Here is a 72,089-nt window from a genome sequence, read left to right as displayed (position 1 = left end):
CCCTGTCCAATTCTGGGTCCGTGAATTCTCGAAATAATCACTCGCTTGCAATTACCCCCTGCTCCCTTGTTTCTCTCTTAGTCTCACTCCAGGGAATGCTCTCCCTCCAACCTTTACTTGGCCGACAGTTTGTAATCCTTTCGGACTCTGCCTGAGTATGAGTTCCTCTGGGTAGCCTTTCCTGATCATATTTCCAAACTGAGGGCAGCCTGGAATCTCTCTCTCAATTCCTCGCTTTTTTCATAGCACTTATAGCAACTTATAACTCTTTCTATTTGATGTGTGGTGCCCTTCCCCCCAACCAACTCTTGCACTAGAACATAAGTTCCAACAGGACAGGAATCCTGACTATCTTGTTCTCCCTACATTCTCAGTACCTAATGCAATGCCTTGTACATGTTAGAAATTCGGTAAGTACTTGCCATACAAAGGATGGTTATCAAATCGTCTACCCTATCAACAATACACATTATTTTCAAATGTCTGTCTGTGGAGTGATTACAAATTTAATCACAGATAAGGACGTAACCTTAATTAATTCTATAACGTAGAAATTACACCACCTACATTCTTTTACCATTGTGTAACAAAACCAAAAATATAATAAGGCAAAAATAATTAAAATGGATCCTAACTGGTTGGAAATCTAAAAATTCCACTTTCAATAACTCTTGGGAGGAAAAAAAAGAGACAATTAAAGGTTACAATTACAGAGATTTTAGAAATTAAAGAACATTATATTTCAAAATCAATTGCACGGATCCAAAGCTAACCTCAGGAAAATGTATAGTCTTAAGTGCTTTCTAATTTTAAGCAAGAAAAATAAAAATAAATTAACTAGGTATTCACGAAAAGAAGCTGAGGAAAAAAAGCATTGAAATGACAAAAATAAATGAGAGTAAAACAAATTAATCAAGACAAAAACAGTATATTGGAGATAAGAAGGAAAGAAAAAAATTATTTGAACATATCCATAAAATAGATAATCTTTTGTCAACAGCACTCAAGGAAAAGGAGATCAAACATGAGCAAGTATTAGAAATGAAATTGGGCACATCATACACACAGGGAGGAAAATAAATTTGATTGTAAGAGTCTTTTTAGCTGAACCTTCCTCTTTGCTTTCTCTAGACCTCTGCCTGGGAGCCAAGCTCCACAGGAGAGAGTTGCATAACAGTTCACACAATGGTTTTCCCATAAAGGCATAGTATGTGTCAACTTCAAAAGGGCCTCAACAATGCCCCCAAACAGAGCAAGTTTCTATGTCTTGCCCTCAACGACAAGCTTACTGTACATAGTATCAGATGCTCTATATTCTAATGAAATTTAATCTAACTGATCTGTTGAATTCTCGGAGACATGTTAAATTCTCCGATATTCTCTAAAACTGTAAATTCTCTAAGATTGCTGGTTTTCCTTTGGGCCTCCCCAACTCCCTGCCAACTTCCTCATATCAATAGCCTGACCTTTGACTTCTCAAGAAAATTTCAGCCATATTACCCTTTAACATGTAAACTCGTTAAGATCTTTGTCTGTGTCATTCACTGATGCATCTCAAGCACTAAGACAGCGCCTGGCTCAGGCTGTTGCTCCCATGGAGCAAATGTATGCCAGATATACATACCTACACCCATCTGCACTCATTTTCTCTCCACCCTCTTTCAATTCCATGGAAGGAGTATCCCTCTTCCCAAACAAAACCAAGGCTTCAACCCATGCTTGAATTCCAATGCCCTCTCAGCTTCTCTGGAGTCTTACATTATCAGCTACTCTTTTCCTCTTTCTGACTCATACTTTAAACCACTTTCTTCCCAACTGCTTTTACCAATGCTCAAGTCTGTCCCATTCAAAACATAACTCTCCTTAAACCAACATCTCCCCTCCAGCTTCCATATCTCTCCCTTTTGTCTGCTTCTTAGAATTCTTTGAGAAATTGTTTATATTCGCCTCTGTATGCCTTGGAGAGTCTCCATCTTACTAGCATCTCGTTTTGAAGCCCACAGCCTTCACTCATTCCAATTTGGCTTTCTTCACGACTTCATTGAAATGGTTCTTGTGTCAGGGATGCCATACTTGAGCATAAACCCAATGATTATTTTTTTAACACCTCATCCAACATAACCCTCGAGCCTTTCGGAGCTCTGGACTGTTCCCGCCTTCTTCAAATACTATGTCCTCCACGCTTTTCTGGGTTTCCAGCTACCTCTTCAGATTCTCCTTTTCTGACTTTGTGCAGGTTCATTCTCTTTAACTCCGTCAGTAAATGTGGTGGTCCACAAGCTTCTGTCCTGTTCCACTTTAGTCCTACTCAAACATTACACTCACAGTTTTAATGACTAACTACAAGCAAATGATTCACAGAGAGTTTTAGCACCAGCTCAGGTCATCTCTCTGACACCCAGACGTAAATATGCAAGCGCCTTCCTCCTTCCTTGCATGCCTGCTTGAATATCTCCAAACCCCCTTAAACTCTAAAGGCTTTGAGAATTTTGTCTTAGTCAAGTCTGTTCTAAATTAAATAACTTACGGTGAAAGCAGACAAACCTAACCTTTCTCAGAGTACATTAAAATTTGCCTACAAAATGTTGCACAGGCCTTCAGGCAGATTGCACACTAGCAATCTTAGGGGAAATTGAACTGATATTAGTGGGATTGATAAATTAATAACAGCAGATTTCTTAGTAACAAAGCAAATCCCACTGACATCAAGTTTGGGAAGTATCTCCATCAGGAGCATGAAAAACTTCGTGGAAATCTATGTAACCTGCACTCCCATGTTTTATCCATCACCAAGTCCTATAGCCTATTCTATTTGCATCGGCTCCTTGCTTGTCAAATCTCCAGCACACAGCTCACTTCTTTCAGTTTCAAAATTGAAGGACCCTGAGGCACTCACCCCACCATATCAACGAATCTAGAAGCTAAGGGGCCTATGTATCCTGCTCCCCTTTCTGTTAATTGCGTATAATGTTTCTCTCACTTCTGCCGAAGGTAAACCCTTCGTTTAGTGCTTACTCACCGGGTGCCCATAATTTTCACTCTCTCTCCTGTCTCCTGTCTTTCTTCTCCTCTCTATTGAATCATTCTTTTCGGCATTCAAACATGTTGTAATTTCTCCCATCTGAAAAACATTTTCTTAGCCCTATTTCCCTCCCTAGGTAGCACTTCGGTTTTGTTTCCCTTAACAGCAAAACTTTGTGAAAAAATTGTCTACTCTTCCTTTTCACTGCCTCCAATTTCTTTCTCTCTTGAACCATCAGAATTAGACACTCTCCCCCACCATGCCAACACCACTGGTCTTATAAATGTCACCTCTGATGTGAAGTTTAGGAAGCAGAGCCACACACAGCAAAGTAGAATGAAAAGGACATGGCAATGAAGTAGGAAGAAAACTAGGATCATGTGCTGTCCTAGAAACTAAGGAAAGAAAGAATTCAAAAGGGAGAAAATGATGACTTGATTCAAGATCTGCGGAGAGGTAAAAATGACCTTTGGACTGCACAACTTGGAAGTCATGGGGGACGTTGACAAGAGTGGATTCCATGCAGACAGTTAAATGAAAACCTAATGGAGGGGGTTCAAAAGAGAATGGGAATGAGGCGAGTGATGGAGAGTCCCCCAAACCACCCCCAGGTTCAACAATTTGCTGAGAGTACTCATAGAACTCAGCATATAGTGTACTCACATCTATGATTTATTGCAGTGAAAGGATACAAAACAAAATCAGCAAAGGGAAAAGGCGCAAGGGGTGAAGTCTGAGGGAAACCAGGCCCAAGCATCCAAGGATCCTCGCCCAGTAGAGTCACATGGAATGTGTTTAATTCTGTGAGCACTGAGTTGTAACAACACGTGTGAAGTTGTGCCAACCAGAGAAGCTTATTAGAGACTCTGAACCCAAGGTTTTTGTTGGAGCCTGGCCATGTAGGCAGCCTCTGCTGGCATGTACCAAAATTCCAGATGCCCAGGTGAAAGCAGGTATTCAGCATAAACCACTTTGTTTATGCAAACAGTTTAGACACATTCAGTCAGTCTTATAACTAACAGTGGTGGGAGCCCTCCCAAAATCCAGGTTCCCTCGTAAGCAGGCCTTTCAAAGTCAGGCCTGCTTATATTAACTCTTTTCTTCACAAGGAGAGAGAGTCAGCAAGCAGAGACTACTCCTGTCATGAATTTTGCTGTAAAGAGGATAAGAGAAATCAGATGGCAGCTGAGGGAATATAGGATGTCAAAGGGTTTTATTTTATCTTAGTTTTAATGGGTAAAATTATAGGATGTTTGAAGGCTAAAGAGAATGATCCAGTAAGGAGAGAAGATTTGATGATGTGGGAGACATAGGAATACTTAAGAAGAAAAGAAGAATGGGATTCAGCACACAACTGAAACATAAGCCTTATAATGGAATATGGGAAGTTCACCCATCACTTGAGTGATTATGATAACAAATATATGTCTGTCTTAGTTATAAATTTTATTAACAAGAGAGGTCAGTATGATGACAACTTATATGACTAACTATACAAAATCAATAGCTGTCCTATATCAAAAAACTAATGAGGAAAGAAAATCCCCATTCACAGTCCCAAAAGAAAAATACATGTGGATAGAAACAGATACAATGTATGAAGGACTTTTATGAAAAACAGTATAAAATGTTACTGAAGGGCATAAAAACAGACAAGAAAAAATGGGGAGACATAATCAATGTTCTTGGAAAGAAAGACTAAATATTATAAGAGACTATTTTATCGTCAAATTAATTTAATCAGTTTTATTCATTCAAATCAAAACCAATTTCAGAGGGAAGAAATTTAAAAGAATAATTTAAAAACTTTTATGGACAAAATTATCCTCAAGTTATCTGAATCAAATTAATTTTGATTCACGTCAAAACTTAACTGGATTTTATAGGAGTAAAAAGTAAGTAGTACGTTTTTTTCTTAATAATGTTTATTTTTGTATTATACAAATAATATATATTAAGTGTAGGAAAATTTAGAATACACATAAGGACATAGTCTTTAGAGTAAAATAAAACCATCTGCAAATGCAAGACCCAGAGACAGCCACTCTCTCTTTTTTCTTTTTTTTTTTAGATTGGCTCCTGAGCATTAGCATCTGGCAACATCTGTTGCCAATCTTCTTTTTTTGCTTCTTCTTCTCCTCAAAGCTCCCCAGTACATAGTTGTGTATTCTACTAGTTATAGGTCCTTCTGGTTCTGCTATGTGAGACATCATCTCAGCATGGCTTGATGAGCAATACCATGTCCTCGCCCAGGATCTGAACTGGCAAAACGCTGGGCCACCGAAGTGGAGAGCATGAACTTAACCACTTGGCCACGGGGCTGGCCTTGCCACTCGCTCAACATTTTGTTGCACGCTCTTCCAGGCTTTTTCTGTTTGCAATCCTTGATTTGCATAGTACTAATATGCAAAAATTTCAGTTCAGTTATATCTCAGTCTCCCAACAAAAAGGTTTGAATTTCAGTTTCTTCATTATATTAACTGTGAGTAACTGCACAAAGTACAAACTTTGCTTCTAGCTCTTCGGTCCACCAATCACTTCATAAATAACAGATGCACGTCAGGATGGGTGACCAATGGTATTATTTCTTTCAAAGTCTGTCAGTGATTGGTCACTGCACATTTGTTATTCCATTTACACACAGACAGCAAAGATTGTAGCTGTGTTGCCTCCTTGTCTCCCAGTGATAAACCCACATGACATTTTAGAAAACTGAATAAATTGAAAGAGGAAATTGGCCAACAAAGTGAAAGCTCAGCAAAAAGTAGTAATGTTAGAAGTGAAATTTGAATAGAATGTAAATGGAGGTATAGAAGAAATGGCTGACTTTCAGAATGCTGACACTGCCCCTGGAGGGAAACTTAGTGAAGGCAAACCGACAGACACAAATGAGAAACACAGTTGTGACAAAAGAATGAAGATGTCCCAGAGGAAGTGATGCTAGCAAAAGTCTTTCCATTAAAGAAACTCTCAGAGATATTTCCTGACTTTGACAGTGGAAAGGGTAAAATGTTGGAAAATGACCCAAACTGAAAAAGGAGCATGACAATTCGCTATAGTATAGAAAAGATGCTTGCTCCCTATTGTAAGTTGTAAAACAAGAAGGCAAGCACTATTCAAACTACTCTTGATAATTTTTTATTAAGAAATAAAACACTTTAATTCCCAATGCTTCTAATGTTTTATATTGTATACTAAATAGATATTAATTTTACTATTTTTTCATTTCTCTATACACTTATTACAGATAGTAAAAAGGAGCTTGCAGTGTCAGTTTTACAGTTTCACCATGCAAAGCAAGTGCTGCCTGTATTTCTTTCTCGCATTCATTCTCTCTCTTTCTCTCTTCTCTATCTCTGTCTCATATCAGTACTTTAACAAAAATGGTACCATAATAGAAATGTTTTAAATCGTTTTTGCTTCACATTTGTGATTTCCACGTCAACAAATATAAATATACACCATTTTGCATTTACTGAATGCAAACTATTCCACTGACTGGTTGTGCCAACATTTATACAACGATTCTCCTATTAAAAACATTTGAGTTGCTGATTTTGCTTTCTGATTATCAACAGTGCTACAATACACTTCCTAAAAGTAGAATTGCTAAGTCAAAGGGTAGGTATGTCTATTTTTTAATTGATAATATATAACTCAACTGAGTTTCCAAAACTTACACCAATTTACACTTCCTCCTGGAGTGAAAGAGAATCCAATACTCAGAATCCACATCAAAAGTGGGTGTTCTTAATCTTTCTAATCTTTGTTAATCCAAGAAGTAAAACACTTTTTTGGATTTTTTTATTGAATTGTTGAACTGAATTGAACTTGTATTGGCACAAAATAAGAGATCATGGCAAATTTTATTTTACATTAGGAAGTGTAAATTTTTAGGTCAGATAGTTTAGAGGTAGTCATATGCAAAGAGGGTTTTCTTGTAGTTCTCCAAGGACTTTAACTGTTGTTGTATAGCAATCAATGTCACCTCCATCTTCACGGACTAGAAAATAGAGGTTACTCAGAAACAGAATACAAGTTGTGGATTTTGTTTTGGTTCTTTTCATTGGCCCGCTGGCCACAGATGTTTAGATCTTCATTGTGGTCCTCATGGACATCTTCATATGCGAAAGATGCTTCTAACATTGGAATCCCAAGAAAATGGAGCAGGGGTTAACAAATATTGGTTAAGGAATAGGTTTTATATCAAGAACATAAACATAACACTGAGAAAGAAGAGAGGTGAAAAAAAAGTAAATATGAGTTAAAGCTAAGCAATAAATCAAGTTATTTCAACATGAAAGGTTAATTATAAACTTTAAGTTAAGCAACAACTTCATGGTTTATTCTGTTGTGAAATGATGTCCTTGCTATTTATGAGATTTGGCTAGCATAGCAGTTTTTTAATAATTGACAAAATTTTAATACTGGAAATGTTCAAATTTCCAATTTTTCTTGAATCCTCAGAAGGGCTGATAACATGAGACCTCTCATTCCCACAAGGAAACTGTAGACAGAGGCTGAAAAGTAGCTGCTTCCTTTACAAAGGGGAAAATTTCATAGTCTCCAGCTCACCTTCTTTATTCATTTATATTGCCTGCCTACCTTTTGCTCAAGAAAGTAAATCAATCTTGAATTTCCTTATAAATTTATATTACTAGGGGAAAGAAATGAAATCTTATTATGGACTCTGATTAACATATCAATTATACTTGAAAGGGACAGGAAATAAGTTTATTATTCTCTTTAGACATTTTATTTCAGAAAATGATTTTTTTTCTTTAATATTGTTCTGTTAAGTTCTTTCTGACTACCTGCCCGAACAGATGACCTAATGCTAAAACACTGTGAGTTAACTCACCATTTGGGGGTTACATAGATTTCCACTGAATTTTCCATGGTCCCAATGGAAGCACTTACAGGACTTGATGCCAGTGTGACCTGCTTTTTAGCTGAGAAACCTAGTCCTTTCATTTATCATCCCCATGATACTGGTCCACTTTTCTGTAAGAAAAGTGTATAATCCGCCTGAAGTCACTCTCAGTATTTTGTGGGCCATTTCAGCATCCTCCGAGATGGGTTATGCTTTTCTATTCCAACTGTAAATGATTCACTTCAGAATTGACTTGGCTGTGAAAAAATTCTCAAAATATATGTTTCAGATAAGTAAGTAAATTTACATGCTTACTTATATGTCCTTTAAAACAACCAGCAAAGATAGGCACTGGGCTGGCTCAGCCATTCTATAAAAAAATTCTCCACTTTTGAGTCTTATTTATTGTCAAACATTAGAAAGAGAGAATGAAAGGCATTTAGCTGGTTTGCCATGAAGGGAACAGAATCCATTATGGTAATGAACAGAGACACGAACAGTCAAGTCTTAGCATGGTACTTCCCAGCTCTCTAAAATAAGCTGATTAAGCTGGGTCATCCACCACTTTCTTGATGGTCTCATAGCACACTGACTCCTCTCTGATAGAAGCTCTTTTCTACTCCATGACTTACTACAACTACTTGTTTACTATTTGTCAGAGGTCTGTATCCTCATCATTTTTATAGACATGCCAGTGACTAGCTCCTTGGTCTGCCCAAAGGAAGCGCTCAGTAAATGTCAGTCCATTAACTGACTCAGACAGTGCCTGACTGAATACTCTTCATACGCCTATTGTGGGCAGGTATATCTCTTTCATCCATCACGTCAATCACAATGTCCCATTAGCACCAGCGACTTTATGTCATATCCATCCTTTTCTCTTCATCCCTCCTTCCAAGATCCAGTATCAGGGACAGGTTATCTCTCACTTGGACTCTTGCAGTACCATCCTATTGTCCTCCCTGCCTGTCTTTCTAACACTACGTTCTAAGCATGGCAATCCTCTTTTAACTCTTTAGTGCCCTCCCCTCCTTACAAAATGAAAACTCTTGGGATAATACAAAAGGCCCGTCAGGAACGCTCTAACCCCTGCCCAGCTGTCTAACTTCATTTCCTATTACACCTAGGATCCTATTATAAATTCCAGTTATCACTGAATAATATGTTCAGAAGCCCTGGACTTTGGAAGCACTTGGAGTGCGGGGCAAAATCCCTCTTGGTGGAGACATAGTACTCACTAAGAGAATTTGGAATCCACAGTTCTGATTAAACCACTTGCCACCTACCTCGTGAGCACCAAACGCTAAAAAATGGTTAGAGACAAAATCCAGAAGAAGTTTTCTCTGGGCTAAATGGATAGTTAGAAATGGCTTTGAAGTGGATGTGAAGGCCCTGTATTTACTTAGGCAGGGACTAAGGACAAGAAAGTAAATTTTAGTGCTGAAATCAGTGTTTAATCTAAAGACTAATGATGACAAGAGGCTTGGTTTCTGTTAAAATTAAAATTGAAATTTAGTATCTCCATGATGTGATACCACACCTAATAGAATGAATAAGATGGAAAAGACAAATAATATGAAGTGCTGGCAAGAATAAGACACAAGAACTCTCACGCAGTGCTGATGGGAGTGTAAATTTGTACAACCAATCTTGGGAGATGTCTACTAAAGCTGAATATATGCAAATCCTCTGACTCAACAATCCTACTTCTAGGCATAAGTCCAACAAAAATAAGTACCATGTTCACCAAAAGACACGTATAAGGATGTTCACAGCATCACTATTTGTAATCGGAAAAAACTGGAAATGACCAAAATGCCCATCAATGATCAGGTGGATGATTAAATTTTGAAATGTTCACACATGGGACACGATACAACGAGAATGAACAACCCACAACCACAATAATCTGAATGGAGCTCACGACCTTAATATTGAGCAAAGAAGACACAAAAGATACATACTGTATGATTTTATTCAGATAAAGATCGAAAATAGGCAAAATGAATCAATGCTGTCAGAGGTGAGGATAGCGTTATCCTGGAGGAATTGGGCAGTAGTGTCCCAAAGGGGCAAGAGGTGGGCTTTTGGGATTATGGTCATGCCCTCCTTCTTCATCTGAGTACTGGTTACATGGATGTTTTTAGATTGTGAGAAACCATTGAGTTGCACACTTACGATTTGTATACTTTTCTACGTATATTTTATACTTTGATAAAATTTTTTAAAATTGATATTAAACATCAAGTTGAAGTAATATAATGTGATAAAAAAGTTGGTTACCTTATAAATAACAGACACCCTGTCTTCATAGCTGAATCAATAAATTATGATCTCTGAGTTACAGCTTCCTCGTTTTAAAAATGGAGGAAATGATATCTGTTCTGTCTATTCATAGCATTGATTTGAAAATCAAGTAAGTTAATGGGCATAAAAAAAGAAACTTTGTAAACTGAAAATGCATACACATGGAAGGAACTGTTGTAACAAAGCAAGAGGGAGCTTTAATTTTAATTTTTAAATGATTTTGCACTGTTAAGAAATAACTCCCTTTGGCAAATGATAGTAATTGTAAGTGTTTTGGATCAAGTTTTAAAAAGCAGGTTTGTCAATTATATAATGGTCTTTAATGTACTCAGATTGTTGCTTTTGTTTCAGAAAACAGAAAATTACATGATAGCTTGTAAATGGCACATTCAATTTCACACACTGAGAATGCTTGAAAAGTGAAAGGTCCACATATAATGCAGGAACTCAAATTTAATGGCATCAAATGATACATAATTTGATTCGTTCAACCACATTTCCAGAAATTAATCACCAAGGGTCAGTATCTTTCTGTCCTTCGTGACTTGGTTTGTCAAAAGAAAACTGCCCTCTGCCATAGCACTGCTAATCAGCAGTAGGTGGTTCTTTGGATTTAGCATTTTAATCCAGTGATCAGCATCTGGAAACATTTTAAAAGGTCAGGCTGCTACTCCCTTACTCAATTTAGTAAAGTTTCACAAAACATAATGAGCTTTCTTTCTGTGCCTCCAGATATGCTTTAGAAACACCTTTAGAAATCAATGGAAACTTTGTTAGAGTAAAAATTGGGAGTAAGGATTAGGACAGGAAATTGGAACATACAACCTGTAGCTTCTTCCTCTCCCACTGATGTTTCTCTAGATCTGAGTGTCTGAACAGTGTCACAAGTGAACTTTCAGGATGGCTACTTCTCTGCAGGGTGGGAGGGTAGTGTCCTGCGCATTGTAAGATGTTCAGCAGCATCCCTGATCTCTAACCACCTGATGCCAATAGTACCTTCCCCCCAAGTTGTGACAGTCAAAAATGTCTCCAGCCATTGCCAAATATGTCCGAGGAGGGGAGAGAGGGTTAAAATTTCATCCAGTTGAGAACAACTGCTCTAGATGGTTATCTGCTAACATCTTTGTCTTCAGATCTTCTCTAAGATGTCTACACTTTTGTACAATATCTTCCAAACTTTCTGGAAACAGTCTGGATTGAAGGTGCCCCGCTCAGAGGGTGTGCAAGTAGCCTAGTGGTTTGGCAAAGTCATGTTGTCCTCTGGGCATAGTGGGTCACTCTCTGGTGTGTATATCTTTAGAGCATATCTCCACTGAGAGTATCGAATTTTGAAAGGATCAGAGAGAACAAGAATAGAAAACATGGGAAAAGAGGCAATCGCTGAGGGGAATGAAGATAAGATTCGGGTCTGCCTGGGAGGGGACTTCATGATGCCATTTCGTGTCCCCACGTCCCTGGCGCATACTAGTGCTGCCCTGCTCATATTCCCTTACACTTACTGGTGCGAGACTTCCAATTGCCAGCAACTGAGATTCTTTACCCTTTTTTCTGGCCACAGAACACCTTCTAGCTCGGAGCAAGGGCTGAATGAAAGAGCAGGGAAATTAGTTTCACTGGGAGCAGCCCTCAGTCTCTGATAGACTACATGGGAATTGGCGCACAATGATTCCAGCTGTCTTGTCCCTTGATGAATGGGAGTAGTGGATAATGATCCCAGCTCCCCCGACCCTCAATTGGGATATCCCTGAGGTGTGTGTTCTGTGCGGGCTCCCAGATTTCCCCGCAGGATGGAACTCGGCCGGTAACTTGGCTGCCTCCCCTTCCCTGTTTCACTTCCCCCACTTCACCACCAGTGTTGCCTCAGATCACCTCCAAATAAACTACTTGCACTTGAATCCTGTTTGGAGGTTTGGTTCTGAGGAAAATCAGAGCAAGAGGGTCTGGTGGGATACAGCTTTATGCTGTCACATCAGGTTCTAGAATATTCCCACCCCACAAAGCTAACCTTGGGAGAATTAGAATGCACAGGGCTTCACCTGGTCCAAGTTATTTGATCAGAAAGAATGCCTTCTCCAGTTTAATGGGGAGTTTCATAGTAATAACCCTCTCTAAAAGGACAAACAGCACAACATAAGTGGGTGGTGTTTTCTTTGTCTATTTTTTGTCATCTACTCATGTAGGCACAAAATGTTCACAGTAATTCAAAGCTCTATGAACTGTAATTTACTCTTATAAGGTTATAATCTAGTAACAAACAATTTACAATGCCTGTTTAAAGGGAAAAAGGAAAAGGTTTCTGTAGGACCTCGAATCTCCACAGACGCCAAATGAGTAGCCCTAGAAAAGGAAATGTACTTGATTTATTTCCTAAAACATAGCTTATTCATATATCCAATTGATAAAATAGAATGCCTTTTACTTTAATGTCTGGGTTTAAAAATCTCTCCATATATAACTCTTCAGTATGTTTTCCTCAAAATTCAACTGGAATGGTTTTACATGATGAATTGAGCCATCTATTGTGAAGGAATGTAGTGAAAAACACAGGTGTGAACTACAAATGTTAAATGGACAGCGGACAAGCAGGAAGTGAGTGTTTATCAATATTGTGTGCATATGAGCGCTTATTTACTTAATCTTTTTGAAATCAGGTTTAGGATTTTGACATAATATATAGCATTTCAAACCTTTTTGAAACTCAAGACAATGCATGAAATCTTTTAAACACTTATCTGTTTACTGATTGATTAGTTGATCAAAAACTATATTGAATTTTATTATTTATCCATATAATCAAGTTTAAAAAGAGGTTTTAAAAGTGTAAAAATGAATAACCCACAAAGAAACTTTCTAAAATACAGAAGGATACTAATAAAACTTAAAGAGAGATCTCATTTGAAATATATTAAACACTGTAATAGCTAAGATAGATCAAAAATGATGCAGAGTAAGAACAAGTGGAAATGAACAGAATGAAACATAACAAGACTAATCAAATAAATCACTAGGCATGGCAGGTTGAATGTACCAATGCTGTATCCATGCCCTTTGGTAGTTCCCTCCCATACTGACTCTGGGCTTGCCCATGTAGCTTGCTTTGGCCAGTGAAACAGTGCTAACTTGATACAATCAGAGGCTTGAAAATGTGCTTACATATTCTTACACCATCTTTGAAAGCCCACCACTTCTCCGAGAACAAACCTGGGCTAGCCTGCTAGAGAGACCACAAAGAGCAGCGCTGAGCTGTTCTGGTTGAGACCATCCTAGACCAAGCACCCTCCAGACACCCCACTGGCTAAATGTGGATGCTTGAGAGAGCTCAGGCAAGATTAGCCAAGCCTGGCCCAGAAGCAGAACTGTGCAGCAGACCCAAAGACTTGATGGAAATGATAAAGGTTGTTTTAACACCACTAAGTCTTAGAGCGTTTTGTTCCGAGTAATATTAGATATACCCTATATATTAGGTACAGATAATCAATAATCACTGGAGTAGAAAACAAGATGGGAAATATTTGTCATGAATGTGGGTTAGCTCTTACACTTGGGATAGGATATTGAACACAAGAGTTAAACATATCAAATAAATGTAGGCATCGTAGAAAGGTTTCATGACCCCATTGTCAAGGGTGATTTCTCTATTAGGAGATTTGCTAAAAGATGTAAAGTAAAAATCCAGAGAACATATACAGAAGTGCCACCATTCAACAGTTCTCAACAAGTACTAAGGTTAAACCATCTCCTGGACTGTTATATTTGAACTCATCGCTAGATTAATCAAAGCTTTGGAATTTTATTAGCAATTATTAAGTGTATTAAGAAATACTACTGATGTACATATGCCATGTACACTATATATGCTACACCATTAGTATGTTTCAGCATGATTTTTTTCTTTTTTTGAGGAAGATTAGCCCTGAGCTAACATCTGCTGCCAATCCTCCTCTTTTTGCTGAGGAAGACTGGGCCTGAGCTAACATTCATGCCCATCTTCCTCTACTTTATATGTGAGATGCCTACCACAGCATGGCTTGCCAAGCGGTGCCATGTCCACACCCGGGATCTGAACCAGGCAACCCCAGGCTGCCAAAGCAGAATGTGCACACTTAACTGCTGCGCCCCTGGGCTGGCCCCTCAGCATGATTTTTAAATGCTACTAGTCTGAAGTAAAGAACAATTGCCGCTGATTTCATAATAAAGTTTTAATAACAGTATTTTAAAAAGAAAGTAAATGAGACTAGTGATTCTCAAACTTTGCTGCATATTAGAATCCCCTGAAGAGTTTTTAAAAAAATCCTAATGCCCAGGTGACAGCCGAGAGCAAATACACCAGAACCATGGGACCGTGACTCAGGCATCAACATTTTTTCAAGTTTCTAAGGTGATTCCAATGTGCAGCCAAGTTTGAGGACCAGTGATCTAGTCTGAGATCTGTGCCGTCCAATACCATAGCCAGTAGTCACATGTGACTACTAATTATTTGAAATTTTGGCTAGTCTAAAGTGAGATGAGCTGTAAGCAGAAAATATACATCAGATTTTGAAGATGGAGTATTAAAACAAGTGTAAATATGTAATAGTTTTTATATTTATTACCTGTTGAAGTGATAATATTTGGGATATTTGGGTTAAATAAAATACATTATTAAAGTTAATTTCACCTATTTTGTTTTGTTTTTTTAAATATGACCACTAGAAAATTTAAAATTACATATGTACCTTGCATTTGAGGCTAAAATTTCTTTCTATTAGAGAGCACTGACCTAGACTGTCCCATTAAACTAGAATATAAGGTATGGAAATAACTATTTTAATATTCATGTGACTTTACAAAACTTTGCTTACTGAAGTACGAGTTTACATTCTAGAAAACTGGATCTAATGTTCTGTAGGAGGTTCATTTTTAAATTAAAAAATCCTCTGTAACCCAATATTGAGTTTGTTGCACTGTTTTTGTCATTGCTTATACAAAAAATTTATATACATTTCTTTTTATGATTATACATACTCAATATTTTAAATGTCATACTGATGTAAAGTTTATTTAGGATTCAAAACTACAGGTATATGGGGGCCAGCCCCATGGCTGAGTGGTTAAGTTCATGTGCTCCACTGTGGCGGCCCAGGGTTTTACTGGTTCGGATCCTGGGTATGGACATGGCACCACTCCTCAAGCGATGCTGCGGTGGCATTTATTCCACATGCCAAAACTAGAAGGACCCAAAACTGAAAATATACAATTATGTACCAGGGGGCTTTGGGGAGAAAAAGGAAACATAAAATATTAAAAAAAAATACAGGTATAATTATGGGGCCCGCTGGGTGGCATATTGGTTAAGTTTGCGTACTTCAGCAGTCCTGGGTTCGCTGGCTCAGATGGGATCCCAGGTGCGGACCTACGCACCATGTATGGAGCCATGCTGTGGCAGGTGTCCCACATATAAAGTAGAGGAAGACAGGCACGGATAGTAGTTTAGGCCAATCTTCCTCAAAAATAAAGTAAAATAAGATGTGTTAAAAATACAGGTATAATTAAAATGTACAAAAGTTAACTTATTGAAAAGTTGTGTCAATCAATCGCATTTTGTCAGTAGGATAAAATATTAAAAGGAAGAGAGAGGTAGAACCTATAAAGAATAACCAATATTGTGGCTATTAGCCATTTTATTAAATTTCGATTTTTCATGATTAAATATTCTTATAGTGAGAACCACTTATACTGCCATTCTCTTTACTGGGTGGGCAACATTCTGCTTGTGATACTGATCAGGTTGAATTCTTTTGAATAGCATTAATAAAACAAAAATGATGGAAAGGAGAGTAGTGCACATGAATAGTGTAGAGCTAATTGTGTTTTAAGTCTAATTTAAACCATTTAATGCTAACACATTGGTTAAATTTATAAGGCACCATTTCAGGGTTTGTAATTGCTAAAAAAATCCGACTCAGGATGTATTTTAACTTATTTCACATCTCCTATCATCATCATTATTATTCATCAGATGATAATTAACATCTATGGCCAGAGGCCATTCCTTTCAATTTTATTAAAACTCTTCCTTTTCTAGTATAGCGTTTCCTTTAATCCCAGATTAATTTATTTCTCATTCACTGTGGCAAAGCTCCTGAAATGAATATGTTCACTAATTCTCATAATAAAATAATATCCTAATTAAAGTATATAAATATATATTTTAAAAATATATAAATGTAAATTAATAAATTACATAATAATTTGTAATTATTTATATAATTATTGATGAATAAATGACAAGAAATAGGATATATTGGAGTATATGAGGAAGCTATTTGGTTTAGAACTGATTTGGCCTGAACTTGTGTTTCCAGAAAGTTCTGATGTCTGCTGTTGAGCACGCATTCTACATCTGCTTTAAACATTTACAATGTCCCAAAGCTAAGAATGATGCCATTAAAGATAGGGATATGGTTTCCCCCATATCAGCATTTCTTTAAGGACAAGCATCTCTTCCCAGACACTAAGGATTAATTGCTGACTTGCTGTGTTCACCTTGTGACCACTGACCTGCTGACCATGGACATACTGTGCCAGCAAAAGTATCCCTTCACTATTGTAAAAGGGATATTCTTGTCACATGTGATGTATGCTCTTTGTCCCGAGATGGTATATGACCACTCTGTACACCCCACTTCTTTGGAGTATTTCCTTCCTTTGTGAAGGTACTCTCCCAGGTTATACGTCCTTAGGTTTGGCTCATAGTAAACTCACACCAATTTTGCTTTATAGATCGATTATGGATTATTCGCATTGACATTTCCTAAATAAATATAATTATTAGTAAAATGCTGTATGTTTTCCCCAAATCACTTGCTTTTGCCAGTCCTGGAGTTGGTTTACTCTCATCCACAGTGGAATATTTCATTCTCAGCCAAAAGGAAAAAAGAGGTCACATCATGACAGCACTTGTTACAGGACAAACATGATGGTCATCTCTGTCCACCTGGCTAATGATTTCCAATTCAGTCATTCCTCGTCCTTTTATGAATCCAAACCCCACCTTTTGTTATTTTCATGTTAGTTTTTATGTATTTTCCTCATAAATCTCCATTATGTTGGGGAAATTTATCTCAGTCTTTTGTTTTCATTTTTTTTAACTCGAAAGTTAAATTCTCCTTTAAATAAAACAATAGCCATGACAATAAAGACAGAGAAAACAAAGAGAAGAGATTACATCTGAATGGGTTGTAAATACCTCTCCTGCCCCACACCTGCTTACTGTATCCTGTAAACTCTGAAGCAAGTGAGTTGGTGGAACAAGAATGTTGCTTTGATACTTTTGATATTTATCAACTTTGCTCAAAATATTTTTAAAAGATGTTGCTCTATCCCATTGGCTTGCACCATACTAAACTGTGCAAAGCTGGGGCCACAACGGAGGCAGGATTGGAGAGTGAGCCCCCAACATGACCTTCTTGAACAAAGCACAATTGGCCCAATCATTTATGTCCCTCCTAAGGCAACTGCCACCTTCTGCCTTAAATTATACTTATGGTTATTAGTTTTTTTCCTAGGATTTGATAAATTCCTAGAGGGCAGGGATGTTGCTTAGTACATAATAAATGGCAATATTTGTAAATTAAATGGAACATTTTACCCATTTTTGCATGCTCCCAATTGCTACAGGTGTGCCCCAGAAGGAATTCAATGAACACATTGATTGAGTGCTGTATCATGCACCTACTCTGAGATAGGGAATTACTTCAAAAGTAAGCTCTTCTTAGGTTTCTCCTTCCTAGTAGGAAGTAGAGTGACCTGAACAGGCACTTAAATTGCAATAAAATGTTCAGAGGTGAATTCATAGCTCTGCTTTACATCGTTGGAGTTTTAAGAGTACAGCTAGAGTTTCTTTTTACTTAAATGGCATTTATTTGCAAATAATTTAAATATTCATATGTATCACCTTTGTAGCATGTCAGAGCTAGGGAGACTAAAATCTTCTGTTACCTCTTAAATCTGTTTTAAATTTAATATTATTGCTCAGTGAACTGAGAAAATGCTTTCACAGTGCAAGTGTCTACCTTCGCTCTTCTTCTGGTTTTGTCTCTGATATTCACTCACAAGTAACAGCAGTTGCCATTTATTCGGCCCCTCCTACGTGCTGGGTGCTTTACTCACTTGTATTTAATTTTTTATAACCTCACAAGTTAAAGATTATAATCTCTGTTTTTCAGATTCAGATGATAATTAATTTACGTAATCTTCATAACCTTGAAAGGTATATTAGTCAGGGTTCTCCAGTGAAGCAGAACTAACATCTATCTATCAACACTCACGTGCTTGTGGAGGCTGGCAAGTCCAAAAGCTGAAGGGTGGGACTGCAAGGTGGAGACCCAGGGAAGAGCTGCAGTTCAAGTGCAAAGGCAGTCTGCTGGCAGAATTGATTGGATGAGGCCCGCCCCCATTACGGAGGGCCACCTGCTTCACTCAAAGTCTGCTGATTTAAGTGTTAGTCTCATCTGAAAAAAATATCTTCAGAGAAACATCTAGAACATGTTTGACCGAATATCTGAGTACTGTGGCCTGGCCAAACTGATACACAAAATTAACCATCCCACAGTAGATGAGCACAGTAAAGCTCAGAGATATTAAGTAACTTGCACAATTTCAGAGTTTGTTATGGAGATTCTGGACTTTATAAAAGAGATTTTTGTTTTCCAAAGCCCACGTGTCTTTCACTATATACTTGTTGTTCGTGTCGTTGAGTCCATTCAGACTCCTAGCAACCCTGTGTACAGCAGAGCAGAACCCTGTTTGGTCTTCTGTGCCATCCTCTCACATTCCAGCACTATATCAGACAGTGCTCTGATGCTATTCATAGGGTTTTCATGGCCATTTCTTTTGGGAAGTGGGTGGCCAGGTCCTTCTTCCTAGTCTGTCTTAGTCTGAAATCTCTGCTGAAACCTGTCCACCAGGGGTGACCCTGCTAGTATTTGAAATACAGTGGCATAGCGTTCAGCATCACAGCAACACCCAGCTGCCACAGTATGATAATTGACAGATGGCTGGTGTGGTTCCCTGATGGGGAAACTGAACGTGGACTGTGGCAGTGAGGGCCTCAAATCTCAACCACCATCTCTCAAATTAACAGTTTTTCAGTTGAGTAGAAGTAAGTTCTTCTTGGGCCAAAGTCATGTTACAAGAAGCATTTAGTGACCGTAGCTGTATATTTTAGAAGTCTAATTTGTCCACTAATAAATATTTACCAAGGATGATAATTTAATCTAACGAAGTAGGTGTCTGTTGTTATCAACAGCTCTGTACACCCAAAGCAGCAGTGACAAAAGCTAGGGAATGCTCCTGTCCTTCACAATCTCTGAAAACTTTTCCATGCTTTCCCTTTCTGGTGCCAACACTTGAATTTAGGACTCTACTACTTCTTACTAGAATATATACTACATCATTTCATGTCTCTAGTCTTCATATTCCTAAATTCTGTATTTAATCAGATCACCATGGACCCCTCTCCTCCCATCTTTAGTATTTCTCAATTACCCACTGCAAAAAGCTTAAATTTTGAGGGTAAGCATTAAAAATCATTTCCAGACAAGCTTTGACTACCCTTCCACCCATGGTTTTTGCCTCTCACTATGAAGAATACACTCAGGTTAAACTTGTCCCCAACAGGGTTCATTAGCTGACATATTATTTTATTTTTTTTTGCCACCTATGCCTTTGAATTCACCTTTCTGGCCAGGTGAACTTATCTTCTGACTCCAGCTCTTACTCCACCAGGCTTCTCAAAGAAGTTTTCCTCATCACCACAGCCAGCAGCAACTCTCCTTCTCCAATTTGCTGAAGAATGTAGTTAAGATCTGCAGTTTTAGGTACTGGGTGATCTTTATTTACGCACTCTCCTCATCTGTTCAAAGACTGGGCTCGAATCTGTGCCAGGAAAGATTCCCAAAGCTGAAAGCAATGGGTTCCGAAGGATGTCCTGCATCCTGCACACCGGCTCTACCAAAGTAGGTGCTCAATAAATGTTTAACATATTAAATGATGAATGAACCAGAGAAGAAAACTGCAGTTTTTGGGACAAGGGACTCCTGGCACTTTTCCACTTTCCTCCCTTTCACTGGTCCTGGGTTACCGCCGCTCCGCAACCGGACCCTAGGAAGGGACACACAGTGCGCATGCCCCGTATCCAAAGCCGCCTCCGGGCGCGCCGCTCTCTCGGCCCCGCCCCCTCCCGGCGCTAGGGCACGCGCGCGCGGCCCCGCGGAGCGTGCCCTGCGTGCGGGTGCTCGCCGAGCCCGCCGGGCGCTGGATCTGGAGTGCCCGGGCCGGGGCCTGAGGAGCGGGCACCGGGGCCGGGGCGGCGAGCGGCGAGCCGTGCAGAAGGCGGCAGCTGCCGAAGCGACGAGGAGCGCGGGCGGTGAGTGAGGGCGCCGCGGGTGAGGGAGCGGGCGCCTCCGCGCGTGCGCAGCGCCGGACTGCCCGGCTAGGGGCGCGCTCCCGGCCGCGGGCCGGAGGGGCAGAGCGCGGCGCGGCTGGGACCGGGACCCCGGGGCCGGCATGGGGCCCCGGGATGCAGGGGCGCCGGGATACCACCCCCGGCCTCGAGAGGCTGTGGCCGCGCGGGTGCGCCTCGTTAGGGGTTCCAGGCGGGACGGTGCGGGGCCCGCGCGGGGGTCCCATTGCCCCAGGCCAAGGGGCAGGGCCAGCTGCAGCCCAGGGATCCGGTGGGGGACGTGCTGCGGGGCGGGGGGGGGGGGGGGTTGGGGGCGGTGCGAGCCTCCCGCTCCTCCTCTGATCCAGCCGGCCGCACCGGCGCCCGCGGAGTTGCGCGACCCCCGGAGGGGACGGAGGTCAGGGGAGGGGGCGCGGCCGGGAGCCCTGGCGCCGAGCAGGTGGCGGGGCCGCGCCCCTCGCTCTGGGGGCGCACGGTTGGAAACCGGAGCAAACTTCCCCCAAGTAACTTTATTGAGGCGCTGCCAGCCGGATCCGGGGGGCGGGACCCGGACTGAGGGCTTCAGGGGCCGACACCCTGGCCTGGCCCAGCCCTGGGCGCAGCAGGGCCCCGGCGAATGACGGGGGGCTGCGGGGGTTCAGTTTCCTTCTGATCCTGGAGCTCGTCTTCCAAGTTCCGAGCGGCATTCACGGCCCATTCACTCTTAAAATAGATGTGTAAGTTTGGTGTTTCAGTGAGAAGGATGTTTGGTCTCTTGGGAAGAAAAAGCTTATACTGCCCGGCCTTTTTATGTCAAAGAAAGTATTGTTAGGGCGTGCTGGGGATTCCTATTTATCAAGAAACCTATTGTCCTGTGTGTGCTTGGAGAAACCCAACTAATTCTATTATTAGCCTTTAAAAGACAAAGATAATTGTGCTGTCTTTTTCTTTTTCTTTTTCTTTTCTAATACTCTCCGGCACCTCGTCAAATCATGGAATACAGTAGTTCCCCAAATTCTCTGCACAAGAGAATGGGGGATTTTAAAACTCTTAGGTTCAAATCGCACCCCTGACCAATTAGAACAATGTGTGTTTTAAAGACCCCCTAGGTGATTCCAATGTGCAGCAGAGTTTGGGAACCACTGGTTTAGTAGAAGAAACTCACGATTTGTTTTACGAAGTAGCATGCGGTTTGTAGCTTCGTTTTCCTTAGACGGGAACTCACAAAGGCTGGTCTGTTCCCCCCACCCCAGGGAGGGAGGGAAACGTCTCTAATGGCTCAAACTTTAGTTGAGCTATGGAATGACTCTGGCGTCTAGAACATTGTTCTAACTGGTCTTTTGAATTTCTCTTGGGCTTTGGAAGCCCATCTTCTCTAACCCCTGCCACGTTTTCATCTTTTAACCCTCTTTCAAACCCCCTCCCTTTACTCTCCCCGCGTCCGCTTTTTAACCATCCGCCAGCCTCTGGGAGGATCCGCCTACCCCAGACCGTAGGGGCTCTGAAGGGTTCCTGCGGGTTCCCATAGCAGCGGGTCCTCCAGGGGAAGTGGGCGGGTCCTCTTACCTTCGGCTTTCTGAGTAGGACTCTTCCTTTCCTGCAGCTGTTGAATTACCCTTTTCAGTTTTTGGCCTCCGAGCAGGTAAGGGTGAGCTCATCCGGTTCTAGTTTGTCTAAGTAATTACAGAGTTAGTTATTAATACCATTGTATGGGGTCATACTTCTAGCAGCCGTGTCGTTCTCCCCTGAATATTCATTCTTTCCCAGTCTTTGCACTGAGAACTTGTTTTAACAAAGTTCCAAAATGAGTTGGAAACTATTTTGTTTTTTTAAGAATTTTCCTTTGGGGCGCACAAACCTAAAGATTGTATGCATAATTTCTCTAAAGTCCTCTGATTTATTTAAGAAATTTAAAAAGTGAGATAAAATCCTATATCCATGCCAAAAACCTTTGATAATTTGTGGCAAAAAATGTTTTATCAGCTTTTAAGTTATTCGGTTCCTAGAAAGTGCTTTGCCATGATTCTTTACAAAAAATAAAAACCACTTGTAATGTTATACTTAAACATAACAAAGAAAAGGCACAGTTTGTCCAGATTCGCCCACTCCTTTCCTTCCCCAACACACACATCCAAATAAAGATAATTTTTAAAAATTCAATCTTTTATGCTCAAAGTATATATTCTGTAGCCATCTAATTCCAAGTTGCCTTGCAAGGAACTCTTAAAACAAAATAGTGTGGAAGTATGTCATTTTTGTATCTCAGGCTTTTTGTTGTTTGAAACCTTTCAAACTTTACTGTGTGAATAAATCAGAATTCAGTCAGTCGATTCCAAAATGCTTTTAGTAGTCCACTGACGGAGGATGTATTGGGAGTTGAAGAGATTTTTCTCTTGCTACTATCTCGTTTTATGTGCTGAATTTCAGTTGACTGGACCATCAGGCAAATTCTGTAAGGCTGATGTCCATTTCACTCTGAGAAAAGAGTAATGATGGGAAACCCTCTCATTTGATGGACTTTGTCTTTCCGTTTTCGTTGCGTATTTAAAAATTGAGGCCTTCCAGGGGCCAGCCTGGTGGTGCAGCCATTAGGTTCGCACGTTCCACTTCAGCGGTCCAGGGTTCGTGGGTTCGGATCCCGGATACGGACATGACACCTCTCGGCAAGCCATGCTGTGGCAGGCATCCCACATAGAAAGCAGAGGAAGATGAGCACGGATGGTAGCTCAGGGCCAGTCTTCCTCAAAAAACCAAAACAACAACAACAACAAAAAATCGAGGCCTTCTAAGCAACTACAGTTGAGAATTTCTGTTGTTTTTAAACATTCTGTTAAAAAAGCAGTTATCCCTGTTGTAGGCATTTTGGGAATTACAAAAAATAAAATTAAGAAAATAAAAATCACATTATCCAGAAATACACAACTCTTCCTGGGATGATGTGCTTCCATTTGTCACTTTTTGTTCATCTGCATAGACATGTTTAAACAAAATTGGCATTTTAATGTCATCTGTAGTTTTAAATACTGTCCTTTCACTTAATAATCATGGACATTTCCTATGCCCTTAAATCTTCTTTGAAAATAAGCCTTTTTTTTTTTTGAGTAAGCTTAGCCCTGAGCTAACACCTGTCGCTAATCTTCCTCTTTTTGCTGAGGAAGACTGGCCCTGAGCTCACATCTGTGCCCATCTTCCTCTACTTTATACGTGGGATGCTGGTCACAGCATGGCTTGATACGTGGTGTGTAGGTCTGTGCCCTGGATCTGAAGCCCCGAACACCAGGGAGCCAAAGTGGAATGTGCGAACTTAACTGCTGCACCACAGGGCTGGCCCCTTGAAAATAAGATTTTTAATGATGGATATGGCAGAGTTTAACTAGTTTTCTATATTTCCATTTTTAGTGGTTGAGAATATGATATTGAGCATTGGTTGCAAATCTTAGCTTGGCCGCTTCCATTCTAAGTGAACTTAATTACCTAATTCTTTAGTTGCATGTCCTTTATCTGTACAAGGAGGGTAATAAGGGTCCCTGCAACATAGAGTTTTGGGAGATGGAGTGAACCATGTAGAGACAGGTTCTCAACAGCGTCTGGCAAAGGGAGTAGGCTCAGAAAGTACTAGCAGACAGGCGGGCAGAGCTGGGATAAAAGTCCTTGTCTGAAAGACTTGGTGTGTGACTTGCTTAGGGCTAGATTTATAGCAGAATTCCTGGGGCAGAGGTGAACGCTTTTATGACTCTCCAGGCCTGTTGCCAAATTGCTTATGCCAAGACACATTGATCCCCTTACGCGCTGAATGGTGTTGGCATGCCAGTGTTTAATCTTTCCTAATTTTCTATAAAAATGTGGTCGTATTTTAATTTAATTTATATTTTTTGTTAACTAGTAAAATTAGTCATTTGCTTTTTGTTTGTTTGTTTTACCTGTTGAGAATTGTCCCTTTATCTACTTTGCCCACTTTATTAATTGATGATTTTTTAAAAAAATGATTTTAAATACCTGTTTTAAATAAAGAGTATTGTGGCTTTATCATATTGGTAGTGATTTTTTTCCCCCACGGCTCATTATTTGCCCTTTAATTTACTTTATGGTGTTTTCCGAACAATACAATATTTCACTTTTTTATGGTCAGCTCTCTCTATCTTGTCCTTTATGCTTTTCCTTGTAAACGTTTATGTTTGGAAAGCCTGGAGGTCAGGTGAATGAAACAAACATTTTGGAACTATGTTAGATTTTTAATTCTATCTTAGCCTGTGGATATGGATTGTCTTACACCACCTCCTCCTCCCCAGCTAGCCGGTTCTCCCAGCATCATTTCTTAAATAGTGCATCCTTTCCTCATTGGTTTGTGGTCTTCCCTTTGTTATGTTTTAAAATCTAGGCTAACTTTTCAGTCTGCTTCTGTTTTAGGTCTTACTCATCGATGCATTGATCTCTAATCTTAATCAATGCCAAATCTTTTTATTGTAGATTTCGAATACATAGAAATATCTGGTAGAGCAAGTCACACTGTTCTTTAAAAAATCATAATTACGGGGGGCTGGCCCCGTGGCCGAGTGGTTAAGTTGGCGCTCTCCGCTGCAGGCGGCCCAGTGTTTCGTTGGTTCGAGTCCTGGGTGCAGACATGGCACTGCTCGTCGAGCCACGCTGGGGCGGCGTCCCACATGCCACAACTAGAAGGGCCCACAACAAAGAATATACAACTATGTACTGGGGGGCTTTGGGGAGAAGAAGGAAAAAAAATCATAATTACGTTCATCTGTCCTTTCAGATAAAGATTATCTTTTTATCTTTCATACATGCACATAATTTAAGTCTAAGAGTACTAAAAGCCATATTGTAAAGTAAGGGGTCCCCTTTCCGCCCCCAGTCTCCTTGGCAGCCTTTTGGTTGTTCACTGTTTCTCCTGGGTTTTTCACAGGGCCATTCATAGGGTCTTTCCTCTTGGGCTGGGCAGAGTGGTCTTCCAGCGTCTGTGCTGAGGAACAGGTCTAGCTGCTGGTGTTCTGGAGGCATCTGACTGGAGTCTTAGCGTCCTCTGTGCAGAGTCACTTTGGGGAAGGTTCCTCTGCTCTCACAGTCCAGAGACTTGCCTGTTTTCTCTGTTCTTCTGAGAGTCGGTCTCCAGTCTTGCTGGGCTCTGGAACTGTCAGCAGAGCTCTCTGGTGAAGTGGGAAGGGCTTCCAGGGATGGAGGGTTTCTCAGACAGCCTGTACTAACCTTATTTAGCCTGCCACCCTTTCCCCTCTAGTTTGTGAGTAAACTGGAGCGCTTCTCAACCTTCCTCACTGGTGGTGTAGCTTTTCACTCTTTTAGGTCTGCTAAGTTGCTACTTGTCCATCTGCTTTCCACTTTCATGATTTTGTTGTGGTTTCCACTACAGTTCTTTAAGTCCTTGGGTCTTTGTCTTCTAGAAAGATCTCTTTACTACCATTTTAGTGGAGTTTAGAGAGGGTATAATTGAATGTTTTGTTAAACCTGCCATCTTAATCTGGAAGACTGTGGATAAATCCTTAGAACTAAGAAATATCCAATTATGTTGTATTACGGTTCTTTGTCAAGAACTGCAGTCTACATGTAGAATTTTCAGTGTTTCTATTAAGGGTTATGAAAGGTTATTCAGACCGTCTCTCTGTCCTAGCAGAGGTTTTGTTTGTTCGTTTTTTTTTTTTTTTTTTCACATAAGCCCTAATATTTCTTTTAGGGTTCTCCTTAATATCTATGTTTTTGTTGGTGTTGTGGTAGGTTCTTCAAATTGGCTATTGCTGGTATAAGACGGTTGTTGATTTTGTATATTTATTTTATAGCTGGCTCTTATGCTAAGAGCTTTGCAGTTTATTCTCTTGGGTTTCCTAGTTATATAATCAATTGCATATAATGACACTTGTGTCTACTTCTTTCTAATAATTACACCTTTTATTTTGGTTTTATGGCATTAGTGTTAGCATTCTGGAACATTATAAAATGCTTCTGGAACATTATCAAATAGTAATGGCGATAATGTGGAAACTTGTGTTGTTCTTTATTTTAATAGGAAAAACAGTAGTACCGTAACAGCTTTTGGGTTATCATCGTTCCTTATCAGGACAAAGAAAATCTGTCCTTTTATTTCCAGTTTACCTTAAGGTATTTTTATTTTTTTAAGGATAGAAATTGAATATTAGCAAATTACTGATAGCATCTGAAGTTTATCACTGTTATTTTCTTTTTTTTTTGAGGAACATTAGCCCTGAGCTAACTGCTCCCAATCTTCCTCTTTTTTGCTGGGAAAGACTGGCCCTGAGCTAACATCCCTGCCCATCTTCCTCTACTTTATATGTGGGACGCCTACCACAGCATGGCGTGCCAAGTGGTGCCATGTCTGCACCTGGGATCTGAACCAGCGAACCCCAGGCTGCTGAGAAGCAGAACGTGCACACTTAACCGCTGCTCCACTGGGCTGGCCCCTATCACTGGTATTTTTTTTTTTTTTTTTAAAGATTTTTATTTTTTCCTTTTTCTCCCCAAAGCCCCCCGGTACATAGTTGTATATTCTTTGTTGTGGGTCCTTCTAGTTGTGGCATGTGGGATGCTGCCTCAGCGTGGTCTGATGAGCAGTGTCATGTCCGCGCCCAGGATTCGAACCAACGAAACACTGGGCTGCCTGCAGCGGAGCGCGCGAACTTAACCGCTCGGCCACGGGGCCAGCCCCTATCACTGGTATTTTTTAACAAATCTATTCATTTGAATCTCAAATTTTAAATTGGAGTAATTCCTTCCTTTTGGGTAATTCTTTAGAAAAACAAGTTCAATTCATGAGAAAGTTGAAAGATAACATATTCAATGTGTAATTGTGTCTTTTGGGGTGAAGGTGCGATAGGATACAGGGCTTTTTCAAAAGAAAATAATCCAAGGGGCTGGCCTGGTGGCCTAGTGGTTAAGTGTGCGTGCTCCACTTTGGCAGCCTGAGGTTTGCAGGTTTGGATCCTGAGTGTGGACCTACACACCACACATGAAGCCACGCTGTGGTGGCATCTTACATACAAAAAATAGAGGAAGATTGGCATGAATGTTAGCTAAGGGCCAATCTTCTTCACCAAAAAAAAGTGAAAAGAAAAGAAATCCAAACTGCTAAATCCAGCAGTCAATTCTCATCTTTACCTATTGGCAGAATTTGGTTTGTCATTCCCTCTTTTTTGACATACTCTCTTCATTTGATTTTGAGGATACCTCGCTCTCTTGATTTTCCTTCTATACCATCAGCCCTCTGGTTTCTTCTTTTTCAGTTGTTTTTTTAAACTTTGTGCTGGTTTCCTCTTCCCACCAGCTTGTTATTTTGGAATGCCTCAGGGCTTAGTTCTTGTAGGACTCCTGTCACAAACACTTGTAAGACTTTAATAAAATACCATGTAGCTTCTTAAGCCTCCCAAATGTGTATTTCCAGCTCAGGCAGCTCTCTTAAACTCCTGATGCTCAGACCCAGCTACTTTCTTGACTTCTTTGCTTGAATATGTAAAAGACACCTCAATTTTAAACAGGAGTAAAACTGGATTTCTGATCTTCTCTGCAAGCCTGCCCTCCCTGCAGCCTGCCCCATTTTGGTGGGTGACACCTCCATTGTTTTCGGGTTATTCAAGCCAGAAACCTTGGACTCATTCTGGCTCTGCTCTTCCTCTCCCACTCTACATCCAGGCTGTGAGCAAATCCTGCTGCTTTATCTTCCGAATGCATCCAGAATCCTGTCTTCCAAACAAATCCAGTTCAACCCGTTTTCCTACCTCTGCTGCTCGCTTCCTTGTCCAAATCTCCAGCACCTCTAGTCTGGATTATTGCAGTGGTCTCTCTCCTTCCCTGGCTTCCCTTTAATTTGTTATCAGAGTGATCTTTGTAAAGCCTAAATCAGATTACGCTTGAAACCTTCCAGCGGCCTTCCATCTCACTCAGAATAAAAGTCAGATTCCTCATAATGATTCGCAGAGCCCGCCACAACCTGGTTACCACTAACTGCCGTCTCCTCCACATCCCTTCTGCCGCCTGCCTCTCTTGTTCTCCATTCCAGCCATCCTTGCCTCCTTGCTCATCCTGAGCACGTTGAGGTCTTTGTGCTGGGTTTTTCCCCTGTCTGTAATATTTTCTCCCCAGAATTATTCATGGCCCGATTCCCTCACCCCTTCTGAGTCCTCACTGAAATATCACCTTGTAGGGTCTCCTTATTTGTAATTGCAAGCTATGCCTGTATTCCTCTTGCAAGTGCTCTACTTTTTCTTTTCCGTAGCATTTATTACCTTCTAGACTGCTATATGACCTATTTGTTTGTTTATTTTTGGTGAATTGTCTCCTTCCCTGACCCCTGCTAGAGCAAACGTTCCATGTGGGCAAGTATTTTATGTCTGTTCAGTAATGTGTCCCAAGTGTTGGTACATAGAACGTGCTCAGTAAATATTTTTTGAATACATGAATGAGTGTAGTCTGCCTTTTCTGTTTTTTTCCCAATGAGTTTCTCATAAAGCAGTGTAGTCCTTTGGCATCTGTGGATCCAACATTGATAATTTAGCATCCGACTAGCAAGGGGAAAGTTCCAGAAAATGTATAATTTATAATGGACATAATAATACATAGAGTGGTTATGCAGATTAAATAGGATGCTGTCTGTAAAGTGCTAAACTGTGCCAATGTGTGGGACCAGGCGCTTAACTGTGCGAAAAGCCCAGCCACTGCCTTGATTCACATCTGAATGATGTGAATTGTGTTCTAGAAGCCATTCTCTTTGGATTTCAGTTTTTAACCAAGGGTGGTTAGTGACATCACCTTGGGAGCTTTTCAAAATACTCCATGCCTGGCGCTCCCTAGGAAATATCCGTGATGTATTGTTACTGTATCGGGTCTGTAACTGATCTGTTCAAGTGGAATGGAACCCATTGTTTTCTCCTTTTATGCTTTCTTGCTATTCAGGGCATCTCTCATGTCCCCTTTAAACCTTTTTTCTTCTGAGGTTCTAGCTGAAATAAGTTCTTCTATAAGGAGATGTTGAAACCCTTCAAAGCCACGGAGAGACACATAATTGAGCATGATACTGAATTCACAAAATCAAAGGATCTCAGTCCTTTGCCTTCAGTTCCCAGACGAGAGCACACTGTAGTCATGCCTTCAGCAATCGTTATAGCAGTCATTTTAAAGTTTTACTTACAGTGTTCCTAGAGTCTCCTTTTGTGTCCTTCAAATCCAAGAATATCTCAAAAACATGAGACTCCCTTTCCTTCTCTTTTAATAGAGCAAGAAATATTTGTATGGTTTCTACTGTCGCTATGCAAATAGGTGGTGCCATGTACAAAAAAATGATCATTTTAGAGATTGTGTAAGCAACCAAAGAATAGATAAACCCAAACCATAATGTATGTAACTCTATAAATGCACAAACTCAAAAGCTGTTACTTAAACATAAAATGTGACAATTTTCAATTTCTACTTTTTTTTCCTCGAAGCATATCTAGTTCCTTATTTTATTTACTTATTTTTTCTGTAATGTATATGAGCAAGAGCAGTCCCTGTATTCAGTTAGAGGGTGTAAACGTTTTAGCCATGATCACTATACACATTAGAAATAAAATTTCGCAACACTGAAGGTATGTTTGCTGGTTCTGGGTAGGCGAGATCACCATTTCCAAAAAACTGGATGAATAAAAGAAAAGATGGCAATTAACAAAAAAGTCTTCACAAAGAGAACAAATACATACACAGGTCTCAAAACCAGGTGTAGAACTATAAAAACAAGGTGTGTTTTCCAACTGGGCTGTGTGTTAATAGCCTAGACTGAGGGACATTTTGTGATTCAGCAGCAGAAAGGCAAGTCGATGCTTTGCATTCAGCCTTAGCCAATAGTACTGACTGTTTAGGGTTCAAAATAAAATAAATTGTAACAGTGATATTTGCAAAAGAACGAGTCTTCACAATAACAAAGCCCAGATACAATGCTAATTGGAGTTTCAAAGGCAAGGCAAATTCATTGAGTAGATGCCTTCAGAACAGTGGTGCTTGGTGAGGGAGAAATTTTGGCCTTCAACTGTGCTTATGCTTTAGGTCTCTGGATAGACAAAGGCGTGCATATAGACTGCCTCCTGTTTTCATACCCTTGTTCACGGAAAATGTAGTGGAATGTACAGTGTAGTAGGTAAACCACATTTACATATGTTATTGGAGACGTTATTAGGGAATGATCTACGTTCCTAGGAAGTCTGGAAAATAAAATTCTTAATTTCAGTTACAGCAGGCATCTCTTCCCAAAATAATCTTACTGTCAACGTTAAAAATGGTGAGAAGCTCCCCAGAAGCACCTCCTGCCCAAGGTGCAGGTTCAGGCTCCAAACAGCTGTTGCTTTCTTTTGGGCAGCCCTTCCCCATCCCCATGTGAGACCCATTCTGGCAGGGATGCATCCCAGAGTGCTCCCTCCCTTCCTTGGTTTTCCCCTCACCCTCTTCTGTGGCCTTAGGAGACAGGGTGAGTTATGCTTGAAGCTGGCGCCCATCTGTTGGAGAGTGGCGGTCAGCAGTGGAGGGAGAGCGCAGTCACTTCTGATCCCCTAGTAGTTAGGCCCTCATGGCAGACTTCCCACCCCTCCCCCAGATGGTTTCAGTACATATTTTAATGAGTGCTGTAGAACTGCTTTATGTGAATTAGTAGATTTTCTGGTTAACTTAATACTATTCAGCAAGTATTTCTGTGGAACCTAGTGGAATCAGCCCATGCTCGCCTGAAATTCTGTGTTAATTTACTTTTCTCTTGTCGGTGCCATGAAAGACTCTTTAAAATGCCAACATTGATCCTGAACTCTTGGCTTTCATAGAGCTCCATATACTCAGAATCATCGCCAGTAGCGGTGTCCTCTACCAGGTGGCTGTTGGTTAGGGATGTCAGTATATAGGGGTGTTTGGGTTGGGTTATAGGAAAATCAGATGTTCAAGATTTTTGATTTTCCAGCCTTTCTCTAGTAATATATAATTATTTAGTATAAAGTCATTATGTGGATCACAATCCTACTAACATACACAACCTCTAAAATCGTTTTAAGAATGAAGCTGAGAAAGTGTTTGAACATCAGCTCTTTAGTAAAAGGCTATTTTTAAAGGAAAAGGTACTGCCGGTAGATTAAATATTTCCTTTGTCTGGACTTCTGCAAAGTCCTAACCTGAACTTTATTTCCAACAAACTGTTTTCTACTGCTTAATACATGGAAAGATTTTGATATCAAATACTATATTCTATAGAAATGTTTTATAGGAAGGTATTAAAATGGTGTGGGAGGAGGTAGATTCTACCTAATGTGTCTCTTTAAATGTAGGAAAAAAGTGAACAACAAATGTTCTTAAATATTGGCAGCCATGGCTACCTTAGGGGAACAGCACAGCTTGCTACTTCTAATTCTTCTAAAGCAGTGTGCTATAGGAGAAAGCAGATTATCAGAGAAAGATGCACTTCTTTCTTGATTGTTTATGTGAAGTTTCTAGGGACAGTTGTCTATTCAAAGTCCATTTACATTTTTCTCTGAAGGTCCTCAAGGAAGGTTTCTCTTGATATATCTTGCAGCTTGTGTTCTGTGACGTTTCAGAGGTTGCGGCAAAGCTAAGGTGCCAAACAGTGTCATAGAACAAATAGAATATTAGCTCCTTGAGTACTATTAATTTTTGTGGCAGAGATTGTCACATTTCTCGTATCCTCCATTCTGTCTACCTAATGTGCAAAAAAACTTCTTTGGTGTGAGTGATTGAGAATTAGTTATTGTTTTGTAGAAGAGTAAAACCAAAAAGCAGGTATGTGTTGAAACCTGGCCCCGATCACTTAGGGTTTTTGTTTTTTTAAGAATCTTTGTTAAAAACCTAGTGCAACTTACCACCAGTCAGACTTAGAATAAAATCAAAACTCCTTATGGGCATCTGTGGTTCTCATACTTTTTGGCCTTGGTACTCTTTTTTTTTTTTTTGGAGGAAGATTAGCCCTGAGCTAACTGCTGCCAATCCTCTTCTTTTCGCTGAGAAAGACTGGCCCTGAGCTAACATCCGTGCTCATCTTCCTCTACTTTATATCTGGGATACCTGCTACAGCATGGCTTGCCAAGCGGTGCCATGTCTGCACCCGGGATCCAAACCGGTGAACTCTGGGCCTCCGAAGTGGAACGTGCGAACTTAACTGCTGCGCCACCTGGCTGCCTCCAGCCTTGGAACTCTTATAATCTTAAATATTTTGAGAAGACCAGAGAGCTTTTGTTTATAGGCGTTATATCTATTGATATCCACTGGAGGAGAAATGAAAACGAAGATAAATTTTAAAGATTTTATTTTTTTCCCCCTTTTTCTCCCCAAAGCCCCACTGGTACATAGTTGTATATTTTTAGTTGTGGGTCCTTCTAGTTGTGGCATGTGGGATGCCGCCTCAGCATGGCTTCATGAGCGGTGCCATATCCTTGCCCAGGATCTGAACTGGTGAAACCCTGGGCCGCTGCTGTGGAGCGTGCGAACCCAACCACTTGGCCACGGGGCCGGCCCCAAATTTTAAATATTTACTTATTTGTTTAAAAATAAATAAATGTTTTGGTTGGAGCATATGAAGAAAATCTGGCCACACAGATACATAGTTGGAAAAGGAAGGAGTATTTTAATAGCCTTTTCAGATAATTATGGATATTCTTTGATACCTCATCAAAATTTGAATGGTAGTTTCTTAAAGGTTAGTTGACATGGAATTCAGAACCATCAGTGAACTTTTGTGCTCCAAAACCCATTGGTCTGTCTGATACATTGAATGGACCTTTTACCCATGCATGATTCTGTAACGTAATTACGTTGTTACTAGAAAACATCAGTTCACTGAGTTATGCAAATTTTCAAATGTTGACATGTTTCATTATACAATATCAAAAAAAGTTACATTCATTTAATGTCATCACCAATCTCATCAGCAACAGTCTAAGTATTGGGAAGCTCATGATGGTATAATCAAGATTTCCAAAATTCTGATTTTTGCTTGAAGGTTTAACTTTTATCATTGACAATAAATAGTCAGTTTTCCTTCAAGTGACAGGCTCACTTCATTCATTTTTGAGAGAATGTCTGCTAAATACTTAAGTGTGAATAAGCGTGCTTTGCATATTTTCTCAATCACAGTGGTGTTTCATGGAAAAAGCGGCTGGTTCAGCTCTCACACAGTTGCACAAGTATTTTTCCTCAAGGCAACCATTCTATTTCAGTTTCACCAGAGATCCTTTAAGCATACTTCCGATTTCATCATATGGAATAGTAAAAAGATGTGTACTCAAGGGCCAAGGTTTAATAAAATAAACAGTTTTTACTGCTGCATTTCCCAGAGATTCCCCATGAAGCAGTACATTGGTTCCGGCAGAAGAATGCACAGTAGCTAATCTGCATTCATCAAGGTGTTTCACCACCATGCCTAAGTCCGCCAGCCCCCAGGTGTGGGTGCAGAGGAATGGAGAACAAAAGGCATGTTCTCTTTGGCTGCTCAGGGTCCACTGATGTGACCTTCAAGTGGCTTAGGAACCAGCAGCCTCAATAGTGAAAAGAAAAAAAGAGTCCCAGAGCCAGGCTATGGACCAGTCCTTATAGTCTGAAACTCCTGTAGTAAACCGTTCCTTTTCAGTTTGGAGCAGGTGGCTCCTCCCCTGAGGGCTTTTGGTTGTGCATCACCACTACTAGGTGACGTGGGGGGCGTCGGAGGGCTTCCGTCACTTGTACCTACTTCAGGTACTTTCTTAATCAGTGCAATTCAAAACTTCTTAAAGTGCTTCTTAATACTTTAAAATCAAACACAACTTTAAACAGCAGGCGCAAAACAGAATGTATTTTACCTCATCCCATTTTCCAAAGAATACACTTTTATGACCAGTTGAACTCCTTATTTGGAAGTAGAAGCTATTTTTTTTATTTTCCAACACACAATTTAAACCACTACTTTGTAACAGTTTGTTTATGTTGTCAACCCTACTAATGATTTTTAAAATCATTGCTGGTGGTAAAGTTTCCTGTCATAAACACAGGCTTTCCAGCCATGGCTGGGATAATCAGCTGTTCCACTACTGATATTACCATCTCCGTTTATTCTTACTACAGTGTTGTAAGAATATATAGATGAACATTGAGAATTCTGTATTTTTGGAAAAAAATCAAACACTTAATTACTTAACACTGTGGTGGTTCTTAGTAAAGTGAGGCACGGAAGCGCATGCGTATAAGAAGTGCACTTTTCTACTGTGCTGTGCTCTGCAGTCTTCTGAAAGTCATCCCTAGCTGCGTGGTTTGTTGCAGGGTAGACGTGAGCTTCTAAACTGTTCGTATTCTCAGTCCTGAACACACAAGCCTGTTTCATGACTTTGTTTGAAGATTGGGTGTGTCTAATGTAGTGGAAATTCATCCATTCAATGTTAAGTATAGACAAAACACACTTCAAAGCCACATATAAAAGTCTTTTTAATTATCCATATTTTTAGGTTATTCATATGACTGCTTTTCTCCTTTCATGTGAATTGCTGAGAATTTTGTTATCCTTTCCGGTTCATTAAATCACTAAAATTCTCTGCTAGTGCTATAAATAAATATTGCCAGACCATGAATTGAGACTAGTTGATAAGGGCAGCTCTGTCCTAGTAACTGAGTCTTGCTCTTCGTTAAGCCACACTTTTCTTTGAATATGTAAATATCTACATCACGTTAAATTTTAGACTTCTCATGAGGCAAAGCCTGGCTTTGAGCACATGTGGGGACTTGCTTCAAGTTGAGCCTTAGTATTTTCGGTTGGCCTAGCTACAAGATGAATGCGATACTATAAAACCACACTTGTGCTTAGACATGTTCAGAAGAGCCTCGGGACACGTTTAATGGATGTCTAGGTTCTTTGCCACTGTACCTCTTATAAACCTGCATCTCAGACAGCTAGAAATCTCGGAGACCACAGCTTCAGACCCTTTTAGCCCAGGACCAGCTGCTTTCTCCACAAATGCAATCTAGGTGGACTTGGAAGTGTTGGACTTGCTCCTTCCTCTTACATAATGATTGACAGCCGTGTGTGGATGTGGTGCCGGTAGCTCTTATTAGGAGGTATGGAGATGCAGGCCTCAGAGAACTCAGTCTAATCAGTCAACGTAAGGCAAGATGGAGTGTGGGAAGCATGGAGAGAGTCTGCAAGCACTGGGAAACCTTCCTTGTTGAGGTGTCTTGGGACGGCATTGTGCAGCTTGGATACGCTTCCGATGGGTGGGGTTGAGGGAAGAATGGGCAGTGAGGATGGCGGGAAGCAAGGGGCTCATTTGCAGTGCGGAATAGTCTTGTTTGCAAGGTGAGTGAATGAAGAGGACGAGTCAGAGAGCTTGGAGTCGCGTCATGGCATTGCAAACCATGCGGCTTCCTCTCCTGAGAAAGGTGAGACAGAATTTCTTCCCTCCTTCCTGGATAGATGCTTGGTCCACAGTCCTGGCCTGCTGATAGAACAGAGACCATCCTCTTTTCACATGGTAATCTCTTCAGGGAGAGCAGCCCAGAGTAGTTGGTTAAGACTTGGCCACATGCCACTTAATAAATATGCTTTTTTGTTTCCTTTTTGATGCTATGTTTTAAATTTTATGAGAGCATGTTACCTTAAGAAATACTGACATCATCTAGGTCTTCTGTACTGAACACTTAGTGGGTCATGGCATGCCTACAGCTGGCTAGTAAAATGTTTATGCCGAGCCCTGACTCCTGTAAATTTTGGTCCCTATTTTCAGACTGTTTGCTCTTCCTTGGTCTAGTTCCAGTCGTCATTGTTACCATGGATCCTGTATGAGTCCATGTAGCTCTTAACTGTGATGAAGTGATTTGCTTCTCTGTGTTATTAAAAAAATAATAATAAAGTAATTGTTAGGTTGCCACTTTTTGAAGACGTATTTTGACTTGAATGCTTTTGATCTGCTCATTATAGTTAAGGTACACATGTAAATAATGCCTACCTATTTTTATGTGCTGTAGAGATTGAGGAAACCCAAATTTAAGAACATATTTCCATGAATAGTCTTGACTTTCTAAGTGAGACTTATTTGAGCATTATTTTATGAGCAATTAAATTATTTTATTCTACACCTCTGGGCAGTTCAAGAACTGACCTACTTATATGGTAGCTCTTAATTTAAAAAAAAAAGACTTGCTGAATGTATTATTAGAATTGAATTTTTGTTTGAAATACCTTATTTTTTTAGTTCTGACATATGCAATGAAGTTAAGTATAGAACCCCCTGAGCTTTGATTCCCAATACAACAGCGTGAGAGATGGAAGCAACAAGGGAGTACTTTATCAGTGCCAAATAATTATTTCCTGCAGCAAATGGAAGCCGTCTCTGAATGGTGCTTGGTGTTTATATAGTTAAGGTTATGCCAACATTTACAGTACAGTGTGCCTTTATATTCTGTCCTTCACAACAGTCATGGGGAATTGTATACTTTAAAGCTAATTAAAAGTAGCATAAAACATATTTTTTGATTTGGACTTAAAACAGAACAGATTTTACTTTGAGTTTTTGCCAGAAGCTGGTTTCTATAATAATCCTCTGTCACAGGCTTCTAAATCTACTTGAATTTTTTGTTAGGCAATATTTTTGTGACTCAATTTAGAAGTGTATGTGCCTTTTTCCTTTTCACTTAGTGGTCCACTCCAGAAAAGATACGTTAGAAAGTGAGCGTGAAGGTTTCTTATAACTTCACATGTGTTCGTGTTGTCCCAAAGCGCACAATTTCTTAGTGTAGCGAATTTCTTATTTTTAGATCTTGTATTGTTTGCTTAAAATAACTATATTTCATTCTAGTCACATACATTGTAAAAATGAAGGGAGGCATTTCATTAAAAATTAATCGAGGCCCTTGTGAATGTGTGTCTTATGATGGTCAAAGTGCACAATTAGTAACTGGTCTATTCTTTTGCTAAAATAAGAAATGAAAGTTTGTTTTTCTGGCCTTGACTTTACCAAACCTGTCCTTTTCATTTTACACTGATAAAAATTTAAAGTATAAGATCGGGGCCTGCCTGGTGGCATAGTGGTTAAGTTCGTGCCCTCTGCTTTGGTGGCCCAGGGTTCGCAGGTTTGGATCCTGGTCATGGACCTACTCACTGCTCGTCAAGCCATGCTGTGGCAGCATCCTCCTTACAAAATGAAGGAAGATTGGCACAGATGTAAGCTCAGGGCCAATCTTCCTTACCAAACAAACTGAGATAATTTATGTCGTTACTTCAGGCATTTTAGCGGGTGGTAGTAATTGAAGGGTAGGAGAGCAACACTCGTTTCTAAGCACCCTTGAGTGACTTAAGGGCACAAGACACACTTAGGCACTTGTATGTAGGAATCTTTTTTATCTTGTAGAACTTTTTCACTGAGAGTTGTGGATGTTGGGGAAATTGGTCTGTGACACATACCCATTAATAATCAGGATTGATATAAAATATCTCTTGGTTTGAGGATTCTCTGGATTTTTTCTTCCCATCCCATGTGCTCATTGGAAAGGATGACTTTCCCAAATAGATCATGGCATTCTTTGGTTAAGGATATAAGTGAACAAGAGTTTTGGATTTTAATGACCTGATTGTGGAGATGTTTTCGGTTATTATCTTCCTAATCAGGAAAAAAAACTCACTGGCAAAAGTAAAAAAATGGTTATCTATGAAACAAACTTTTTTCTTTGACTGAAACACGTTATTTTTCTCCTCTGTCAACTAAAGCCAACAGACAACGTGGAGAAAGCTACAGCAGTGGTTGGGCAAGGTTTTTTCCGTTCTACCATTTCCAGTAGGATTAATGCTCCTGTTAGATCAGAACCCTCTTCGGGCCTTCTCAGAGGAGACCTGATGCCTGATCTTACTTTTCTTTTGATAAATTGTTTTCAGGCACCTAGGAGAAAGTCATACATATAATGGGATCATTGTAATATAATATTTTTACTTCCTAAACTAACATTTTAATATAGATTCTATTTTTTCTGAAAATAGTAATTTCTAAGGAGTCATTTAGCTCCTGGTTTAACCTGCGTATAACATTCTTGTAAGTTAATAAATCTTAGATTGATTGATAAAGTATCTTAAGCAAATATCACCCAGAGGGTTGATAGGCTTCTCCTAATCAGTTTTATGTACAGTCATGTGTCGCTTAACGATGGGGATATGTTCTGAGAAATGCGTTGTTAGGCGATTTTGTTGTTGTGTGAGCATCATAGAGTGTACTTAACACCAACTTAGATGGTATAGCCAGTACACACCTAGGTTATATGGTACTAATCTTATGGGACCACTGTCCTATACTTGGTCTATCGTTGACCAAAATGTGGTTATGCGGCACATGACTTTATGTGTATAGTTGTGTGCCATGAGAACACGTTAGAAATATGTTAATACTAGAACTCCTACTAGACCCGGCACTGGGAATTCTCATTTTGGAATTTCCATGTAGACTTTGTACCATATCATCGGTTGTCATAGTAGCAGTCTCAATTGAGAATTGTGATTATATACTTTATCAAATGACTACTCGATGAAAGCTCAATTATTCTAATGTAGTTCAGCCAGAATTCTGAGCCATCATCTTGCCTGGTTAGGGGAATAATTAACCAACCTAAAGAAGAGAGTCCTTTCTTTCTATTGAATTGTATATTTACTTTACTGACTGTAGGATGCTATCAGTGTAAGACACGCCATTATTTTATGTACCAAGAAGAAAGGGGAACAAAAGCCTAATAGGTATACTTATGAGATGCCATCAATTGTAAGATACAACCCAATTCCAGAGATGCTAAAATGGGGGGATGGGAGAGGAATCTTAGAATCAATAAAATATGGCACATATATATACACATAAGAGTTTGAGTTGGGCATTGATCGTAATCATAATATTAAAATGTATAACTAAATCACTATTTTTGCCACACATTATACAGATTCTTTAATAGAAGTGGAAAAGAGATTATGTAGTCAACACTTTTACACATGAGGAAACTTAGTATGAGATTGAGAGTATGTAAAATTAGCAGTTGGTTACCTTGTTTACCTTACCTTGTAAGTATCTTAAACTTTACGAAAGAATTCATAGTAGTATTCCTTTAAATAGCTATCTTTAGAGTATCTCATGATAAATTTTCTATATTCCTTTTCAAGATCATCTCATTTAACATATGATAGAGAATGATTTGGTATTTAGAGTTGTTTAGTATTCCAAACAAGGTACACATAGACACAGCTATAATCATCAAGTATCATGTTAAATGCCATATGGAATGTTACAAAGGATCATTGTTCCTGCCTTCAAAGAATTGTCACAGTCTACCTTTTGGCGTTTTTCCCCCCAAACCTAAAGTGTAATTTACGATTAATTGGAGCTCTGTGGTAAAAAGGAGACGACTTAGTGAGACTGTCCATGAGCGGTATCCTTCCAGGCAGTGCTGAGGTGTGCCTTGCTCAGATACTTGTCTTCGGTATCACCCTTGGTGCTAGAATTCAAACTGGGTCATTGTTGAGAGAGGCCAAATTGAGTTGCTAGTGTAGACATTGCTGGGTGGCTACCTTTGGCCTCTCTTTAGGAGCGGGGTACAGCAGGGCATCTGTCAACAGATGGTCTCACAGAGGTTCCAAGTCACTGCACGCATCCAGCCTGTATTGTGGGTTCCAGGCGCAGATTTGGGCATTGAGTGGGGACCTCATTACAATCCACAACACAAATCTTGATTATTGAACCTCACCTACAAAATCCAACCAAGATCACAGCAACCTGGGACCTGCTTGGCTCGTGGTGAGGCTGGAGCAAGCCTGCAGATGGGATGAAATGTCAGGAGCTGTGAAGCCTGGAAGATTACAAGGGCAGGGAGCCAGATTAATCTCTGGGTTTTTGTGTTTTGGCAGATTGTATCACAAATGTTTCCTGCTTTGGGTACAGTTGCTACTAATAGTGGAAGTTTACCTTTGCAGAGTGTTTTCAACTTTTATCAAACACTTTCACAAGCCCATAATCGTGCTTTCACAATATGTGGGAAAGGGATGAGAGCTGGATATAATTACCCCATTTGGCAGATGAGGAAAATGGGGCACATAGATATGAAGTAACTAACCTTAAGGTCACTTGTCCCTGGCTCTTGCTTTTTTGACTATACCTTGCTGCCAATCCTTGACTCCCTAGTTATTTCCAGATTTAGAAAGCATATAGTCTGTTTTCCAGCAGCTGCTGCTATCTTTAGGGACTACCAACATTTTGTTGCCCATTTTTTTTACCTCCTAAAATCACAACCATAACTTTTGCTCGGTATTGAAGAGAAAAATAAGCAAACACAAAACACTCTTCCATCATGATTTACCAGGTTAAATTACTCTCCTCTGTTACATTCTGTGGATAATTTTTGTAAGTGATGTATATCTCTTCAGTCCACCCTACTGTATTTAATCCTCACTTAACCTCATTGCTATAGCTGTTTAGGTGTCTTGTAGTAAACCAAATACAAGCCCAGACAAGGAGTCCAGAGTTAGAGCAAGTTAAACAAGAGTTGTCAGCATCATTAGTTGTTGACATAGAATTTGTTGGTGTTAACCATGAATGGCAGGTTTTGTAACTTTCATTTGACCTGGGGATCCTCTTTTGTTTATGAGCAGCTTCCTCGGGGCTGCTATGCTTTTATGTTCCTCCCTGTTACAGTTTCTCTCCATTTCTTGCCACAAAGTGTCCTTCCAGCTTTCTTCCTGCAGGGTGTGGAGTATCTATGTTTGTGGTTTTCATTTCTAAATTTTGCACATATATTTTCCTTTTAAAGTAGATTAGAAATATGTAGATAAAGCATTATGTAAGGATGTGGAGTAATTACTGTGGATGAAAATTAGAGTGAGTGGAACAGATAAAATTAGTCAAGCAGTCAGGAAATCTGCATTCTTGTCCAGACGTTGCCCCACTACTTAACTATGGACTTATCACAAATCCCTTAATCTTCTAGACACCTAGTTACCTTATCTGTGGGCCCAAGTTGCATTAAATGATTTCTAGAGTCCCTTTCAGTTCCAAAGCTCATTCAGCTCCTCAAACTGAATAAACAAGATTCTACTAAATAAAGGTAGGATGTCTGGCACACCTTCCAGTGGTGAAGAGGATGGTCTAAATGAGTTTGGATTCTCTTGATAATTTTGTTACTATTGGGAATTGAATGAAAAGAGGTAAAGGTGGTTGAACTTTCTGACAATTATAAAAATCTTCTGAAACTCAGTATTATTAGTTGACCTTTTAAGCTTGGTTCCTAAACTTGCTCACAATCGCATGCCTGACACCTAATACACTGTATGATCAGCATGGTTTATTTTGGGAAAACTTTCACAAAAGATTGATGGGCTTCTTGACCTATTTACTTCATTAGGGCAGATTAACTGTGTGTCGTAGCAGCTTTAAAATTCAAGAGATATAGGACCAAGTAACGGCAATACTAGTTGGAAAAAAATTTTAGAGATGAAATTTGACAATAGACATTGGGCTGGTACCCTTTATTATTCTTCAGCCCAGTGGGTGATGTTTCTGGGCTATAGATTCAACAGATGGGTTTTAACTATTTATATTTAATTTCAAGAGGAGGAAAGGAGCCATAATTTGTGTTCAATGAAATAGAAATGAAAGCAGAGAATAGAGTGATACAAATATTTTGTATATTCAAATTGATCTTAGATTTTCATAGTCTTTTTATTGTGTTCCGAGTCATGAATTACTCTGAAAGATGGATGACAGCTATGGCTTCTCTTTCCAGAAAAATAAATGCAAACTCCCAATTTTGCCTGCAATTTGAGGGATTTCATGGGCTCCAATGGGTCAATGTAAACTTGCCTTCTTCCTCATTTGGTGGCTTCTGGTCCAAATTCTTGATGGAAAAGAACCCTGGAATGTTAAACCTTAAAAGCCCTTAGAAATAATCAATACCAGTGTTACTTAAACTGTAGTCATGAAATCAATGGAATGAATCAAGACCAGCATTAAAAAGAAAAGAAAAAAAGAATAAAATAGAAAATGTCAGAGTGTATCATAACATGCTAAGAGTAAGTTTTGTTTTGTGAACTCTTTCCATTTGTATATGTGTGTGTGTTGGTCCTGAGTCCGAATATAAAATACATTTCTTACCGTAGATTGATGGTAATGTTTGAGAAACACCCATCTATTCTAGATGAACCTCTTCATTTTGTAGCTGAGGAAACTGAGGCCCTTAAAGGCTAAATGATTTGTTCAGACAAACACTGTTTCCCATCCTCCCGCACACAACCCCATTAATTTTTAGTGGCCAAGCCGGAACTGAACCAGATTACTTGATTGCTAATTTTGCTGTGCCACAGTGCTAATTTTTTTTAAATAGAATTGTGAAGTAGATTATTTAAAAATACTAAGTGGTTCATCTGTTTTACATTTGGCATTTTTTAATCCTTTATTTTCCTCACTAAAATCGTCTCTCTTATTATCTTTTAAGATAATCTAGGCTTGAGCTTCTTCTTTCTAGAGAGTTGAGATATTTTGAGGCCTCTCACTTGGCTGTCTACACGCCTGAGTTTTGAGATTTAGGGCCTGATCAGAAGAATTTCAGAATAAGATGTGAAGGTGTTAAGTTTTATGTCCAAGCCAAATTAAATTATTTTGAATTATTTGTCCATTCACTTGATAATTGAATGCAAAATGTGGCACCACATGTTGGTACTGGATCACTGGGGAAAGGCTGTAACATTCGTTAGTTATCTACACGAGGTTCTCTCAAACCTGAATGTCATACAGATTACCTGGAGGGTCTTGTTAAAATGCAGATTCTGGCCCACAGTCTGGCTGAGATTCTGAGTTTCTAACAGGCTCCCAGGAGATGCTGCTGCTGCTCCTTGGACCACATTCTGAGTGGCAAGGACCTTGTGTCACCTGCCCATTACCATGGTAAGGAAGATCTCAGTTGTCATTTTAACATTTCCATACTTTTCAGATGGCTGCAAAAATTCAAATATTCTTATTTTTTAAAAATTGGATTAGTTTTTGTAGTTACTAACATAACTTTAGAACAGCCATGCTTTCAGTCCCTACATCTGTGAGTTGTAATGCCCCCACTGCAGCACTGTTCTAGGTGACTCAGACTTAGCCCTGCTTCATTTTACTAGTATATTCAGGCTTTTCCACAAAACTTAATTTTCCAATTAACAGAAACGTTTAATTTCGGAAGGAACGTTTTCTAAAATATATAATATTCTTTCTTCAGCTATTACATGCGTTTTCCTTTTCTTTTTATTTTAGTGGCGTTAGAGCACTGTTTGTTTCAGGCTTTCTTGGTAAAGGATATTGAGCTGTATGTGAAATGAATAAAAACCACAAAGCCTCCTAAGGTCTTGTGTCTGCTTTTTATGCTTTTTCTATTTTGTCTGTCCAGCTGCCAGTTATGAGGATGTCTGTCTCAAATTAACTCGTATCCCTTTCCATTCTAGTTGATTATTCTCTCACCTGAAAAGCTGAAAAGCCAGCTACGGATGGGCTTCATCCCAGTCAGAAGGACCTCCCTGTCCTGGGGGCTTTCCTAGGAAGGTGGTGGTCAGCAAGTTCAGTAGAAGTTGGGAGGGAGAGAAAGCTTTTGGTTTTAACCATATCCTGAATAGTTAGCTCATATAGGAACTCATTTGTTTCTTCTTCATGCCTTTCTCCACGTGCTTTTTAAAACTAGTTTCGAGATCTCTCTCTTTCCAGCATTGTGTTAGTGTGTTTGAAGGCGATTTGGAAGTATGTGTATGTATGTGTGTGGTAGCCCTGTGATTGGGAACGTGATAATTGTGACAAATAAGCAGCGCTTCAGGGTCCATCTAAAATGGGTGTGAATAACCTTGTGCTAAAGATCACGGTTCTCTTACACACAGTCTGTCTTGCTTTGCTTTGCAAACAGTTTTAACAATAATAATGATGACAAGAGGATATTCCTTGGTTCAGTTTAGTGATTTAGGATCCCAGGGATTTAAAGCCTGATTTCTGGTGTGTTGTGTTTAGTAGATTCTGAGTTATAATAGCAATTGAAGCTCCTGTTTGTGGGGCCCTCACTCAGCCAGGCATTCATCATTCAGATGAGTGTTGTGCCACCAGCAGGGCTGTGGTCAGGAAGGGGGCATTAGATTGGGGGGCGGGCAGCACATGGCTGCTGCGTTCCAGCAAGTGAGAGGAATCCAGATATTGGGGGAGATTGAGCCTCTTCATTAGTCTCTCTCTAGAATAGATAAGCATGTGCGGAACCTACAGCAGGTGTTTTTGTTTTTTCTTAGCTCAACAAAGCTAGAAATTGTTAGAGAATTCACATCTATGAAAACCGCATAGTACTTTATATCCTTCTGATTCAAAGCAGAGAGAACATGTTTGCATTTTAACTAGGCAGCCTCAGAACATTTATCATTTTGAATAGCCTTATTGTTGGTTTTGTGTTAGAAGTTGTGGATTATATTCTTTAATTTAAAATTATGACAAGGGTAAATGTAGCCATAACATTTAGGTTGGATTTTGAGATCCTGAACAGGGCCTCATCTGGCATATTTTTAGTCAGTTACAACCTTTAAACACTGATTACTGATATTACCGACGCTGGTGTTTTCTCATTTGAATCTTATTTTTACATCTAGAGTTTGTCTTATGTTTCAGTGCAGCTAAGCCTACTAGTGTAATCTTAGTCTAATTAACAGTATTTTGTGATCTGGGACTCTTGTCAAAGATCGTTATAGGAGCTAGAAAACATTGGGAGGCAAAGTGCACACATGACTTCTCTCCTTTTGCTGGAGACTGTAACTTGAATTCAAAGAGACTGAAAAAGAAGAAAAATAGCATTCTTTTCCATTAAGCTGTAGTACATATGTTTAGTATGGTTTTGCTATTAATAATCCCTTTTAGCTGGTAGAATGGAAGATTTTGTTTGATGTATTTGAAACTAAATGCTGCCGGGATAAAGATTTTAGTAGAAATATAGACTAGAAATCAGTCTCTACCCTTTGTTAATTCATCCTGCTTGTTTAACTGGAGAAATAAAAATGTACATCTACTGAAGAGAAATCTCTGGGCGTAAACTCTTCCTTTCCTGTTTTCAAATATATTTCATAGGTTTATCTTACGTAAATATACAGTAATACAGTACACAAGAGAAAGCAACTGCTGTTCCTTTAATATCAGAACTATGCACGTTACAATAGGTGTCACTGTTTTGCTTGGTCCAATCATGATTGGTGACTTCAGCTATTGGCTCCGAGCACTGGCTGTCTGACTCCATCTGCAGGGCTGTAATACCTACTCTCCTCCGATCCATTCACCACACAACTTCGGCCGGCTGAACAGACTCGCGCGGCTCCAGCACATCTTGCTAACCTAATTCAGAAAACAAGTGCCACGGCTCTCTGCCTGTCATCTTTGCTCAGTGTAGCATTTTCAGGTGATCTAGGAAACTGGGTTATTTTTATGAGCAAATAAGAGAAACAGGAATCATGATGGGGATGTATTTAACAGACCCAGTACTGGATAAAACTTAAAGCCAGTTTCTATTCAACATAGTGAAAAGGTCACCTTGCCCAGCTGAGAAAAGAAGCAAAATATCAGCGTGTTGGTTTCTGTTAACATCTTAGCTCATGCTGGCCTCTTTTCCTTGATGTTTGCACCAATTTGGGATATCTGGCTATAAAGAGAGACACACTGTACTCATGGTAGATGACAAGGAAAAGAACATGAAATGTCTCACCTTCTTCTTGATGCTTCCAGAGACGGTAAAGAACAGGTCCAAGAAAAGCTCGAAGAAAACAAATACCAGCAGCAGCAGCAGCAACAGCAGCAAGTTGCCTCCAGTTTGTTATGAAATCATTACCTTGAAGACTAAAAAGAAGAAGAAGATGGCTGCTGATATATTCCCCCGTAAAAAGCCAGCCCCCTCCAGCAGCACCACTGCCCAGCAGTACCACCAGCAGAATCTCAGCAACAATAACCTTATTCCGGCCCCCAATTGGCAGGGCCTTTATCCCACCATCAGAGAAAGGTAAGTGCCGGCAGGGCCAGCATATTTACTTTAAAAGTTTTCCTGTGTTGAAGTTTCTGCTTTTGCGTAACCTGTAATGTATTTTAACGTAAATCTGTGTTTCCTCTTTTCCCAGAGCTTTATTGGTAATGGAAAACTGCCCTGTATCTTTTCCAAAACAGTACAGCTGTTTTCCTCTTAGATAAAAATGTTTTTGCAAGCTGTAACATTTAAGTGACAGGGTTGTGTCTATGGGCCATAGAAGATAGAAACCTTTTATTTGTCCTTAGTCTAATGAAAAGTTTGGGTAACTTTTTTTAACTTTAGTTACTTTCCATGTGTTTGCAATGATTACAAATAGTTGTTTAGTTGGAACCTTTATTTGTAGTTTTACCCTGAAGTTATTAAACTCTTGCTTAGCTTGCAGATCTTTTGTGGGTTTTGTGTGTTGGGGAGGGGGTATTAAAAACTCGGCTGCTGTGAATTAATGAATTGCCTCTGTTTATAGAAATGCGGTGATGTTCAATAATGATTTGATGGCAGATGTACATTTTGTGGTTGGGCCACCAGGTGGGACTCAGCGGTTGCCAGGACACAAAGTAAGCAACAGCTGCATTACCCATTTAGTTCTGAGATTTACAAAGAGGGACCCTCTCTGAGCCTGGAACTTGGGGTGGGCAGCTTGCCGATGGCAGGCAGTGCATGTTGCACCCGACCACAGAGACGCAACAGCCTCTCCAAAAGGCCTTGGCCACGCTGAATTTTTTTCTTTGTTTCCTTCTACCCTGCTTTATATCCCGAATAAAAACATCCCCTCTTAACTCTCTGGTCATGGGAAGTTGTGACAGGTTGGGAAAGTCATGTGTTTACTCTTCCCCTAGAAATCAGTTAGATAAGCTTTTATTTTATTTATTTATTTTGTAATGAGGGAACTTGTGCATTAATCTGGTTAATCCTTGAGATAATTAGCATAGAGACAGGTTTGCATGAACAGCTACCTTATGCTTTCACAGCAAGATACCCTGTACCTTGACTTTCTCAAAAGAGCAGGTTTAGGTCTCTATGCCCACTAAACCTGATTGCTTAGAGTTGTTATTTGGGATTGATTTGAGAAAATGCTTTCAATTTAGTGCATGAAATAAGATTTCCCTTTCTCTACAGTATGTTTTAGCTGTTGGGAGCTCTGTGTTCCATGCAATGTTTTATGGAGAACTTGCTGAGGACAAAGATGAAATCCGTATACCAGATGTTGAACCTGCTGCTTTTCTTGCTATGTTGAAGTAAGCATCATTCGTCTGTTGGGAAAGAGTTTGTTTATGCTGTATTTGTACTCTGCTGGTTTCACAGTTAAATGTAAGTTGTGTGTCACAGAAAAGGGAGGCTGATGAAGAAAGAGGGTGCTGCTTACCTTGTAAAGGTTTTGGAGAAAACTGCTGTGCATCCCTCAGTAGGAAGCGTGTGGAATGGTGCGGGCATTTATGTCACACCATGGCGTGGGATTTGGGGGCAAGTGGCACATATAGTGATTTGATTTTTAACAACTTATAATTAAAGAAAAATAACTTCCTGGTATAGGTACTACCTGATCGAGTGTGTTCTCTCTGGAAGCATTTTGTGTGAAGAAGTCTTTAAGGACGTAAATTAGACTTTTGTTTCACAATTCCAGAAATTATATACCTTGTTTAAATACCACCAGTTAGGAAATTTTTTAGTTTTCTAGGAGTTATTATTTCTTTTTAGCAAATGTAAAACATTTTTTGTTGAAGTAATCTGATCTTTATGCACACGTACTTACGCATACTCTTACATAAAGTCAGATAACGTTTCTTAAGGATAAGCATTTGCATTTGATAGTAGAGGAAAAGTTTTTGAGGGAGATGAATGGTTTTCTATGGATTTATACAGAAAAACTTTAATTGGTAACATAGCAATGTAAAGCTATAAGATATATTTATTAAAAAATAGTTTTATGTTGCATGAGTCTTTTTCAGAATCCAGTACATATTAACCAGGTGAATAGAATTCACTTCTTTGACATGTGCTGCTGCTAGACAATGTGATAGTCCAGTCCAGCAAGTAATTAAAATCCAGTAATTGTTCTAAATAATATTTATATGATTTTTGTTAAATCTTTATTCTAGCACACCAAGTATATCAGAGTTCAAGGTTATCTGCTACTGTAGGGATTTCACTTCACTGGAATAAATATGTTTATTGAACAAATTACTCAGGGGGTCAAGTTGGACAGTAATCCCACAAATGGTTAAAATGTTGCTATGTATTGTCTGCTGCCTCCTGAAAAATAAGTATTACAGTTAATTCTAGAAGTTAAGCATTATAGTTATTTAATAACTTATAAGTATTTAATTCTTTGTTCGTGTTATAGTTTTGAAATCTAATTGCTGCTGACTAGAACTTTCGCAGTGGGAGAGAGGGAAATTAAAGGCCAGTGAGCGTGTGAGGTACCAAACGTAAACTAATCCACCGCTTTTAACCAACCAACACTGTGACCTTTATAATCTTTTAGAAATATACGTACAGAAACCAATTTTACCTGTCAGAGTTTTTGCTTTGTCTTGCTTTTTCCCATCAAGTCGGCCTGGCGTATTTGACATTATCTGTTGCGGAGGAGAATGCTTACACTAGTTCAGCATTTTGGCTTCACTGCAGTTGAGTAGTGTTATGTTGTTCCAGATATATACGTAATTAGGAAACATGAGTAAGAAACACAGAGAGTTTTGGTTCAGCTAAGTCATTTGATTCATCATTTGACAAGCATCTTTTCTCACAAATACATTGCCTAGAAGATATCTTGATACAGCTTTTTAAAATTCTCCGTGCAGTGCACGTGAAGTGGTAAGAATCAGAAACGTAGTAAGGTGCCATTTGCTGCTGTGCCATAGTGGATCAGTACAGTGTTGTCACTGGGGATAGGGGAGGCCAGGTTTGCCTCACTCCTGCATCGTGGGTGAGTAGCAAGTACACCTGGAAAGGGGTTTGTCAAGAAAAAGGGACGATTGCTCACTTGACAGTTCTAGGGTCAGAGCTATAAAGTGCTGACTGTGCTCGAGTCCTCCCTGCAGTCCTGATTCTCGGGTCAGAGCATCACCAGCTGCAGGAGTTTTGTCAAGTGCTCTCGCTGGTCATAGGTGGCTTAAGGAGAGAAAGGGCTTCTGGGAAACAGAAATACAGGTTCCGTTTGTGATTGTGGACATTTTTCTTACTGCCATCATTGTGGTTTTTTAATTTTTTACGGAAGCCCTTGCGAATTTCTTATTATGTGTGGAAGGAAAACTATGACTTACTATGTGAAAGGAAAACTTCACAGCAGGCAGCCAAACACCTTAGCTGGAGACATTTAGAAATGAAGTATCAGTCTGTATTTTTCACCTGTATGTAGTTCTCACTGACTGTGCTAGTCAACCGCAGAATCTCATAGAAGCAGACGGTTTCTTCCTTCACATACCATTTTGATCAACTGCCATCATCCCCCAAAACATCAAGAAGTGTTTTATCTGCTAGTTGAAGGACACTTCACAGGAACACAGAGATAGTGCATATTTAGGTTTTCTTACTTTGTCTTTTAATTAAATATATCTGAAAACAAGAATTCTTTAATTTTGAAAGGGGAATGAATGTGTCGGGGAGAAGAGTTTTTTTTTTTTAAAAGCCAGATGCAAAGCCTATGTTGGATTCTTTGTAAAGGTAACTGGAAGATCGTTTTGAAGTCCATATTTGATAATATATTGAATTTGGAGCTACTTGAAAAATATCTTATTTAATCTCAGGTTTTATTCTGTGGTTAGGAGAAATCCAAGTCATACTGAGTTAAAAGCATTAAGATATAGTCGTTGCTGACATTACAGTATTAAAGGCATTTGTTTCTATCTGAATGTGCAGAAAAATTTTAAAGTAAAACTCTCTCTCTCTCTCTCTCTATATATATATGTATATTTTGCTCCTAAAACATGGGGGATTATACTTTGATTAGATATAATACAGAATATGTAATAGGTTTTGCTATTTTTTTCTTAATATTAACTATCTCTGATATGCAGTTCTTTCTCTAACAGTTCTAGTATCTTCTGATTTTGTTGAGAAGACATTGAATACAGCTTATAAAATAAAGTCTAGAATGGGTAACAAAAAGTTAATGTCTTTGGTTATACAAACTTACTACTGGGTTGAAGTATTAATAGTTTATGAATATATTTTAGATTTTTCTTTAATCCCTAGTCATTTTTGTAACAACTATCACATAAGATGATTTTCTTGGAACTCAGTTGAAAATAGTTGCATCTTTTCTTGCTCGATGCGCTTGTTTTGTGAGAATTCCGTTTACATGCTGTGTGCTTCCTTTCAGATATATCTATTGTGATGAAATTGATTTGGCTGCTGACACAGTGCTGGCTACTCTTTATGCTGCCAAAAAGTACATTGTCCCTCATCTCGCCAGAGCCTGCGTTAATTTTCTGGAGACCAGCCTGAGCGCCAAGAACGCCTGCGTGCTCCTCTCCCAGAGCTGCCTGTTTGAGGAGCCAGACCTGACCCAACGTTGCTGGGAGGTCATTGACGCCCAGGCTGAGTTAGCTCTCAAGTCTGAGGGATTCTGTGATATTGACTTCCAGACACTAGAAAGTATCCTCCGCAGGGAAACTCTGAATGCCAAAGAAATTGTGGTTTTTGAGGCAGCTCTCAACTGGGCTGAAGTAGAATGCCAGCGACAAGATCTAGCTTTGAGCATTGAAAATAAGCGCAAGGTCCTTGGAAAGGCACTTTACTTGATCCGCATACCCACAATGGCCCTGGATGATTTTGCAAATGGTGCTGCACAGTCCGGAGTTTTAACTCTCAATGAGACCAACGACATCTTCCTCTGGTACACTGCAGCCAAGAAGCCCGAGTTGCAGTTTGTGAGTAAAGCCCGCAAGGGCCTTGTCCCCCAGCGCTGTCACCGTTTCCAGTCGTGTGCCTATCGGAGCAACCAGTGGCGCTATCGGGGCCGCTGTGACAGCATCCAGTTTGCAGTTGATAAGAGAGTGTTCATCGCTGGCTTTGGGCTCTATGGCTCCAGCTGTGGCTCTGCGGAGTACAGCGCCAAGATTGAACTCAAGCGGCAGGGCGTTGTCCTAGGGCAGAACTTGAGCAAGTACTTCTCAGACGGCTCCAGTAATACCTTCCCTGTGTGGTTTGAGTACCCAGTGCAGATTGAGCCAGACACCTTCTACACAGCCAGCGTGATACTGGACGGCAACGAACTCAGCTACTTCGGACAAGAAGGCATGACGGAAGTTCAGTGTGGGAAAGTGACAGTCCAGTTTCAGTGCTCATCGGATAGCACCAATGGCACTGGGGTACAGGGAGGGCAGATCCCCGAACTTATATTCTATGCTTGAACACTCCCCGAAGCAGTGTGAGCCCTGAGGAGCACATCTGGTTCCTCCTTGCTTGATGCTTAGCTCGTCCGCAGATACGTGATAAGCGCAGGGAATTTGTGATGAATGAAGCTGTAGGCAGTTTCTTATTTTTTTCAGCCTTTTAATTATGTACAGGCAAAAGTGCAGCATTCAGCTTTTAACTAGATGCTTAGAAGAGCCAAGTTCTTACTAAGACTCTGTGGGGTTTAGAGTGCGTCTGTATGCCTGGGGAGATTTTGTGCTCTTTTCTAACTGCCCCATTGACCTCTCAGTTTTGTCCCCCTAAAGAAAATTTTTGGATCACCTTGAATTTCCTTTTGGGCTTCATTTTGACAAATAGAAATAAATAGTCTAAAATAATAATGACAAGAGTTATTTTTAAACAGAACCCCTCTTCCCCAAAAAACAGATAGACCTCAGTGTACAATTTTGAAAGAAGTTTTGCTTCATAGTAAGTAATAATTTAGAAAGTAGGCAACAGTCATGTTTAGCTCTTACGTTATTTCCTTTTAAATATTTTACTTCTGGGCATTGCTTTTTCTTAAACCCTAAATTCATGAGATTGTTATATATTAAATACTGCAGAGTGTCAATGTAAAATAGGAAAATAAGAAATCAGATGTTTGTTTAGACCGTGACTTCTGCTACAAGCAGATTTATATTCTTTTAGTTTAGAAGACAGAATATTGCAGTACAGACACTTCTTTTAGAAGTAACTCAATTATAGAACTTTATTGTCGTTAGAAAAAAGTTGCAGGCCTATTAATTTAAACTAAAACAGTTTAAAAAGAAAGCCTGAAAATGTCCCATACTACAAATAGTTTAATTGGTGGCGCATTTGAATACACAGTTTGGAAAAGTCAAACTCTTTTCTTCTCCCCGCTTAACTTCTGATCCCCACCATTTACTTGTTTTCATAAGTCATACTGTATAGAATTCCTATTCCCCTTTTCCCATTAAAAGAGGACCAAACAATTCTTTAGATGAATGGAATAACAGTTTTGTAGCACTAGATGTTAATGTCATAAGATACTTTTATTCATTGATTTTTTTTTTAAATTTGAGATGTACTTTACCTGATCTTTGACCACATACTATCTTCTTAGTTAATTATAATTCTGTCCTGTTTCTGGACTGCTAGAATCTGTCTGGCCTCTGGCCATCTTAAAGTGCCAATATATGCCTGCAGGGTTTTAAAAAAATGTTCTGGGGAGATGCACTTGATTATACCTAATTTTAATGCATCAGCATCACATCCTTCTCTCTTATTTGTCCATGGATGATAGAAACAAAGGAGGGAAAAGCTCATCAAAAAGTTCTCCTCCAGTGATGGCTTGTGATGTTTAGTGCCTGTGACCCTGGTAGTGTCCAGTGTGTTCACTTCCAGTTGAAGTATCCATGTGTTTCTGGGCAGCTTTTCTGCTCAGTGATCCTGAGATGGCTTCCCCCGCCACCCAGAGTGTGGTCCCTGGCCGCCTCCTTCTCCTGCTCTACGAGCCCAAAGCTGGCTTGTTTGGAGCCAGGGGTTAGTCCTGGGGTGGGTATGTGTGCGTGGGCCCCTGTGCGCATGCAAGTGCGTTTACTGACTCAGGAATTGCCTCCTCCCTGCCTGGCCAGTGAGAGGTGGGACAGAAACGGTCCCCCTGCTGGCCCCAGCAAAGCCCCAGTGAGTGACTGTCCTTATCTTATCACTGTGCTTCTGGGCCACTTCTTCCCCTGTAGACACAGGCTTATTGCTTTTGGCCAGCTTCCCTGATGGAGGAGAACACTGGATTATGGAAACGTTCTTATCCCCTTTGCCATCACCTATGTCTGTTGGCATGGACGATCAAAGCTGTTACTGGTGATTATAGATGAGTATTCCCAGGACAGCTTTCTAAAATTATCAAACAATTATTTCTTATTAGGGACATGACAGATAGGAGTGTTGGCAAAACATTTATGAAATAAAGGTACATTTTTAGTTAAAAAATAGTTCTGCAAAGGATTTTGTTTGTAAATTATGGTTAAACCTTTCAGTAACTCACAGCTACCATGCAAATTGGTAGACTATGTACCTGATTAGAAGGCACTCGTTTTTAGGCCAGAGGAGAAGAAACGTTATTTAGCACTAATTTCATCATATGAGGTTTTGTTGGGGTGGGTGCGATAACCTTACAGTGAAGATTGTTCATTCAGTAACACTCACTGTCAGTGCTTCTGTGAGCTCAGCTGCCCTCCGTGTGGTGAAAGCCGCGTGAGATCCTGTACACTGGGTATAGAAGAACTTAATTTTGTGTTAATTACTATGACTTTAAATTTTTTTCAAAAAGACAGTTCCACCATTTAATTGGCTGGTGCCAAGAGCTGTGGGTTAAATTTGAAAATTGTATTTAGAATAAGAAATTTTCTATTGTAAATCCTATTCTCCCTTCTGCATTTTTAACAACATGGCATGAAGGCTAGTGTGCTTGCTTTATTTTCTTTGGTAATCTCGAATTTTGTAGCTTTTAAAACTAGAGAACATTGTTCTGACAAGGCGGGCAACTCTAGTGTATAAACACAACTTTATTAAACAGAATACTCTGTAGATGCTTTTCCCGATGTATCTGGCAGTCCTTGTCATTGTTCGTATTGGGGATAAGGGGAACTAGGCTAGCGGTTCTAATGTAACATTCTTTAAGCATATCTTAATATAGTATTTAAGTAAATGGTCTAATTTCTACATAATTATTGCACTGAAATGTCTTTTTTGTTTTTTAAGGTGTTTAAATAAGCTCAGCTAATTCAAGACACTAGCCCCTTGTGCATCAGAGTGCTTGAATTTAGTAGCTTACAGCATTATTTATGAAGGAAAAATCTATAAATATGAAGTACCTCATGTTGAATGTTATTGTACTGTATTTTTAATGTAACAGTGCAGATCTTGTTAGACACATGAATGTGTATAATCATGTTAAATGCAAATAAAAATAAAACTGGTTCATAGATTTGTTTTCCTTAGTATTTTTGTAGGTCCCTTGAAATAGTAAAAAAATCATTCTGGCACTTTTGGTGCCACTGCCTTTTACAGAGATGGTTTTGCAGGACCATTTGTTTGCTAAGTATTCAGATATCTTTGATTCCTAAGAAGTGAAAATTTGAGGCAAAAGCATAAGAGAACAATGAATATGTTAATCAATTACATTGTTCGCAATTTGACTGTTGAGGTAATGAGAGGGAGTGAATGGATGCATTTATATTCCCCTTATGGCATTTGTGGTTGGCTGGCATTCTGCCGCTGTAGTTGCTCAAACGTCTGTGGATCTCACTGGATGTAAGGGGGTATTGATACATCTAGCTTTAGATGTGACCAGTGCCCCTTCTTCCTGCTGTGTTACAATAGCTTAAGTCTAGGAATAAAAAAAATAAATGACATATGAGACTTCTGAATATAATTTTTATGTGCTCAACTAGTTTTCCATTGCATTGCCCTGTATCAATTATGTATATACACAAATACATTCATGCATAGTCATATACACACACAGAAATATTTTTTCTCTTCAGCTTTCTGTTGCTTTTATCCTAGAGTTTATTGTGAAACCGTGTATTTGCTTAACCACTTCATCTACTCAGAGTTCAGTTTCTATAGCATACCTGCTCAAAGGATTTTTGGAATTATTCCAAAGAATAAGGGAACTGGAAATAGCCCTTCTCATCAGCTTAATTACAAATACCCCTTGAACTGCAAAGCCTGGGAAGAAAGCAGGAAGGAGGAAAGCTTTCTTGAGGAACTAAGCAGTATGAAACTTGGGGGCCCAAACAAGCAAGTGGCCCTGAAAACCTGTGGTCATCCTAAGTGTTCATTAGATTAGGGCTTTGTGTGCCTTTGAGGTGCTTCAGGAGAAGCTGACTACACTTTTTTTTTTTAGCCCTGAGCTAACTGCTGCCAATCCTCCTCTTTTTGCTGAGGAAGGCTGGCCCTGAGCTAACATCTATGCCTATCTTCCTCTACTTTATACGTGGGATGCCTACCACAGCATGGCATGCCAAGTGATGCCATGTCCGCACCCAGGATCCGAACCCTGGGCCGCTGAAGCAGAACATGCGTACTTAACCGCTGTGCCACCGGGCCGGCCCCTGACTACACTTTTTGATTTCTAATTAGTACATTTCAACATTCTTTCTGAGCCATTTACATTTATTGACCAACTACTCCCTTTGCTCAAAACTTCATGTTTTCTTTCCCTTTTTAAGACTGTATCATCTAACAAAACTAAAAGTGGGAAATTTTTCAAATATAGAATTTCCTCATTTATTCCATAACCAACATAAGCACTGGTGAGAAGAGCTTTTCAACCAAGACATTGTCAGGTGAGATGAAAATATTTGTGAGGAAGAAGAGGTGAAGACGCTAGTGACCTTGTCACATACCAAGCAGTGTAAGACACTAGCAGCTGTAGATGGGTTGCTGAAGAATCTGAGTACGCTTTCCCAACGTGGGCATCTCCCCCTGTTGCTTCTTCTGAACCGTTTTTGAGGGAGGGTGGTGGGCAGGGTTTAATTCCTATTTATGCAGACCCTAACTGTCCTTATGGTCGTTTTCTATTTGCCCGTTTACTTAAATGTCCATTGGACAGTAATTTTACCAGCAGATGCTGCTGTCTCATATTTTGCTGTCTAAAAAGTCCCTAATCTTAAGATAACATAGTTAAACAAAACACCCACTCTTTACCTTGTCAACTCTATAGTTTAAATAAATCAGGTCATAATTAAAGTTACCTATTAGACTACTGGTACTTAAACAGTGGTTTACTCCTACTGAGTTCTCCTTAAGCTGTTCTGGGTAGTAACCAGTCTAAGTGGTATGAAGGAGGGGCTGTTGACTTCCAGAATGATGTCCTTTTTTACTTCGTGTAACAACAGTAACAAAATTATTTCAAAATTAAGGTATATGTTTTGTTTTTATGACTTTGGTGAGTAGTTTAATAGATTCTCTTTTACATTAGTTTTAGAGGATTGAAATTATACCTGAAAAAATTTAGAAATAAGGCATACGAGTGGCCTTGTTAATTTTAACATGAAATGTTGCATTAAACCTTTATGAACAGCATATAGCATGAAGACCATTTTGTGAGAAACCAGAAAGGTCTATGAGATAATATTTTGATATGTAGCAGTTTTTACTCTGGGGCTGTACAATTTGCATTTTCCTTCCTAAACTACTATGTTCAAAAAGTCAAAAGATAATGACTAAGGAAGCTGCAAAATAATCTTTCAAAGCTTGAAGCAGAGGGTCCCACGTTCTGCTATACAGTAGAATACATAAAAAATGTACTTTCGACAAACATTCTATGCATCTTACAGAATTTTCGTTTTTGTGGTTGTCTTAACCAGTTCTAAACTTTATTTCGGCACCACTTTATAATAGTGCTGAAACAAACTCAGGACATCTGAGACAACAATTCAAAATTAAAGAAAAATTCCAATTCTAAGAATATTTGGAGGCATTAATGGACTGATGGATACTTACTGTTTCCTGGATAATTTAGCTCCTGAGGAAAGAGATAAGATCTAATAAATCATTCAAAGGATTAACCCAACGTTTATTCATTCATTAATTATTTATTGATCCTTTGCCTCATCCCAAGCAATAGGAGAGGTGCTGGAGAGTCAGAGACCAGTAAGACATGGTGTGTGCTTTCAGAAGCTTCTGGTCCAGTGTAGTGCTGGCGTGCTGTTAGCACACAGAATCATGGATTGCTGGCCTCCCTCCCCAGAAATTCTAATTTGGTGTATCTTGGATGGAACCTAAGAAACTGCTAACCAATGAGCTTCCATACCGTCCACAGGTCACTCTGAGTGGCGCCGGTCTAAGTGAGTGGTGGGTAGGGAAGGGTCCTGTACACGAATAAACCAGTAGTGCTGAGGGGTGCTGGAGAAAACCTTTGGCTGCTGGGAACCCTGACAGGGCATCTAGGTTAGCCTCGGAGTGGAAGAGAAAGTATTGCTTAAGCTGGGTTTTGAAGGGTGCATTAGAATTATCTAGCAAAGACTGGTGATGCTAGTTGGAGGGAGGGGAGAGGAATGAAGAGAATTCCAGAAGAGAAGCAGCAGGGGCGTAGATTGGCAAACAGCTCAATATGGCTCGAGTGGAGGGCACATGTGGAAGAACAAGGCCTCCACTGTGTGCCAGGTATGGAGCAAGATCATGAACCGTGCAGGAACATGAAGCCTTCGTCTGTTAGGCTAAACTAGCTGGCTTTTATCCACAGAATAAGGCAGTGACATTGAAGGGATTTGAGACAGAGGAGAGGACAGTTTTGTGTTTTAGAAACGTCTCTCTGAACTCCGGGAAGGAGAGACTGGATCAGATGGGAGGCAGGAGGAGCAGTTAGGACTGAATAATGCAAATGAAGATCAAAGAGGGCCAGGGAATGAAGAGAAGGATGATGATTCTAGAAAATGGAGGGGAGATCTGCAGGGCGCAGTGGCCGTAACATCCAGTTTAAAAGGAGCTGGCTGAAGTTGGAATGAAATTTCTTGCCTTACATTTATCCTTACGGAGAGGAAAAGAAAAGTTTTTTTACTCTGCTGTCGTCTGTAGATAATTGGTTTATGGATACCCACCCTTGATTCTAAAATTCTTTTAGGAAGAAGGGAAACGAGGATCTACATAACTGGTTAATAACTGAGATTCTGGAACAAGACTGCCTGGATTTGAAGCTTGGCTCTAGCTACATGTGACTTCGGGCGAGTTACTTAACCTCTCTGAGCCTCCATTCCCTCAAAAAAGCTGCCAGTAGTAATAGTGCCCTCTCACAGGGTTCTTATGATGATTAAATAAATTAATATTTCCAAAGCACTTTTAACAGTACCTGGCAGACAGGAAGTGCCACGTAACTGTTGATTAAGTGAAGCAAAAAATAACAGGCCGTGAATTAAAACCATGCCCTTTCCCCATCTGCCTCTATGAGAACCAGTTTACTTTTAGTTTGGACACACTTTTAGTAAGTTGTCAATGCTGACAATTAAGAGTCAATTTGTTGCTGTTCTTTTAAATCACTGTGGTCAATAGCCAGGGAGTATATGAAGCTACAACGAGCTGTATGTTGAGGAGTTCTAATATTTTAACCAGATTTCCAAGAAGTATTTCAGTTTTGTCGTATTAATGAGAGACAAATGATGTAGAGGATTCTAGCACATCAGATGCCTTGTATGCTAGGGAATTGTGTAGGATTCCTGAAAATTACTCTCTAAAAGCTGACCACGAGAGTACATAGTGAGTTTTTGGGAGAGTTTGGAAGACATGTTCCAAGAGGGGTGTATTTGCAGGTAAGAGAATATCCCCTTTACCAGTTCTGTTAGAGTCAAGATAAGCTCCTTTTTCTTGGCCTACAGTGTTAGACAATTTTGGATATAACCCTTTCTCCAAATATTTTGGGATTAAAATCAGTTTTAGCGTTGAAATTATTTGTTGTGTGTTGACAGCTCGTCTGACCTTTATTATGAGTGATATGAATATTACAGGGAATATTTGAATTGTTTTTATTCAAGCAAACATAGGTGTGCCAGAAGTACTGGCAACTGTGAGTTTGCATGTCCCCATTGCTGTTGGCACTTTGCCTCACTTCTGCTGCTTTCCCCCTGAAGGGCCTCCATCTTCAGGCCCACCTAGTCCTGAGCCGTGCCCAGGCCTCATTTGGCAATGATCCTGATATCCTGGAAGTTAATTCCTGGTCCCTTGTTCAGGGCTGGATTCTCTGTTTTGCAAAGTAAGCCTTCAGAAGCCTCAGCCCCCAGAGATTCTCCTTCAGGGGCCAGTCACCTTATGCAGCTCAGAGCAGGTGTGTGGGGATTCTGATGCACAAGAACCATTGAGAACCCCTGGAGTCGACAAACCTCCTGGAACCTTTGCTCCCACTCACTGGACATCTAGCTTCAGCACCCTGTTCCCCGCTGGAGACTCTGGCACCATAACTCCCAGAAATCAGTCTGGTGCTTGGCCTTCAGCCCCTGAAACCCTAGAGCTGACCCTAAACAAAACCACAGTCTGCGTTAGTGGATGAAATAAACCAGGGGTATCAGAAGGCCAATCCTCTGACTCCCTGACTTCTTGAGCCTAACTTCTGCTGGATGATCTCACTCCCGTCAGTCTTCCTGTACCCCCAGCCCTCCATCTGCACCTCAAAAGCCCATAGATCCAGTCCTTTCAGCAGTGTTCTGGTCCCAACTCTAGTCCACTTGAACATATACCTACCTGCTTGAGTTCTGATCACCATTAACTGGTCTCAGTGCCTGCCCATGTTTGGGACTCTAGTTCTGAGCCCTGTTTCTGTAACCATTCCACTTCCTTCAGAGATGTGCTGGCCGTGTGTACGTCCACTCAGCCCACAGCGTGTCCTCTCCCAGCCTCCAAACCCAGGCTGGTGTTCCTGCCCACTGCTCTTGACAGAGCTCCCTGCCCAGCCTGTTCTGTAGCCCCTCCCTGTTCTTTTCCTCTTACTTCTGACCTGACTCCCAGAATGGCAGACTTGAAATACATTTGTGACAGCTTTCTGTTGCCCAAATAATGCATAACAAACACACAAAACCTCACTAGCACACAGTAATACATCTATGCTCATGTCTAGGAACAGCTGTGGGTTATCTGGCAGCTCTGTGGGCTTGAGTGGCCTCACTCACATGTGGGGGTTGGCTGCCTTCAGCTGGGGCAACTTTGCTCCACTTGTCTCATCTTCCAGCAAGCTAGCCGGGCGTGGTCTCATGGCGATGGCAGAGGCACAAGAAAATCACCTGCAATGGGAAGAAATGTGCGAGGCCTCTTGAGACTGGGCTCAGAACTCGTATACCGTCACTGATGCTGTGTTCTACTGGCTAAAACAGGTCACAAGGCCACCCAGATCCAAGGGGTGGAGAGTTAGACTCTTTCTTTACTGAGAAGCACTGCCAAGTCATGTGTCAAGAGCTCTGGATAAAGAGAGGGGTGTCCTATTGGGCCATATATGCCATCAGTTGGCCACAGCATTTCACCTGAGTGTTAGAGGTGCCCACATGTAGACACTGTGCTCCTTTCCAACCTAAACCCCAGGCTCAGTGCCACTTGAAGCTATCCGCAGAGAATCTACTTGCCCAAACAGCGTTAGTGAACATGAGGATTTTACTGAAGATTTTATAGGAGGGAGGAGGAGGAATCTCTCTCATACTCACATAAACTGCCCAAACATCCATTTGTTCGGTCTCCTCCCCATGTTACCAGTTGGATCTGCTAACCAGAGTTGCTTCCTGGTGCCAAGGCCCCAGGCACGGATGTATCTTCTCATCAGGCCACATCTCACCCCCTAGCTCCAGCTCCTCAAAGTGGAGCCCTCACCTGGAGTGAGAATACACCTCGTTAGATGGAATATTTTTGTCTTGTCACTTACAACATCACTTCCACTCTTGTGTACTTCCCAGTGATCATTGCTATACGATTTTACTGGGAAGACCAGGCCCTAGTGAAGCAAGAAAAGGTTGTGGATAGGAAGGAGTCTTTCCCTCTGTGTTTCTGGCAACACCCCAAGGAAACCTTAGATGATCCAAGAGCTTCTTCTAGGTACAAGAAGATGGGGAGAGAGGAAGTGTTGGCCCTCAGAGGGTCGGGAAGGAAAGAGGGACTTGTACTTTGCTGTGAAAGCTCAGCCAACCCTTGGGACCAGGGAGAACTGAAGAGAGAGGGTTGGCTGGAGGAGGGAGAAAGGATGGGGTCTCAGATACGCAGGGAGCCTCACACTGCTTCTCCACCTGGAGCTTCTCTCCATTTCTTCATCTCTTCAGGAACCTCCGACCTGGACCAACTCACAGTGTTTGACCTGGGGAAGCTCAGCAGGTGGAAAAGTTTAGGATGAATCCACGAGCCAGTGGCCTCGGCACATCACCTGTACTCCTAAGGCAAGGACTGTTTGGCAAGGACTTGCTTAATCTGCTCTGCATTTTGTGACCATATCATCAAGTCTTCATCAATAGAACAGGTTTCTCACGTGGCCATTCCTACACTGCTTTGTCACATCATATGCATATTTGCAAGTCAGCTGTATTCTCTGGTCTTTGGGGAAATAGTGCCCTTGATCCTGCTTCCATTCCTTTCTTCTCTGAAGAACTCCTGCCTCACCAGTGCCCCTGGAGGAAAGCCCTGGCTGCTTTCTCTCTGTTGCTCTCCCACAGTACAGAAAGTTTTAACTGTTGCAGTGGCCAAGAACCTGCGTTCCTTACTGAGGAACTGTGCTTGGTTACCATCAGTAACCAGTCAGAAACCTGGTTGCTGGAAAGAGTTGTTAAATCACTCCACTCCTTCCCCAAAATTCAGATTTATTTGCCGCATGGGTTTATCAGAAATCAAGAGAGAAGCAGCTTATGCCGTTTCACTTGTTTACACTTCTAACATCTATTTTCCTTAAATAAAGAAATACCCAAGTAGGACAATTATAATATACTTTAAAAATTTTCATGTTCACCAATTAGTGTTGTTACCCCTTATAAAAGTTCCATGACTGTAGGTATAGTTTGGGTTGGAGGTAACATTCGGAGTGAATGGGAACCACGTGACATGGCTTCCCAGAGACTGGCTCTGTCATCCATCCCAATCAGGAAATTGGGGCTGCAGAAATAAACCCAAATGTATGCAATCGACTAATATTTGACAAGGGAGCCAAGAATACTCAATGGAGAAAAGACAGTCCCTTCAATAAATGGTGTTGGGATAATTGGACAGCCACATGCAAAAGAATGGAACTAGACCCCTATCTTACACCATACACAAAAATTAACTCAAAAGGGATTAAAGACTTACATGTAAGCCTGAAATCATGAAACTCCTAGAAGTAAACATTGGAAAAAAAATCCTTGATATGGGTCTTGGCAATGATCTTTTGGATGTGACACCTAAAGCACAAACAACAAAATGAAAAATAAATAAGTGGCACTACATCAGACTAAAAAGCTTCTGCACGGCAACAGAAGCAGTCAACAAAGTGAAAAGATAACCTATGGAATAGGAAAAAAATTTGCAAACCATGTATGTGATAAAAGGTTGATATCCAAAATAGGTAAAGAACTCATACAACTCAATGGCAAAAAACAAATAATCCAATTAAAAATGAGCAAATGACCTGATAGACAGTTTTGTAAGGAAGATAAAACAATGGCCAAGAGGTACATGACACAGTTCTCGACACTATTAATCATTATGGAAGTGCAAATCAAAACCATAATGATCTATCACCTCATGCCTGTTAGAGTGGCCATCATCAAGAAGATAAGTGATAACAAAGGCTGGTGTGGGCGTGGAGAAAAAGGAATCCTTGTGCACTGTTGGTAGAATTGTAAATTTGTGCATCCACTATGGAAAACAATATGGAGGTTCCTCAAAAAATTAAAAATAGAACTACCATATGATCCAGCATTCTACTTCTGGGAATAGATCCAAAGAAAACAAAAACACTAACTCGAAGAGATGTCTGCACTCCCATGTTCATAGCAGCATTATTCACAATTGCCAAGACGTGAAAACAACCTGTGTCCATCAAGAGATGAAGGGATAAAGAAAATGTGGTGGATATATATATATATATATACACACACACACACACACACACACACACAATGGAATATTATTTAGTCATAAAAAATGAGGAAATCCCACCATTTGCAACAACATGGATGGACCTTGAGGGCCTTATGCTAAGTGAAATAAGTCAGATAGAGAAAGACAAATACTGTATGATCTCACTTACATGTGGAATCTTAAACAACAAACATGCAAACTCATAGGAAAAGAATCAGATTTGTAGTTACTAGAGGTAGGAGGTCGGGGGAGGAGGAACTGGATGAAGGTGGTCAAAAGGTACAAACTTCCGGTTATAAAATACATAAGTACTGGGGACGTACTGCACAGCATGATGACTGTAGTTAACTGTGACGTAAAATACATATGAAAGTTATTAAGAGAGTAAATCTTAAGCGTTTTCCCATAAGGAAAACAAATTTTCTTTCTTTTTTTGCTTTCTCTTTTTATTGTATCTATAGGAGATGATGGATGCTAACTGACATATTGTGCTAATCATTTCCCAATATATTAAGTCAAACCTTTATACTGACACCTTAAACTTATACATTGAAGTATGTCAATTATATCTCAATAAAACTGGAAGAAAAAAGAATCCTGGGGCTGGATTTGCACACCTTGCAGGCCACACCTCTTTCCAGGCACAGAACATTAGAGCTTCTCATCCCCATTTTCTGCCTCCTCCCACTGCATTCGGGGGAATGCACTTCTCCATAAACACAACTCCCCAAGAAAGCAGAACCAAGCAGAGTGAACTGCTTCCATTTCTAATAAGATTTCAGTGTACAGGTTTACTATATGTGCAAGAAAACTTTATTTGGGGATGTTTGGGGGGATGTTTGTGGTGGGTTTTATTGCCATTCATTAATATTTCATTTATTCAGCCAGAGTTAAGAAGTTAGGTGGGAAATGAACTGAACTGTTCTGTGTAATTGCAAAGAAACACCCACTTTTTCAGGTAAACAGTTATTAGATTGATAAAACCAAATCTTCCATATATGCAAGTCACCTTGGCCTCCAACTTAAGAAAGCTTCAGAAATGAGTGTGGATATGACTAGAAACAGGATCCTGCAAGCAAAATAAATCAGAGATCGGGGAGAGGGAGAGTGCGTGAGTGCCTCACCATTTCCTCTGAGATGTGAGTCTTTGGAAGAAGGATGGAGGAAAGGAGTCACTTCCTTTGGGTGGAAGGAGTGATGTCAGAGTAGTGACAAGCTGCTGGGGATAGGGGAGGTGGCTCTGTTGGATCTCCCTGGTCTGCCACCCACACCCTGTCAGAAGCCTTTGTAGGTTTGCCAAGTCTTTTGCTAGAGTCCCATGAATGACCTTCTCGGGTCTGTTCCTCTGGGGCTTTTCAGCTTCTGGGCCAAATAGAGCCCAGAATGCAGGCCAGACCTGCCAGCCATTCAGAGTTGAGGAGTGAGGTGAGAAACCAGGCCATCCCCATCTCTCCATGAATTACTGCACTTAGGCCTTGTAGCAGCTGAAAATATGTATGAGCTTTGTCCTTCACCAGAAAGAACCAAGTCTCACTCATGGCCACCTCAGATGTACCTAGAGTCCAGAGGATGGTGTCGAAGCTTCCTTACTGCTCTGCTCTGCCCAGCCCTCAGGCTGAGTGAAGTCAGCCTCACATGGGGAGCCTCACAGAGGTCCTCTTGGCTTGCATGCATCCCTCCTTCCTTTTCTACTCTTCTTGCCTCAATGGCATCATCCCACTGCTGCTCATTGGCCTCCAGCTATAGCCCTTGGACTTTGCAATCCATCCCATTTCCTGACCACCTCCATCCTCACATTCATCAGAGAAGATGTTGAAGGTGAGAGAGATTTTCTGTCGTGGAACTGCGTTCACCTCTCACAGCTAAAAGACCATTTCACAGCAGATGAGAGAATAGGGAGGGACAAAGCAGGTGAAGAGCTGGGGGATGCCATGTCATCACAGTGATGAAGAAGGGTGTGAACAAAAATAAAAGTAGCCAGACACCTGATCCCTGAACCATTGACGAGTAAAGACTAGACAAGTGGCTTCTTACAGCCTAAATAAATAAAATGAGCCAGTTGTCAGGCTTTGCCATGTGACTGCCATTTACACAGGGACTGTGCAGTCTTCCCAAATTCCCACTAAGATGCCCTGGTTAGAAAAACAAATTACTGTGTGTGGCCAGAATGCAGTCTTTCATAGGTCATTATCAGAACAGGTCTCTTGTCAATACCAGACCTGATTGGGACCAGCTCTCAGAATCATTTAGTTTGTCTTGTCAGGGGAGGCTTTTTAACTGCTTCCTGCTGTCCTTTCATTTTGTGCTAACCCCAAAAGGCAGTGTTAAATTGATGTCATCTTTCCAATTTCTTCCGAGAAGCATTTTCCCTTCTGGTTAACAATGGAAACATTTGCGCAATAATCGGAGGAGAGTAGTGGCCAAACATGAATGCTATGACAACCCCTCACTGGGATGAATGCATGTATTTATCTGCAGGTTCCCATCGTTCTGGAGGACACAAAGAAGGATGCAGCTCATTCAGGTAGCAAAATAAAGAAAGAAAAATAAAGAAGTAAAATACAAGCAAGCCAAAACCAAGAAGAAACCCATTGCCCCAGTCAAGAAGAGGATTCAGTTTGAGAGATTACTATAAAATTACCACCAAACAAAAAAATTGAAGAGAATTTTGATAATTGTTTAACTGGGAAGCATGAGTTTCATTGGACAATCTATGTTTGTGTATCTTTGAAAATTTCCCTAATAAAAAATTATTTTAAATTGTGGTAGGAATTGGATCGAAAAGCTCATATGTGGCACATGATTCCTAGGTGGAGACCATTTTCCCCCTCACTTTAATTTGCAACTGCAGCAGGACCCATTCCAGTATCTTACAGCAGACAGCAGGTTTGAAAGTGAACCTGGCTCATTTTAGACACACGTGTGGACAAAGCGTTCTCTGTGATCAGCCCACCTCTGGCATCATATGACGTACACTAAGATTTTCACAGCTGCTGGACTTCTGAATTTTAAAACCTAAATTATGCATCCCCTCAAATGCAGGATTTGACATTTATATTTAGCTGCTTAAATGAAGACTCCTGCTTCATAAAAATTCCTAATTAAATGGGAAAGCATTCTAAATTCTTGATCTTTGTTAATCATATCTGGGCGAAGCCTGGAAGTTTAGATCATGATTTCATTAGGGCATTCTTACAGTTCCCTTGGTGGCAACATAATCTAATTTTAGCAAATTTTAATTGCAAGTGCAGCGAGGGTTTTTGTGGATGGGAGTTGAGTCTCAGATATTCTGGCTTCTGGAAGTAACACCACCATCCCCTCCACCTCAGACCCTCCATCTAGCCATGCCCAGCCCTAACAGTTATAGGGCCCAGGGCAATTGTACAACTGGCTGCCTAGATAGTATATGTATAAATACTAAAAGTTATAAATCAAGCTAAAAAACTGCTAAATAAAATATATTCTGGCATTCTACCTTGAGAAATATGACTTCATAGCAACCTGGAAGGCCAGGTTCAAATTTCAAATTCTTGGCCCTGCAGAGTTCTGCAATGGGCAATATAATAGTTGAGGAGAAGTAGTCCCTGGCTCCTGGGTTCCTGCCAGTAGCCCACATGCTTTCTCTTACAACCCCTGACTTTATGTCTTCTCAGCCCAGACATTCAACTTTATCCATCCCAACCCAACACCAAAGAGCTACCACTTGTCCACCCTGGGGCCTGGGGGTGTACACACTGTTGGCATGGCCTATGCTCATGAGGAAGTGGGCTTGAGGCCATGAGGACAGAGGATTCCAGTATCCCATATACTATGTGATGCAGAGATTGGAGTATGGGTTCTAGGCACACATGTCCCCTTGACTGATTTGCAAGGGGTTCAGGGGACCCATGGGAAAGAATTTGGCCCCTCCTCCTCTATCAGGCCCTAAATGTTAGAGTGTCCCCCCGGGGCTCAGCTTTGAGCCCTATAATCTTTCCTTTCATACTTTCTTCCTAAATGATCTCATCTGGTTCTATGGTTTTATATCCCTCATTCATTCATTCAATAGATATTTGTATTTCTAGGTACTGAGGATACAATAGTGGACAAAAGGGCCAGAAATCCCTGTGTCATAGAGCTTACACTCTAGTGGGGAGACTGATGATGAGTAAGATGTGCCAGTTTTAAGCATGAGTCTAAATTCTTTGTTAGTCCATCCAATGCAAGGCAGGGTCATTGTCTATTCTCTTGAACTTGGGTGATCTATAGATACCAGCGGAAGTGATGCTGTGTGACTAACAAGGCTAGGTCATCAAAGGCCATGACCTTGGTCACTGGAAATGCTCACTCCTGGAACCTTGCATGGTCACGTGAGAAATAGACCACCATGCTGTAGAGCCACATGGTGGTCAACACTCCCAGGTAAGTCAGTCCTATATCCCAGGCCAGAGACGTGGGAGTAGGAAGCCATCTTGGAAGTAGGTCCTCCAGGCCCAGCTGTTCCAGCCCCCACCATTTACATCACTCCCAGCTGGGGTGCCAGACATCAGGGAACAGAGAGAGTCTGTCCTCACTGTGCCTTTTCCAGTAATGATCCAGTGAATCTGTGAACAAAATAAAATGATTATTGTTCGTTCCACTAAGTTTTGGGGCAGTAGAATGACTTCTAAATTTGTGTCTCCAGGCAGACCTGAGTTCCAGGTTGTATATTCACCTACCTTCCTGCAACTCCATTTGGATCTCATAGTGGACATCTCAAAATGCCCACTCCACAAAGAAAGTCTTGATTACCACCACTGCTTCCTAACGAAAAACAAAACAAACAAAAACCAACTCGCCCACCTTCCTAATCTTAGTAAAAGCCACAACTCCCAATCTAATTGCTTTAGGCGGAGTCATCCTGGATTCTTTTTCCATGATTTCCCACATCTTATCTATTAGCAAATCCTGCTGTTTTGATAATCGGTCCATTTTTCCTCAACTCCTCTGCCCATGTACTAGCCCTAATCACTATGGTCTCTTACCTGAAACAGTCTCCTAACACATTCCCATGCATCGAAACCTAGCCACTCTACTCTGTTTTTCAAACAGCAGGCAGGGAGATTTTTCAAAAACGTAAATCAGGATTTCCAGGTCACAATGGTGCAATGAGTGAACACTTCAATGCTTCTCGACAGCCTCCCCTGCCACGTTGTCTACGTAAATAGTAATGAAGGTTATGTATTAAAAGTGAAAAATAGAAAAGACAAACCTGGGATTAAAAACAGAGTAAATATGTCTAGGAAAAGGAAATGGAATGAAATAGTAGGTCCTGGGAAGGTATAAGTGCTCCATGAAATATTTCTTCTGAGGAGCCCCTTGCTGGAAGTCGTAGACTGGGAGTGGTTTCCCAAACTCATAGGAGTGGGAAAAGAATCATCCCATTGCTGCCTCTGACTATAGCTCCTGGCGAGTGCTGGCATGGAGAGTTGGATGGCACACATACAGCCTTGAGACTGGGAGCTGAGCCCCGACTGTCTCTGTACCACCGTCTGAAGTCTAGTTCTGAATTGTAGGAGTGGAGGGCCAGGGGGAGGCAACTGTAAAACCATTAGACGGGGGTGGGGTGTGCACAAAAGGAAGGAGGCGTGTGTTGGGGGTAGGATCTCCCCTTTAAAGTAAGCCTGTAAACTAAAAGTCTCATACACATGAAATAATCTAATGCTAAGAAAAACAATAAAATAAAAACTCAGAATGTAAATTCACTCTTAGAAGATCTGTGCATCAGTTAGGTATTGCTATGTAACAAATCACCCCAAAACTCAGTAAAACAATTACTGAGTTTAATTTATTTAAACAATTAATGTAAACAATTAACTTTTTAAATGTTCCAACAAAGACTTTCAGTATTATTAAGGCCTATCTACCAAATAGATATATCTACTTGCACTAGAAAGAGAATCAGAATTTATGAATCACACTCAAAGTTTCAACGAATGGAGTCTGACAGACTTGAAGGATGGAACAGATGAAGCCAGATTGTAGGCAGTGGCACTGATGTCAAGAGAGGAAAACAAAAATCACCGCAAGTAAGGAAAGTTATTGGTCATTCTCAGTAACTGAGCTGGGAGAGGGGAGCAGAAATATTAGGTTTGGTGTGAGAACTCCAACTGGTAGGGGTTCCTCTGCACCACGGTAAGGAGGGAGATGTAGACTAAAATGGGGGAAATACATTTCACTAAGGGACCGTGCAGCTTCTTCTATCCACAAACACATACACACACACTCATGCGTGCACACACATGCAAAGAAAGAGAGTCCTTTCCATTCAGCCAGAGAGGTGAACACCAGAGCTCAAGGAGTGGCTGGTGGCTCTGAGAACATGACCCGCTGGAAGTCTCTTCAACACCAGGGCATCTGGAGACATCTGGCGGTGGCAGCGCAGGTGGCGGTGACAGAAATAGCTGTAGCATCAGAGAGAACAGGTGCCCAGGACAGATCCATGTAGACATAGCCGTGTGGAGCGGTGAGCTAAGAGAGGCAACTGCAGGTGACAGAGCAGAGGTTAGAAAGAATTAAACATGAGACAAAGAAAACTAGCCTCTGCCAACTCTGGTGACTGCTAGAGAGATACAAGGAAAGGGGTGGGCTGAGATCCTGCCATTTGGCTGTGGTAGCCAGTGAGTCCATGGACTTTAGGATGAAGAGTTGAGGTAGCATTCATTCCCTGGGAGCTGCAAGCTGGTAAGGCTGAGAGGACATTCAGGTAATAGAAAGGACTGATCTGGAAGGAAACCTACAACTCTGAGCACTAACTTGTATATCTAAATCTGCAGAATCATTTGTGGCAGTCAGCCTCTAAGATGGCCTCCAATGATCCCCATGTCCTGGTATTCAGACCACCGTGAGGTTCCCCATAGGCTGATCCACGAAACTAGTAGGATATCACACAAATAATGTTGTGTCATTTTAGTGGCTAGGTCATACAAACAAGACGTCATAGCTTCTGAGCTGCTTTTTTGGATCACTCACTTTGGGAAGCCAGTGGCCATGTGGTGAGGCCACTCAAGTCATTCTATGGAAAGATCCAAGTGGTACGGATTTGAAGGGTCCTGATACCAGCCTTGTGAGTGGGTCTGAAAGCAGATCCTCTGGAACCAGTCAAGCCTTCAGCCAACTGCAGCCTCAGCCCACATCTTGACTTTCACCTCAGTAGAGACCTCAAACCAGAAGTACCCCATTAAACTCCATCTGGATTTCTGACCCACAAAAACTGCGTGAGATAATAAATGTTTATTGTTTTTTAAGCCCCTTCATTTTAGGGTAATTTGTGATGTCCCAAGAGATAACTAATACAGATTTTGGCACCAGAAATGAGGTCAGACAAAGGATCCTTTAGAGATATTAAGAATGTGTTTTCTTACAGATTCTATAGATACAGTATTCTGATAAGTTCAAACCCCACGGGCCTGGGATGACTCAGATGGCCTGGGATGACTCAGTTGACGCCAGCAGTCTATTCTGGACTTGTAAACATGTGGGTGACAGGAATCAGAGAAAACACACAAACACTTTTCAGGCTTCTACCTGTGTCAGATTTCTGTCTGCCCCACTGGGCAAAGAGAATCACATATCCAAGCACAGAGTCGCCTGGGAGGGTAATAGTCAAGGGCGTGGATATAGGCAGTTGTGATAAATCGGGGCCATTAATGTGGTTAATGTACCATAACAATCTACTAAGGTCTCTTTAAATATGTCAAGCTACAGGAAAATGTTCAAGATGACAAATCCCTTATTCACATGTGCCTGTTTTCCATAGCTGTTTAATCTAATCCAATTTTCCTTAAGTTTTAATGAGTGATTCCTTAAATGTACACAGAATTTTTAATGTTAAATCCTCTCCAATCCATTTGGCCAGTTTTCACACCAAAATCCTTTGGAGTTACCTTCTTTCATCAGTTGCCAGAGGCTTCCCCTAAGCTTTGATGTGCTGTCTAGTAATAAAAACCTGACTGCTTACAAATACTATTTTTAAAATGCCATTAAATTGTTTTTTAGAACTGCAGATCTCACTCCCAGCACACACATTCCGAGCTCTTTTTCTTCCAAAAGCAAAAGAAAATGCACGGCATGGGATGTTTGCTAGCAAAAACCCCTTGATTATCTCTCCCTGATTGGAAGGAGATAGTATCCTTCCCTTCATGGCAGCTCTTTGCCCTTGGAAGTTCAACTGCCATTCTCCATTTTGTACTGGATGGTTCTTTTGCAACATTTATACCTGTCTGGTTAGTGTGCTTATATTGCACATGATTTCTTTTCCTTTTTTTTTAATTTTAAGGGTGATTTTAATCCCTTTCCAGTTGCATTTCAAAAAACTTTGAACACAACTTTTTAAAGCATATTTAAGCAAAACTTGATTGTGTTTTCACTTAACTCCCAGCAGAGCGGCACAGTGGTTTCATGACATTGATACGTACTGCAGGAGTCCCCTGTTACAGAAAGCACCTGGAGAAAACAATGTGTGAGTTATG

General features: G+C 40.5%; 1 protein-coding gene across 3 annotated transcripts; it reads left to right on the top strand.

Moving 5' to 3' along the window:
• The first annotated feature begins 20,442 nt into the window (after positions 1–20,442).
• On the top strand, positions 20,443–55,004 carry BTBD3 (BTB domain containing 3). 3 transcript variants are annotated; one of them, XM_014827320.3, is made up of 5 exons: positions 20,443–20,610; positions 46,371–46,641; positions 47,129–47,219; positions 47,782–47,900; positions 50,984–55,004. In XM_014827320.3, the coding sequence occupies exons 2-5, from the start codon at positions 46,499–46,501 to the stop codon at positions 52,014–52,016; spliced, it is 1,386 nt and encodes a 461-aa protein (XP_014682806.1). In that variant the 5' UTR covers positions 20,443–20,610; positions 46,371–46,498; the 3' UTR covers positions 52,017–55,004. The 3 variants fall into 3 exon arrangements, with proteins under 3 accessions (XP_014682806.1, XP_044604069.1, XP_014682805.1); XM_044748134.2 differs by lacking the exon at positions 20,443–20,610 and adding an exon at positions 21,211–21,362; XM_014827319.3 differs by lacking the exon at positions 20,443–20,610 and having other exon boundaries at positions 39,784–46,641.
• The last annotated feature ends 17,085 nt before the right edge of the window (positions 55,005–72,089 follow it).

Source organism: Equus asinus, chromosome 15 (assembly GCF_041296235.1).
Source record: "Equus asinus isolate D_3611 breed Donkey chromosome 15, EquAss-T2T_v2, whole genome shotgun sequence".
Classification (NCBI taxonomy): Eukaryota; Metazoa; Chordata; class Mammalia; order Perissodactyla; family Equidae; genus Equus; species Equus asinus.
The sequence above is the reverse complement of the archived record's forward strand: the minus strand, read 5'-3'. Positions and strand labels throughout refer to the sequence as shown.

What these genes read in the sequence shown, in the direction of transcription:
- BTBD3 (XM_014827319.3), top strand. Translation starts at nt 46,313, where the DNA reads ATGGTAGATGACAAGGAAAAGAACATGAAATGTCTCACCTTCTTCTTG. An exon ending in AGCGGTTGCCAGGACACAAA is followed by an intron (nt 47,220 to 47,781) that starts GTAAGCAACAGC and finishes CTTTCTCTACAG; the next exon opens with TATGTTTTAGCTGTTGGGAG. An exon ending in GCTTTTCTTGCTATGTTGAA is followed by an intron (nt 47,901 to 50,983) that starts GTAAGCATCATT and finishes GCTTCCTTTCAG; the next exon opens with ATATATCTATTGTGATGAAA.